We start from the raw sequence: 72,089 nt of genomic DNA, 5'->3' as shown, positions 1-72,089 counted from the left end.
TTATTTGGCTGTATCAGGTCCTACTTGTGGCACGTGGGCTCAGTATTTATGGCGCACGGGCTTAGTTGCATGTGGGATCTTATTTCCCCAACCAGGGATTGAACCCATGTCCCCTGCATTGGAAGGCAGATTCTTAACCACTGGACCACGAGAGAAGTCCCTGCATGGATGGTTGACTCATTGTTAATTGAGTTGTTTGTTTTCTTGATGCTTTAAGAATTCTTTGTGTATTTTGGATACAAGTCCTTTATCAGAATGTGTTTTGGAAATATTTTCTCCCAGTTTGTGGCTTGTCTTTCATTTTCTTAGCAGTGTATTTTGTAAAACATAAGTTTTTTTTTAATTTAAATAAAGTCAAACATCAATTTTTAAAATGAACTATGCTCTTGATGTCACATCTAAAAAATCACTGTTAAATCCAAATTTATGTACATTTCTCATTTCTCTTATAAATTTTATAGTTTTGCACTTTACATTTAGGTCTATGATCCATTTTTAATTAAATTCTGGAAAAGGTATGATGTCTGAGAGAAGGTTTTTTGTTTTGTTTTATTGTTCTTTTCATATGGACATCTAATCATTCCAGCACCATTTGTTCAAAAGCCAATCCTTTCTTCATGGAATTTCTTTTGATTCTTTTTCAAAGGTCAGTCACTGTATTTATTTAGGTATATTTCTAAGTTATCTATAGTGTTCCATTGATCTGTGTATCTATTCTTTCCCCAATATCACACTCTCTTGATTATTATTTCTTTACAGTAAGCATTGAAATCTGGTAGTGTGAGTCTTGCAACGTTTTTGTGTCTTTTTAGTATCGTATTGGCTCTTCTGGGTCTTTTACCTTTCCATATATACTTTAAGTTTAGTTAACTGATACTTACAGAATAGCTTGCTGGAATTTCTATTGTGATTGCATTAAATCTATAGATCAGGTTGGGAAGAATTGACATTCTAACAATATTAAGTCTTTGAATCCATGAACATGGACTGTCTCTCCATTTATTTAAATTTTATTTAATGTCTTTCATCATAGCATTGCAGCATATAATCCTGTATATATTTTGTTAGATTTATACATAAGCATTTTTTTTCTTCTTTTTTACTAGTTGCCAGAAGATTTTATCATAAATAAATGGATGTCAGATTTTGTCATCCCCTCCCACCTCCCCACCCCCTGCATCTATTGATATGATCATGTGATTTTTTTTCTTTAGCTTGTTGATGTTATAGATTACATTGATTGACTTTCAACAAAATCAAAAGTTGTTTTGATATATATGATATAAACTCTATATAATGATAAAACTCTAGCCAGGCCAAGCAAGAAAAAAATGGAAAAGACTTAAATTACCAATATCAGAAATGAAAGAAGAGACATCAATACTCATACCATGGACTTTAAAAGGACAATAACAGAATACTTTGAACAACTCTATGCCTACAAATTCAATAACCTAGATGAAAGGAGCCAATTCCTTGAATGACGCAAACTATCAAAACTCACACAAGCAAAGATAGATAGTCTAAATAGGCATATACCTATTAAATGAATTGGATCAAATATAAATAAACTTCTTCTCCATTAAAACACCAGGCCCATATAGTTTCACTGGTGAATTCTACAATCACTTAAAGAAGATGTGATACCAGTTCTCCACAATCTTTTCAAGAATATAGTTAACAGAGAGAACATTAAAATTCATTCTATAAGGCCAGCATTACCCTAAAACTAAAAGTAGATAAAGAGATTACAAGAAAGGAAAACTGTAGACCAATATCTCTCATGAATACACATGCAAATACTCTCAACAAAACATTAGCAAGTCATATCCAAAAATGTATAGAGAGAATTACACACCATGACCAGGTAGAATTTATTCTAGGTATTCAGGACTGGTTCAACACTTGAAAATAGGATGCCATCTAACTTTTCTTTTTTTTTTTTAATTATATAAGACATGTCGCTCTTTTGCTTTGAGGCACTGAAGATTTTTCCTCTATCATTGAAGGCTAATGATTTCACAAGGATATATAGCATAGCAAAATAGAGCAGTATTTTCAAGAAACTTATAGTAAGAAGGATAAACCTTGGCTACTAGAGCTAAGGATAGGTCACTAAGAGTAATGGGTCCTTAATGTGTGCCATGTTGTTAAGTAAATAGGCCCAGAAGAACACCTAGCTTTTCATTTACTTACAAAAGATAAGGTTTTTAATCAGAGAGAGTCAGTATAGGTGGATGTTGTAGAGTTATTATCTTGAGATCAGTGGTGGTATTTTTACTTTCTGGGTTCCATTGGGTTGGTTCTCAGATGTTTATTTAGTAAAAAGAAAAAAAAAAGATGCTTTGCTGGTTCAGACATGTTTGGTACCCACTTTTACAATAGATAGTTGATTCATCTTGAGTAATTTTGAATAATATGGGATATACCTTTAGATAATGTCCTCCCTCCAATGACAGTTGACAACTGAGATAATAAACAGTTGTTTGAAAACATCGGAGCTTTTCTTACTTTGTGAGAAGCTCTATGGTCATTATCAGTCAGTAGATAGATAGAGTTAGTGCTAAATTGTCCAGATCAATGGAACGTAAGAAGTAGTCATCCGTATTTTGGAGCAGAGAATTTGAGTTTGATAAAGATTCTGAAGAAATAGGATAGAATTTCATAAATCATAACTTGAAACATAATTTTCCAGTTAAACTGTTGACTTTTTCTCAAGTGAAAGCAACTAAGTTGTTTGGATATGCTTATCCATAGGGGTCTTAAAGAAAGCCGAACATAAATCTACTATAGTAAAGAATCTGGCTACAGCTTGATCCAAAGTGTATTGTTTAGTTTAGGTATTACTGAGAAGCAAGGTATAACTATTTGTTAATTGCTTTGCATATCTATGACAAATCTATAGCCTTAAAAATTAGGTGTTTTTTTTTTTTATTAGCTTAGCATATTACAAGCACTAGTACAAAGGTACAGAGATATTTTTTCTAGTATCTTTCTCAATTTTTTTTTTCTGGTTACTGTTGACCGGAGACTGTCCTTGGCTTTAGTTTTAAAATATTGGAAAGCTTAGGTAACAAGTTACAAGTAGTAAATTGGACTCTTATGGGCTCTACTCCAAATATTCTGCCTAAGACTTGGAGTTTTTGCTTATAGGGATTCTGAGACCATAGCTAATTCTTTGGTTATTTCTTGAATTATACATAGTATAAGTCTACTGACTTCCAGATCAGCTATAATTTGATTGTATGCTGGAGAATTTTCTGGGACTTCTAAAAATAGTTCTTCTTCAGTACATTTTATCTGGTAGTTCCATTTACAAATACTACTCTACCTATTAAACGTGCAGGTTTTTATCAAACAGAAGAGGAACTGTTCTCCTGTAATAGTTCTAAAGTAAAATTTTCAGGTTGAGACATGGAGAAGCACTTAGGATAGCTAGAATTCTCCCTATTTGAGTGAATTTAGTAATCAAAGGGATACGATGTTCTGTTAGTGGGGTTAATGATAGATACAGTGACATGTAAAATAAGAAAACTATTGATATATAGCTGTAACCTAATCAAAACTATCCATACGTCTTTTTTTTTTTTAATGGAACACTTTCATAATTTTGAATAGATACAAGAAGGAAAAACATTCAGGGTTAAAACAAAAGTTACATGGAAGTAAAGAAAGCAGAATAAATAAACACATTATTGCAAGGGTATTGATGTGTAGTGCACCTCCAAATCAATAGGTCTAATTATATTTGATGAAGACCTATATACATATAGGCCTTAGAATAACAAAATAAATTCATAAAGTGAAAAAATTATATATTTATCTTTGTATCAATTGTATTAAATTCATTGTTTTCATTCATTCAGTTTTACTTATGTTTCAAAATAATTGATATGCTAGTTACAATCTGAAAATTAAACCAAGAAAACAATTCCATTAACAACATCATAAAAATAAAGTATTTAGGAATAAATTTAATAAAGGAAGTATAAGCTTTGGCTACCAAAACCATAAAACATTGCTCAGAGAAATTGTCACAGATCTAAATAAATGGAGAGACTTTCCATGTTCATGAATTGAAGAACTTAATATGAAAATAGCAATTCTCTCCAAATTGATGTATAGATTTTATGAAATCCCTATATAAATCTTAGTAAGATTTTCTGCTGTAATTGATAAGCTTATCTTAAACTTTATATGGAAATGCAAAGGACCCAGAGTAGCCAAAAACTCTTTAAAAAGAAAAATTGGGGGAGACTTATGCTGCCTGATTACCAAGTATATTGTAAAGCCACAGTAATTAAGTAGTGTAGTATTGGCATACGGATGGCCATATCGATTAATGGAGTTGAATTGATAGTATACAAATAAACTGTTAAATTTATGGTTAATCAATTTTTAACAGAGGCCAAGACAATTCAATGAGAAAGAATAATCTTTTCAGCAAGCAGTGTTGGGATAATTGGATATCCACATGCAAAACCAATCAAACACACACACAAAAACTTAAATTCCTTATCTCATGCCACATACAATTATCCACTCAAAACAAATAATACATCTAAATGTAAGAACTAAAACTATAAATTTTTAAGAAGAAAACATACGAGAAAACCTTCTTTTATTTATTTTTTTGGCCATGCCACACAGCATGCAGGATCTTAGTTCCCCAACCAGGGATCGAACCTGTCCCCCCCGACCCCCTGCATTGGAAACACAGAGTCTTAACCACTGGACCACTAGGGAAGTCCTGAGAAAATCTTCTTGACCTTAAATTAGGTAAAGAGATTTTTAGATACAACACCAAAAGCATGAGCCATAAAATAAAAATGATACATTGAACTTCATAAAAGATAAAACTGTACTTATAATTATGCCATTAAAATAAAATATTATAGAGTACTAGGTGAAAATATTTACGAATCTTATATCTGATAAAAGACTGGTATCTAGAATATGTAAAGAATACTTAGAACTCAATGAGAAGACAAAGTATCCAATTAAGATTGGCTAAAGCTTTTGAATATATATTTCACAAAATAAGACATACAGATGGCTAATAAGCTTCTGAAGTGTACTTACGATCATTAGTCATTGGAGAAATGTAATTTAAAACCACAATGAGATACACCCACTGACTGTAATAAAAAGAGTTGGTGAGGATGTGGATAAACTACAACCACCATTGTTTTGAACACACATTTCCAGTTTCTTCTACATATTAGTACTCATAAAACCCAGCAATTTCATTCCTAAGACTCTAACAGAGAAAGGAATACATATATCTACACAAAGACCTGGATGTGAATGTTTATAGCAGCATCATTATTATTATAGCCCAAATTGAAAACAATCCAAATATCCATCAACTGGGAAGTGGATAAGGCAAATGTGGCACATGCATACCATTAAATAATATTCACTAATAAAAAGGAATATTTGAAATACTGATCAAGCTACAATATGGACGAACCTCAAAAACATTATGGTCAGTAAAACAGATCTCTCTCTCACAACACACACACACACACACACACACACACACACACACACACTATGTAACTGATGATTCCATTTATATGAAAAATCCAGAAAAGGGGAATTTGCACTTGCAGAAAGCAAATCTTTGGTAGTTTGGGCTTGAGTGGGGAGTGAGGTTTGTCTGAGAATGGGGTCATGGGGATTTGGGGGAGTGATGGAATTGTTCTAAAACTGAGTTGTGTTGATGGTGTTAAAATTATAAACTTAATAAAAATCACTGAATTATATTCTTAAAGTGGGTGGCTCAATTTTATGGTATATAAATTATAGTTCAATAAATTGTTAAAATAACGTACTAGGTATAATATTTTCTCTCTTTTAAGATATAAACTATTTGAAGATAGGTTAATTTTATGATACTTAAGAACGGAGAATTTATCACTTACATATTCTAGAGAAGTCTTGCCAGAATTTCATCATTTACTCTTTTCAAATAATGGATTTGGTTTTCTAAACTAACTTTATTATGTTTCTTTGTATATTACTTCATTAACTTAAAATATTTTTATTGATAAATTAATATATAAAATTCAGCCTGTTATAGTCTAAAACTCAGTGTGGTCTTTAGTATACTGACAGAGTTGTGCAACCATCACTATGGTCTAAGTTTAGAAAATTTTCTTCATATCAAAACAAACCCCGCATATTCATCATTAGTCACTCCCCGTGCTTTCCCTCTCTCTCCTAGGCTAAGCAACCACTAATCTATTTTAGGTCTTTATAGATTTGCCCATTCTGGACATTTTGTATAAATAGAATCATACAATACGTGATCTTTTGTGACTTGCTTCTTTCATTTAGCATGATACTTCAAGGTTCATCAAAGTCATAGCATGTATCAGTGCTTCACTGCTTTTTATGGGAAATAACATTCCATTTTATGGATATGCCATATTTTATCTTTCAATTGTCAGTTGATACATATTTGAGCTGTTTCCACTCTTTAGCTATTATGAATTATGCTGCTATAAACATTCATGTACAAGTTTCTGTGTGCACTTATCTTTTCAATTCTCTTGGCTATACACCCAAGAGTGAAATTTCTGGTTTATATGGCAACTCTATGTTTAATTTTTTGAGGAACTGACAAACTGTTTACCAAAGTGAATACACCAGTTTGCTTTCCCATTAACATTGTTTGAAGATTCTAATATCTCAATATCTTTGCCAACACTTGTTATTGGCCTGTCTCTGATTGTAGCTGTCTTTGTGAGTGTGAAATGTTATCTTACTGTGGTTTTGATTTGCATTTCCCTATGACTAATGATGTTGAGAAGCTTTTCATGTGCTTATTAACCACTTGTATATATTATTTGGAGAAATGTCTATTCAAATGCTTTATCTGATTTTTTGAGTCATTTTAAAAAAATTGTTGAGCTGAAAGAATTTTTTGTTTATTCTAGATACAAGTCTCTTAACAGATTATAGCTTATAAATCTATTTTTCATATTTTGCTGGTTGTCTTTTCCTTTTCCTTTTTTTTTTTTTTTTTTGCGGTACGCGGGCCTGTTACTGTCGTGGCCTCTCCCGTTGCGGAGCACAGGCTCCGGACGCACAGGCTCAGCGGCCACGGCTCACAGGCCCAGCCGCTCCGCGGCATGTGGAGTCTTCCCAGACCGGGGCACGAACCCGTGTCCTCTGCATCGGCAGGCGGACTCTCAACCACTGCGCCACTAGGGAAGCCTGGTTGTCTTTTTCTTGATTGTATCCTTTGAAGCACAAAATTTTTTAGTTTTGAAGCAGCTCAATTTATTTTTTCTTATTATAATTATGATTTTAGTGTTATAGCTAAAGAAACTTTGCCTAACCTAAGGTTATGAAAATTGCACCCATTTTTTTCTAAATGTATTGTTTTATATTTACATTTAGGTCCTTGATTCTTTTTAAGGTAATCGTTGTATATGGTGTAGGATAGGGGTCCAAACCCATTTTTTTGCATGTGAATATCCAGTTGTCTCAGCACTATTTGTTGAAAAGACTGTTCTTTCCCCCATTTAATTATCATGATTCCCTTGTTGAAAAATCAGTTTTTGATGAAATGTGTATAGATTTATTTCTGGACCCTTCAATTCTATTTCATTTATTTATATATCTATTCCTACTTATTTCAGTATTTTTTAACTTGTTTCATTGCATTTATTTTACTTTCTTAAAATTTGTTCTGTTGAATTCTTTTAGTTTTTAAGTATAATGATTAGCTAATTCATTTTCAAATATTCATACAATACTAAAATGCATTTAAGGCTATGAGTTTGCTTCTAATTTCCACTTTGCTGGAATCTGAATAAATTAAACATTTTTAAAAAACAAAAACAATACAAACATCTAACAATTTTTACTTTGGTCTTTGTTTTAACCCATGGACTATTTAGAATACTGCTTCACTGTATTCACACATATTTTGTTTATTTGGCTTTCATTTTATTGTTGATTATTGTTTTTCTCTTTTTAATTCCAGTAATAGATATGTTCTATATAATCTTATTCCATGGGAATCTGTTGCAAATATATCCTACTTATAAAAGACTACCCTATGAATAGTTTTCTGACTGCTGCTTTGAAGCTTTCTGAGGAATACTTACCCGGAAACAGATTGTAAACCGTCTTTAGTTACTAGAGATTCTGTAGTGTCTTAGGAAAATTATTCACAGTTCCAGCACCAAGGAATATTTTCCTGGGCATGTAACTGATATTCCCTATGGCTTGGGGCCCTGAGGTTCACCTCCAGCTTCACTACAAGAAGTAAACATGGATCCAGAGTTCAAGCTTTCTACGGTACATGGATCTGATGTGGATATTCCTTTGGCATTTAATCTCCAGGCCCTAATGGTGATATCAGAATGCCTAGGGCAAAGCAGCCTCATCTCTCACTCACCAGTATGTGCTTTCTTTCCATTTTTCTCTTTCTTTTATTAAATGCAAATATGGTTTTTAATGTGTATTGTGTGTTTATACATTTTATATAGCATTACTATGCGTTTAAAACAAGAAGTGGAGATTTAAGCCTATGCTCAAATTGCCCTTTTAACTCAGAAGCTTAGTGGATTGTTTTTTAAATGCATTTTGCAGATTGATCTACTAGGCTTTTATGCCATCTGCATGAAAATTGGTCTATAGTTTTGTCTTCATCATAGAGTTTAACGAATTTATTTATTTTTTCCTTAGAGAAAGAATATAATCTGAAATCACTTTATAAATCTCCAGTGTGATAATTAAAGTTGGTATAAATATTCAGGGTAGATGTAGATTGAACACGCACAGTAGTGCTTGAGGTATTTCCCCAATCACAGCCCAGAATGTACTCAATTTTATCTACCATCACATTAAATAATTATTTCTAATTATGTGAGACTTTAATTTATAACATTATTTCCTTTCTCTTATCACTGCAACTGTACACTTCACTACATCTACTGGGGTTAACAAAAATTCTCTTTGCAATCTAATCCTCTTTGTCAGCTAAAAGGAAGAGAAAATAAATGCAGGTATGGTACGTGCTGAAAGTTGGAATCAGAGGAACATACTATTTAAATAATGATTAAATATGTAGTCTAAATATATAGTCTATCTCCACAGATAGATAGATTTTGTATATAATATGTAAACTAGACAATAATTATTGCTTTTAACTGAACAGGAACTAGGTACAAATTGGTTCATAACTGGATCTTAAGGTCACATAGCCTATTTGATCCAAATTTGGCATTACTCCATTCATTCCATTATACCTACTGCACTGCCAATACTAATGACTAATTCCTAACCTTCACAGAGCAATTAATCTCTCTCACTAACTGTGACATCACTGAATGTGGGATTTGTTCACCTTTTAATTCAATGAATCTCTCTAGTGACTAGATGTCTGCTCTTCCTTTCACCCCTGGGATCCTGAAGATATCCTGCTTACCAATCTTATGGTATGTGTGGTATATTAAATTACTGTTCAGCATATATTCTTTACCTTCCTTTGACCTATTTGGGAAGAATATATTCTGTGCTCCTCTGATATTGTGTGTAGACATGTGGCAAATAGTATGTAAATGGACATAATGTAAACAGAGGCCTGAAATGGTCTTGCACAAATGTGCCTCTTTTCTTCAGCCTCTGCAATTGCCAAGACAAGAATATAGCATACATAGTCCATTAAATCTCGGACCAGGGATCGAACCCATATCCCCTGCACTGGCAGGCGGATTCCTAACCACTGTATCACCTGGAAGTCCCAGTAGCAATAACTCTTATCAAACTAGGAATAAAAGGGAACTTTAAAATAATTTGGTGAAGAATATGTAAAAAATCCTAAGGCAAACAATACATGTACTGTTGAAATATGGAACAAATTATTTCTGAGTTTGGGAATAATGCAAAAAGTTCCATTTTCATCACTTGTATTCAGCATTGAACTGGATGTCCTAGCTGGTAGGATAAGGAAAGGAAAATAAACAAAATTAATAATGATTAAAGAAATATAACTGACATTACTTCAGACCTCATTACTATGTATCTGAAAGTGCAAGAGTCTACAAATAATCAAAATTAAGAATTAAATTTAGAAAGATTACTGTGTAGAAGATCAATATAAAAATCAATCATATTTTCATATTCCAACAAAAAATTAAAATTAATAAAAAACATAAAGCATCAAAATCATGCTAGATCTTGGAATACCCCAAAAGCAGATACAAATAAAAGGAATAAGTGCAAAGTTTATAAACTAGAAGATTTAACACTTTAAATATGTCAGTTCTCCTGATATCAATCTATAGATGCAATCTAATTTCAATTAAAATTACAGTGCTTTATTTTCTTGAAAATTGTTAAACTGTTTGGAAAAAATCAGGTTAAGAACAGCCAAAGCATATTATAGGGATAAGAACAAATCTAGAGGATTTAAACCACTGGACATCAATAACAATTATAAAGCTATGGTAACTAAGGAATTTTGAAATTGGCACAAGGACAGACAAACTGTACAAAACAACAGGGTAGAGTCAAGATAAGTATCCACATCTAGAAAGGCAGGTGATTTACAAGAAAATTGACACTGTAATGAGTGGGAAAATGGTGGTCTTTGAATATATGTTGCTGGTTCAAATGTATATCTGTATGGGGAAACAGAACATTTCTATTTGTTTTATTTTCCTACCTTAAACCATATACAAAAATTAAATTTAGTTGTAAAGCTAAAACAAGCAATCTTCTAGAAGAACACCAAAAACAGTACCTTATAAAATTAGAGTATGTAAACATTTCTCAAACAGGACATACAAGGTACTAAACATTAAATAAAAAGCTAATAAATTATACTCCATTGAAAGTAAGAACTTTTGTTTATCAAATATATCACCAAAAGAGTGAAAGGGCAAGCCTCAGACTAGGAGAATATTTGTAATACATAAATCATTCATACCCAGAATACTTCTTAAAATTCCACGAATCAGTAAGAAAATAAAAATAAAACAGATTAAAAGTGGGGATAAGGGGCTTCCCTGGTGGCGCAGTGGTTGAGAGTCCGCCTGCCGATGCAGGGGACACGGGTTCGTGCCCCGGTCCGGGAAGATCCCACATGCCGCAGAGCGTCTAGGCCCGTGAGCCACGGCCGCTGAGCCTGCATGTCCGGAGCCTGTGCTCCGCGACGAGAGAGGCCACAACAGTGAGGCCCACGTACCGCAAAAAAAAAAAAAAAAAAAAGTGGGGATAAGACTTGAACATACATTTCATCAAAGACAGTACTCAACCAGTATAAAGTAATCAACATTATTAATAATCAAGGAACTAAACATTAAGTCCACAGTGAAGCATCCCTATCAGAGTAGTCAAAATTAAAAATATAGGCATTGCTATATGCTGGTGAGAATGTGGAGCAACTGGAACTTTGTTACATTACTATTGAATGTGTAAATTTTTCAACCATTTTGGACAACTGGTCATATCTGTTAAAGCTAAATAGAGCCGAGCCTATGACTCAGCAATTCTACTCCTAGGTATTTGCTAAATGGGTATATGCCCACCAAAACACAAACACAAGAATGTCCCTAGCAGCTCTATTCATAATAGCCCAAATCCAAGAATAAACAAATCTTGGACAAATAAAGTGTTGCATAACTATACTGTAGAATACATTATAATAATTTGAAAAGATAACAAGGATAAACTGAAGATATACACAAAAACTTCCAATTCCATCTGTAATGGAGTAACAGGCATCAGATTTAATGTCCTACCTTAATCAACCAGGAAAGTCGAAAAAATTAGATTAAAAAAAAAGAGAGAGACTTTTTAAATTCTGGAAAACAAAGTATGCAAGACTGAGTTTCTTGGGAGAAGGGAAACAAAAAAGATGACCTCTGTGATTGACCCAGCTTAGTGACTGGAAAAGGCTGTCAGGCCACAGGTGTAAATGGAGAAAATGCAAAAGAATCTAGAAGTCTGTTGATTTAAGAATACAGAAATAAGACTCAGGTAAGCCAAGCTGATTAGACTGCAGTGAAAAATCCTGGAGAGGCAGGAGCTAAAAAAAAAGAAAAGTTGTGTGAGCTGCAGAGTTATCCCCTTGAGTCTTTGACCGAATACCAATCTGTGGGTTATTAAGAGAAAACTGCATGAGAAGGGAAAGAACCACTAGAAAGCAGTCAACTGTACAATTTCTAGAGGTCACACAGGCTTAGGGATAGTTTTCAAACCAGTTAAAGTGGAAACACCCCATAATACACACAGCTTAAGGTTTTGAAAAGGTCATTGCCTCATTAGTAAGAATAAATTATCTTTAACCTAAAAATGTCTCTGGATTTGTCCCAATCAAGCCCAAAAGAAAACTCAAAAAATCAATATTATTCCAAGTAATTTAACTACTACGTGTCAGAGCCAAGTTCAACACTATTTAAAGAAATATTTAAAAAGCTACTGCCAACATGATAAAGTTAATGATGTCTGACATGCAATGGAAAATTACCAAGCACATAAAGCAGGAAAATATGAACCATAAGGAGGAAGACGATCATTAGAAACGGGGAACGAGAGGATAGATAAATTAGAATCGACAGACAAGCATGTTTAGGTCAATATCTTGTAATAACCTATAATGGAAAAGAATCTGAAAAAGAATATATATATATATATATATATACACACACACATACACACACACACACACACACATACATATATAAAATAAAAAAAGAAGTGGAGATTCCCTGCCCAGTCTCCTTCCTTTCTCCTTTTTTTAAATTTTATTTTTTTTATTGAAGTATACTTGATTGACAGTTTTGTTAGTTAGTTTCAGCTGTATAGCAAAGTGATTCAGCTATACATGCATATCTATCTATCTGTCTATCTATCCATTCTTTTTCAGATTCTTTTCCCTTATAGATTATTACAAAATATTGAGTTGAGTTCCCTGAGCTATACAGTAGGTCCTTGTATTACCTTGTTGGTAATCTATTTTATATACAGTATGCAAAGGACTTCAGGGCCATTGGAAACAGAGGAGTTGTGGGGAATGAAAGAACCTGTTTCCTTTAATCACCACTAGGAGAAATCTGCTTGGTGACAAGCAAGCCTGCTTTGGATTACTAAATGAGCAAAAATAAAAACAAAACAAAACAAAAAACCTATGTTAAGTCCTTAAATGTAAAGTTTTATTTCTTACCTAAATCACTGTTAACCTAATACAGAATTACCTATAAAATTAGTGAAAAAAAACTAACTTTAGAGTGGGTTCATTTTTCAACCATTGGAACACCCAAATTTACGAAAATCAGAGCATGATTGCATAGATAATTAGTTCTGTTACTATATTAATCAGTGCTAAATTTCTAACTATTTCGGTACAGAAATACCTATTCTATATGAATATTCCTTTAAAGGCAAGAACAAGAAAAAACACATTGATATAATCTAGCATGATCCTTAATTTTTATTTTTAAGGGTCTTGGTTATACTAAGCTATATGTAAATATAATCTTGTCATCTCAACTCCAAGTTTAGAAAAATTTTTGTATTAAAGAGAAACATATGTATATATATATATATTTATAAACAACAGTATTATTTTTATATAAAAGAAGTATAAATAGAACCAAATTTTATAGGTGATAACACTCTGAAGTGTTGTGTATATCATAATAAGAATTAACCTATTTAGTTTTATAAATTATTGCTAAAATAGCCCTAACATTTCAGGGGCTTAATTTTGTTTTATGGTATCAAGGTAGTTTAATAATGTTACTTACGCTTTAATTTAAACCCAAGAATTAGCTTGCTCAATCACATAACGTAGACTAAATGTAATAGTGAATTACCAAATAGTTACAATTACAATGCAATATTTCTTACAAATTAAAATATTATGTATGTATTTTTGGACTTTGCAAATGGTTTTCAAAAGTTATTATGATTACAAAATTCTATTTTAAACTTCTAAACCTTACAGTAACCCAATCCATGTATTTATCAGTGCCGGTCTCAATACTAGTGTGCCTATCTGTTTATTCATATTGACATAATAGAAATAAGGAACAAGCGTCTGTCTCCAGATGATACACATTTCTTTAGAAAACTTGGGGAACTGAAAGAAGAGGAAGGCTGGATTACAGTTTCATACTTTCTCTATTGAATTCTTTTATTTTCATAACCTTATTTTCTTTGGAGCATCCAGATTACTTTTCTACCCAAGGTCTTAAGACCAGTTCCTATTTTTTAACCAATAAAGAGTTTTGCTTATTTTTGCTTTTGTTCTCTGAAAGGATTCTGTGACCTATATGAATCTCTAAGTCTTATTAAAAAGAGTGAAAGTGAATGAAATTGTCCTTCAGTGTCACACAAAGTAGATTTGAGAAACACCTAAGACTACATTTAAAGTACTGTTTGTTAATAATGCTTTCTTGTTGATTATTGTTCTTGCTAATTTATTTCATGGTAAATTAAATATCTTAATCATTTAAAAAAGAATGTTTAAGAACTAGCTATTATAAAGTCCTCCATATATTCAAGAAGTTAGAGGAAAATAGGAGCATGATGAGGAAAGAAACGGAAGATAATAAAAAAGAATAGAAGTTCTAGAAATAAAATATACCATGTCTGAAATAAAAATAATTGAAAAGAATTAACAGAAGATTAAAGCACTGCCAAAAATAAGGATATATGTACTTGAAGACACAGAAATAAATGTTCCAAAATGAAGCAGAGAGAGAAAAAAGACTGAATAATAATTTAAAAAATGACTTATGGGACAACATCAAACAGTGTAGCACACATGCTATTGGATTGCAGAAAAAGGGAAGTCAGGTGAAGGGAAAACAGTTTTGAAGAAATAGTGCCAGAAATTTTTCAAAATTTTCTGTAAACTAAATCTATAGACCAGGAATCTCAATGAACACCAAGGAGAATAATTACAACAATAAAAACAAACAAAAGACACTACACCAGGACACACCATAACTAAATTTGTGGAAACCAGTGGTAAAGAGAAAATCTAAAGAGCAGCCAGAGATAAGAGATGTATTACTTACAGAAGATTAAACATACAAATGACACCAGACTTCTCGTCATAACCCCTGTAAGCCATAAGACAGTGGGGTAAAGTCTTCAAAGGATTTAGCCACCACCACCACAGCAAAAAACAAACTAAAAAAAAAAAAAACTTTCAGCAATCATTGATAAACATCTAGAACCATAATATGTAAAGAACTCTCACATCTCACCAATAAAAAGACAAACAACCCAGTATTTAAAACGTGCAAAGGATTTGAACAGACACTTCTTCAAAGAAGATATAAAGATTCCTTTGTCACAAAGGTGGAGCATGGCTCCCCACATGTAATTGTAGGCTACTCTTTGTGACTTATTTATAAAGAGGATAATATGGAAAGGAGGGAAGGAGTAATTTTACAGTGGGAAAATTTGGCAAACACTACCTTACCTGGATCAAGGTAATCATTATCAGTGATAAATCATATTATAGAATATACCTTTTGATATAGTATGTTGAGAATGGCAATTTATCTCTGTTATCCTTCTCCTAAAAATCCATAACCACAGTCCTACCATGAGAAAAACACAAACTGAGGAATATTCTATGAAACACCTGATCCTTACCCCTCAAAACTGTCAAAGTTATCAAAAACAAAGCAAGTCTGATAACTGTCAGAGCCCAAGGAAGCCTAAGGAGACATGATAAGTAAATGTAATGTGGTATTCAACACTGGACCCTGAAATAGAAAGAGAACATTAGGGAAAAAGTAGTGAAATTGGAAAAAAGTATGGATTTAGTGAATAATAATGCATCATAACTGGTTCATTAGTTCACAGTTGTGACAATATACAATAGTAATGTAAAATATTAATAGAAGAAATGGTATATAATATACAGGAAATTTGCAACTTTTCTGTAAGTATAAAACTATTGAAAAGTTTAATTAAATTTTAAAAAGATAAGAGAATACGATAAACAATTTTCTAACAAAGGTATCTATTAGTTAAAATGGACTAATTCCTTGAAAGACATGAACTACATAATTTCACTCAAGAAGAGATACATAAACTAAATAGAGTGATATCTGCTAAGTAAATTGAATTCAAAGTTTAAAACTTTCAAGCAAAACAGCATTTTAGATTCATTTGGCTTCACTGGTGCATTCTACCAAACACTTAAGGAAAAATATAACCTATTTTTTAAAAAAAACCAAAAATAGAAAAGGAGAAAATACTTCTCAATTCATTTTATGAGGTCAGTGTTACTGTGATATCAAATTAGACAAAGGCATTAAAAGAACAGAAAACTACAGACCAATATCTATCCTGAACATAGATACAGATATTCTTTACAGCACTGTAGTAAACAATGCAGCAAAATATATATAAAATGGACATCACAACCAAGATGGATTCACATCATGAATGCAAGGTTGGTTTAAAAAATCAGTACACACAATCCACCATATTAAGGTAAGTAAAAAGATCATATAACGATATGAATGTATGTAGAAAAGTGTTTGCTAGATCTCAACACCCATTCATAATAAAAGCTCTCAGTAACTAGGAGTAGGAAAGAACTTCCTCAACCTGATAAAGAACCTACTTGTGGATACTTATGGATGAAAATTTGTTTTTCCTCTTAAGATTGGACACAAGGCAAAGATGTCTGCTCTCATCACCTGTTGTCTGATATTGACTGGAGGTCCTAAACACCTAAAGCAAGGCAAGAAAAAGAATACCTGCTCTAATATTTTATCTCTTCTGTTTTCCTCTCCCCTTTCATCTCCAGGTAAGAAATAAGGAGAAACAGGCAGACAGAGACAGAGTAAGAGAGGGGGTGGGTACAGGGGGAGGGAGGTTGGTTTTATCTTTTCTCTGAAGCTTCAGTGCCAGCTAATTACACCCAGGCTCAACTGTAGCACCATTTTTCTTCAAACAAAGACATTTCCCTTTACTTGATTAATTAAAATGCCAGTGAGAACAATACTTTTACTTTTCACAGAGAATGGAAATATATTTAGGAATCTAGTTTAATCTCTCCTTCCCAAAGGCTGTATAGATACAAGGAGAAGAACAGCTGATCATTATAAAGTTTGGGTTAACTATTGTTTAGCATCTTCACGGAAAAAAAAAGTACAGCTACCTATTAAAGACACCTCCTGGTAAACTTCATGCCATGAATCCTTTTTAGATATTCACATTTTCAGTATTTTCTAACTGCTAATCATGACCCATTAATGCAGCGGTCCCCAACTGTTTTGGCACCAGGGACTGGTTTCGTGGAAGACAATTTTTCCACGGACCAGAGTGGGATGATTTCAGGATGATTCAAGCACATTACATTTATTGTGCAGCTTTATTTCTATTATTACATTGTTATAATGAAATAATTATACAACTCACCATAATGCAGAATCAGTGGGAGCCCTGAGCTTGTTTTCCTGCAACTAGATGGTCCCATCTGAGAGTGATGGGAGACAGCGACACCTGAAGTGTGTTGCTTATGTCCAGTCTACTCCATAAGATGCAGCTTAATTGTCACTTGCCACTCACTGATAGGGTTTTGCTATGAGTCTGCAAGCAACTGATTTATTGTGGTCTCTGTGCAGTCGAACCTCTCTGCTAATGATAATCTGTATCTGCAGCCGCTCCCCAGCGCTCGCATCACCGCCTCAGCTCCACCTCAGATCATCAGGCATTAGATTCTCATACGGAGCGTGCAACCTAGATCCCTCACGTGTGCAGTTCACAGTAGGGTTTGCACTCCTATGAGAATCTAATGCCTCTGCTGATCTGACAGGAGGTGGAACTCAGACGGTAATGGGAGCAATAGGGAGCGGCTGTAAATACAGATGAAGCTTCACTCAATAGCCCCCCGTTCACCTCCTGCTGTGCAGCCTGGCCCCTAACAGGCCATGGTCCGGTATCAGTCCATGGCCTGGGGGTTGGGGACCCCTGTATTAATGGCTCAAGGCTGTGACATAATTTTTTAAAAATAAAGCAGAGAAGAATATATTAGAAATGATAATTTCAGTGAGTCTCTCACATATAGTGATATTAATAACTGTTTTCTGCAAACTTTGGCTTGGTCACATATATATACATTTACATATGGGAGTTTTTGATTACAATATTTAATTTATTTTTATTTCAATTGACAATAAAATGTTCAAAATAAACTACATTAGTTGGTTGCTGATTATTTATTTGAAAAGAATACAGAATTCTCCCTAACAATGGCTAAATGTGTGCTTTAGGGTAAGTTTGTGGATGTCTGTGTGGTAGAATATATATAACATAAAATTTTCCATTTTAACCATTTAAATGTACAATTAAGTGGCATTAATTACATTCACAGTTTTGGGCAACCACATATCAACATTTCCAAAACCACTCAAAATAGACACTGTAATCATTAATCAATAACTCCCCATTCTTCCCTCCACTTGGCCCTTGATAACCTGTAATCTTCTTTCTGTCTTCATAAATTTATTTATTTTAGATAGTATTTTATATAAGTGGAATAATAAGATTTTTTTCCTTTTATATCTGGTTTATTTCACTTAGCACAAATTTTTTAAGGCTCATCCATGTTGCAGCATGTATCAGAACTTCATTTTTATGGCTGAATAATATTCTATTATGTGCCATATTTGTTAATTTATCTTTTATCTTTGGATGGACACCTGGATTATTTCTAAGTTTTGGCTATTGTGAAAAATGTTTTTACAATCATAGGCATACAAGTTTTTGCATCCTTGTGTTCAGTTATTTTGGGAATACGCCTAGAAGTGGAATAGCTGGGTCAAATGGTAACCCTATGTTTAGCTTTTTGAGGAACTGACCTTTTTCCACAGTGGATATATCAGTTTACTTTCTTACCAATAATGTACGAGAATTCTGGTTTCTCCATATCTTCTTCAACACTTGTTCATTTTATTATTATATTATTGCTATTATTACTGCCACCTAGTGGGTGTAAAGTGGTACTTCTAAGTGGTTTTGATTTGCATTTCCCTAATGCTAATCAAATGTTTTTTTTAATGTGTTTACTGGCCATTTGTATACCTTCTTTTTTTTTAATTAAAAAAATTTTTTTTAAATTGAAGTATGGTTGATTTACATAGCCACTGTTTATTTATTTATTTATTTATTTATTGGCCTCACCCTGCAGCATGCAGGATCTTAGTTCCCCAACCAGGGACTGAACCCATGCTCCCTGTATTGGGAGTGCGGAGTCTTATCCCCTGGACCACCAGGGAAGTCCCATTTGTATACCTTCTTTAAAGAAATATCTACTCAAGTCTTTTGTCCATTGTTAAATTTTTTTTTTAATTTTTGTTTTTCAGTTTTAGGAGTTCTTTATATAATAATCTGGATATTAAACCCTTATCAAATATATGATTGATTTCTTCCCATCCTTTTTCATTTTGTTGTCTTCATTTTATCCATTGTGTTTATATTTTATTAATAAAGTTCTCTGATGAAGAAACATGTTAAAAAATTTGATGAAAATCTTGTTTCTTTTGTTGCCTATGCTTTAGGTGTCATATTTAAGAAACCAAGACCAAATCTAAGATCATGAAGATTTCCTCCTCTATGTTTTCTTCTATAAGTTTTATAATGAAGCTCTTAATATTGTCTTTGACTCATTTTGAGTTACTTTTTCTATGTGTTGTAAGGTAAGGATCCAATTATATTTTTTTGCATGTGAATATCCAGTTTTTCCAGCATCATTTGTTGGCGAGACTATTCTTGTCCTATTGAATGGTCTCAGCACCCTTATAGAAAATTGTGACCATATATATGAGGGCTAATATTTATAGTAAAAAAAAAATAACACAATCAGTTATAACATCTGTTATATTTTATCTGAGAATCTGTATGCAAAGCTGGAGGGAAACATGCCATCCTAAGTATTTAGCACTGATAAAAGTCTAGGAGTAGGGGGCATTTAGAGTAAGGACAATCAATTGCATAATAATTCAGTAAACCCACAAGATGAGCACTGGCAAGCCGCCTACCCTTTCCCGAAAATGTAAAGAGTAGTGCATTATTAAACAACCACCTGAAAGAAAACCAAGCCTAGATTATAAATGTGGCTGTGGATTGTAGAGATCGAAAAAGTACAATTAGGAAGGCAACGACAACTTCTTTAATAAGTAAAAGCATTCACAGAGAAAGTAAGTTTTAGTTCCACCTCTTTGTAAAACTTTCTCCTGGAAAACTTACGGAAATGTCATTGCATAAAATATTGGTTTCACAAATACATTAGAATATGGGTCAGGTTGATAAATTATACTGGAAATGGCATAACTACAAAATGTTATGTCTTACAGAGCTACATCAAATGACTATTTGTAGAAAATTAAGCCCCATGCACTTAAAACTGCATTCATTTCTTTCTAATTTTATTGAACAGGATTTACCATTAAAGTGGACACTGAGAGACCTTGATATTTTTACATATCCTGCCACGATTTTCTTTGACACCTTGGAAAGTAATTTAAACTCAATAAAATGAAGATAATTGCACTTACCTCACAGAGATGTAGAGGGCATTAATGAGATCACGTCTACAAAGTGATTCAAAGTCTTTAGTTGGTAATATAAATAGCAAGCATAGCTATATTTTTCCAGATGTCTAATAATGATAACTGTAAATATGATGAACTGAAAAGTTAAAAGGCTGCCAGTAAAAGTAAAATGTTTTCATTTTAATTGCTAGTCATTTAAATGTTCCCTCTTGCATGTTTGGATTATAGAAAATGCACAGAAGTGTTAATTATGAGTTCCATTTTAATAAGGACATGTCCCCCAAGTTTAGATTCAAGAGTACTTAACTTCTAGCCAAATAAGGAAAAACTGAACTACCTCTTCTTTGCAATTATGCCTAATAAATCACTGTAGATAAAATAAATCACAGCATAAATTTTAATGAAACCTATACATTACTTCTTCAAAATGTTTCTTAATATGAAATACAAGATCATGACTTCAGTTCCAAATCCCATTACTCAATTGTCATACCTTTGGTGTGTCTTTATTCCTGAGCTGATAAAGCCAAATACTAATATCCTCCATTCAGTTCCTATCCTGTTAAATATTTCTCAGGGCAGAAATACTTGTAATAAGTCCCAAACTATTTTTAAGTTCAGAGCCTACAGTATAATCCTACTGCTGTCAACCATTTGTGAATTAAAGTACTTATCTTTAAAACTGAATTGCATTTTACATTAAATGAGCCAGAAAAAGCAATGTTGATTCTAACGGGAACAGGCATGATAATCTCCTGGAAAAGATGCTTTTCAAAGTACTGATTCTTGGCAGCTATGGTGGTTCACTGTCTACTCTACTTGGCCATGGGATAAGCATTGCAGACAGGGACTTTGAAACGAGACCAGACATTAGGTCTGGATTCAATAAATACCAGAGGAAAAGAGGTCACTCTGTACAGCAACCAGCAGGGTAATTGCATCCTAAAGGACAGCAGAATTTCTTGTCACGTCCCATGAGAGTGGTTTGGGTTGCATTGATCTGACTGGTTATCGTTGGATCTCATCCAACAAGTTGTCAGAATCCAATAGTCGATCATGCTCCACACACACAAATAAGAAAAGCAAAAGCTGAGACAGAAAAATTCCAGTGACTTCTTGGAATAAGAAAACAAACTTTATTTCCTTTTAACCTTCCTCTGTAATCCATCAAAATTAATGAGTTCATTGCTGTATATTGAAGTCAAAACAAATGCATTCAGCTTCTGTACATGGCCCCTCGAGCTGAGGTGTCACTGTTGCCATTTCCCATGAGAAACTCTGGTCTGAGGTGCAGGGGGCGAGACCTCTGAATGTGGCCCCCTATGAGCAAGTGGAACTAGACTGAGCACAGAGGAAAAGTTAAAAAGTTTGGAGAATCCTGAAGTCGTAAACCTCAGGTCCAGATGTAAACCTGGGTGGAAAGTGTAACCTGGGTCTCAGACACTGGTCGAAACCCCAACGCTGAACTCTGGAGCAGAGAAAGCAAGGGCCCGGCGCCCCGCATGACTCAGACCTGACGCCCAGCCCTCAGGAGACTGCACCTGAATGGGAAGCCCCTGAGAGGGGGCTGACCCTCAGGCGTCTGTAGGACCCAAGGAGAGGAGCCCTCACAGAATGCCCAGGCCTTAGGTGACCCAGTGATAGGACGGCTGCCCGAGCCATGTGGCTGACAGGGTCTTGGTGCTCTGGCCTGGTGTCAGGCCTGAGCCTCTGAGATGGGAGAGCCAAGATCAGGACACTGGACGACCAGTGACCTCCCGGCCCCATGTAATATGAATTGGCGAGAGCTCTCCCAGAGATCTCCATCTCAACGCTGAGACCCAGCTCCACCCAATGGTCAGCAAGCTGCAGTGCTGGATGCCCCATGGCAAACAACTAGCAAGACAGGAACACAAACCCACCCATTAGCAGAGAGCCTACCTAAAATCATACTAAGTTCACAGACACCCAAAAACACACCACCGGATGCAGCCCTGTCCACCAGAAAGACAAGATCCAGCCCCACCCACCAGAACACAGGCACGGTCCCCTCCACCAGGAAGCCTACACAAGCCACTGAACCAACCTTATGCACTGGAGGCAGACACCAAAAACAATGGGAACTAAGAACCTACAGCCTGTGAAAAGGAGAACGCAAACACAGTAAGTGAAGCAAAATGAGAAGACAGGGAAATACACAGCAGATGAAGGAACAAGGTAAAAACCCACCAGACCAAACAAATGAAGAGGAAATAGACAGTCTACCTGAAAAGAATTCACAGCAATGATAGTAAAGATGATCAAAATCTTGGAAACAGAATGGAGAAAATACAAGAAACGTTTAATAAGGACTTAGAAATAAAGAGCAAACAAACAATGATGAACAACACAATAAATGAAATTAAAAAATCTCTAGAAGGCATCAATTGCAGAATAACTGAGGCAGAAGAACGGAGAGTGACCTGGAAGACAAAAGAGTGGAAATAACTACCACAGAGCAGAAGACAAAAGAATAAAAGAATTGAGGACAGTCTCAGAGACTTCTGGGACAATATTAAATGCACTAACATTCGAATTATAGGAGTCCAGGAAGTAGAGAAAAAGAAAGGGACTGAGAAAATATTTGAAGAGATTATAGTTGAAAACTTCCCTAACAAGGCAAAGGAAATAGTCAATCAAGTCCAGGAAGCACAGAGTCCCATACAGGATAAATCCAAGGAGAAACACAACACACAAATTAATCAAACTATCAAAAATTAAATACAAGGAAAAAATATTAAAAGCAGCAAGGGAAAAGCAACAAATAACATACAAGAGAATCCTACAAGGTTAACAGCTGATTTCTCAGCAGAAACTCTGCAAGCCAGAAGGGAGTGGCAGGACATATTTAAAGTGATGAAAGGGAAAAACCTACAACCAAGATTACGCTACCCAGCAAGGATCTCATTCAGATTCAACAGAGAAACTAAAACCTTTATAGACAAGCAAAAGCTAAGAAAATTCAGCACCACCGAACGAGCTTTACATCAAATGCCAAAGGAACTTCTCTAGGCAGGAAACACAAGAGAAGGAAAAGACCTACAAAAAGAAACCCCAACAATTGATAAAATGGTAATAGGAACGTACATATCGATAATTACCACAAATGTAAATGGATTAAAGGCTCCAACAGAAAGACATAGACTGGCTGAATGGATGCAAAAACAAGACCCGTACATATGCTGTCTACAAGAGACCCACTTAAGACCTAGGGACACATACAGACTGAAAGTGAGGGGATGGAAAAAGATATTCCATGCAAATGGAAATCAAAAGAAACCTGTTGTAGCAACTCTCATATCAGACAAAATAGACTTTAAAATAGACTACTACGAGAGACAAAGAGGGACACTACAGAATGATCAAGGGATCAATCCAAGAAGAAGATATAGCAATTGTAAATGTTTATGCAACCAACATAGGAGCACCTCAAAACATAAGGCAAATGCTAACAGCCATAAAAAGGGAAATCGACCGTAACAAAATAATGGTAGGGGACTTTAACACCCCAGTTTCACCAATGGACAGATCATCCAAAATGAAAATAAATAAGAAAACACAAGCTTTAAATGACACATTAAACAAGATGGACTTAATGATCTTTATAGGACATTCAATCCAAAAACAACAGAATACACATTCTTCTCAAGTGCTCATGGAACATTCTCCAGGATAGATCATATCTTGGGTCACAAATCAAGCCTTGGTAAATTTAAGAAAATTGAAATCATATCAAGTATCTTTTCTGACCACAATGTTATGAGACTAGGTATCAATTACAGGAAAAATACTGTAAGAAATACAAACACATGGAGGTTAAATAATATGCTACTAAATAACCAAGAGATCACTGAAGAAATCAAAGAGGGAATAAAAAATAATACTTAACAAATGGCAATGAAAACAAGACGACCCAAAACCTATGGTATGCAGCAAAAGCAGTTCTAAGAGGGAACTTTATAACAATAGAGTCCTACCTCAGAAACAAGAAACATCTCAAATAAACAACCTAACTTTACACCTAAAGCAATTAGAGAAAGAAGAACAAAAATCCCACAAAATTAGCAGAAGGAAAGATATCATAAAAATAAGATCAGAAATAAATGAAAAAGAAATGAAGGAAACAATAACAAAAATCAATAAAACTAAAAGCTGGTTCTTTGAGAAAATAAAAAAAAAAAGAAAAACCATTAGCCAGACTCATCAAGAAATAAAGGGAGAAGACTGAAATCAACAGAATTAGAAATGAAAAGGGAGAAGAAACTAACAACTGACCCTGCAGAAATACAAAGAATCATAAGGGATTACTACAAGCAACTATATGCCAGTAAAATGGACAACCTGGAAGAAATGGACAAATTCTTAGAAAAGCACAAACTTCCAAGACTAAACCAGGAAGAAATAGAAAATATAAACAGACCAATCACAAGCACTGAAATTGAAACTGTGATTAAAAATCTTCCAACAAACAAAAGCCCAGGACCAGATGGCTTCACAGGCGAATTCTATCAAACATTAGAGAAGAGCTAACACCCATCCTTCTCAAAATCTTCCAAAACATAGCAGAGGGAGGAACACTCCCAAACTCATTCTACAAGGCCGCCATCACCTTGATACCAAAACCAGACAAAGATGTCACAAAGAAAGAAAACTACAGACCAATATCACTGATGAACATAGATGCAAAAGTCCTCAACAAAATACTAGCAAACAGAATCCAACAACACATTAAAAGGATCATACACCATGATCAAGTGGGGTTTATCCCAGAATGTAAGGATTCTTCAATATACGTAAATCAAACAATATGATACAGCAGATTAACATACTGAAGGATAAAAACCATATGATAATCTCAATAGATGCACAAAAAGCTTTTGACAAAATTCAATACCCATTTATGATAAAAATTCTCCAGAAAGTAGGCATAGAGGGCACTTAGCTCAACATAATAAAGGCCATATATGACAATCCCACAGCCAACTTCGTTTGCAATGGTGAAAAACTGAACCCATTTCCACTAAGATCAGGAACAAGACAAGGTTGCCCACTCTCACCAGAATTATTCAACATAGTTTTGGAAGTTTTAGCCACAGCAATCAGTGAAGAAAAATAAGTAAAAGGAATACAAATCAGAAAAGAAGAAGTAAAACTGTCACTGTTGGCAGATGACATGATACTATATATAGAGGATCTTAAAGATGCTACCAGAAAACTACTAGAGCTAATCAAAGAATCTGGTAAAGTTGCAGGATACAAAATTAATCTACATAAATCTCTTGCATTCCTATACACTAATGATGAAAAATCTGAAAGAGAAATTAAGGAAACAATTCCATTTACCATTACAACAAAAAGAATAAAATACCTAGGAATAAACGTACCTAAGGAGACAAAAGACCTGTATGCAGAAAACTATAAAACACTGATGAAAGAAATTAAAGATGATACAAACAGAGGGAGAGATATACCATGTTCTTGGATTGGAAGAATCAACATTGTGAAAATGACTCTACTACCCAAAGCAATCTACAGATTCAATGCAATCTCTATCAAACTACCAATGGCATTCTTCACAGATGTAGAACAAAAAATTTCACAATTTGTATGGAAACACAAAAGACCCCGAATAGCCAAAGCAATCTAGGGAAAGAAAAATGGAGGTAGAGGAACCAGGCTCCTGGACTTTAGACTATACTAGAAAGCTACAGTAATCAAGACAGTATGGTACTGGCACAAAACCAGAAATATAGATCAATGGAACTGGATAGAAAGCCCAGGGTTAAACCCACGCACATACGGTCACCTTATCTTTGATAAAGCAGGCAAGAATATACACTGGAGAAAAGACAGTCTCTTCAATAAGTGGTGCTGGGAAAACTGGACAGCTACGTGTAAAAGAATGAAAGTAGTACACTCCCTAACACAATACAAAAAATAAACCCAAAATGGATGAAAGACCTAAATGTAAGGCCTGACACTATAAAACTCTTAGAGGAAAACATAAGAACACTGTTTGACACAAATCACAGCAAGATCCTTTTTGACCCACTTCCTAGAGAAATGGAAATAAAAACAAAAATAAACAAATAAATGGAACCTAATGAAACTTAAAAGGTTTTACACAGCAAAAGAAACCATAAACAAGACGAAAAGACAACCCTGAGAATGGGAGAAAATATTTTCAAATGAAGCAATGGACAAAGGCTTAATCTCCAAAATATACAAGCAGCTCATGCAGCTCAATATCAAAAAAACAAGCAATCCAATCCAAAAATGGGCAAAAGATCTAAACAGACATTTCTCCAAAGAAGATATACAGATTGCCAACAAACACACGAAAGGATGTTCATCATCACTAATTATTAGAGAATTGCAAATCAAAACTACAATGAGGTATCACCTCACACCAGTCAGAATGGCCATCATCAAAAAATCTACAAACAGTAAATGCTGGAGAGGGTGTGGAGCACAGGGAACCCTCTTGCATTGTTGGTGGGAATGTAAATTGATACAGCCACTATGGAGAACAGTATGGAGGTTCCTTAAAAAACTAAAAATAGAAGTACCATATGACCCAGCAATCCCACTACTGGGCATATACCCTGAGAAAACCATAATTCAAAAAGAGCCATGTACCACAATGTTCATTGCTGCTCTATTTACAATAGCCAGGACATGGAAGCAACCTAAGTGTCCATCGACAGGTGAATGGATAAATAAGATATGGCCCATATATACAATGGAATATTACTCAGCCATAAAAAGAAACAAAATTGAGTTATTTGTAGTGAGGCAGATGGACTTAGAGTCTGTCATGCAGAGTGAAGTAAGTCAAAAAGAGAAAAACAAATACCATATGCTAACACATATATATGGAATCTAAAAAAAAAAAAAAAAAAAAAAGGTTATGAAGAACCTAGGGGCAGGACAGGAATAAAGACCCAGAAGTAGATGATAGACTTAAGGACACCTGGGGGGGAAGGGTAAGCTGGGACGAAGTGAAAGTGTGCCATGGACTTATATATACTACCAAATGTAAAATAGCTAGCTAGTGGGAAGCAGCTTCATAGCACAGGGAGATCGTCTTCTTGCTTTGTGACCACCTAGAGGGGTGGGATAAGGAGGTTGGGAGGGAGATTCAACACGGAGGAGCTATGGGGATATATGTATATGTATAGCTGATTCACTTTGTTATAAAGCAGAAACTAACACACCATTGTAAAGCAATTATACTCCAATAAAGATGTTAAAAAATTATTACAAAAAAATAAAATAAAATAAAATTAAGAAAACAAGTCCATTTGTAATAACATACAAAAACTTGGCATACCTAGAAATAAATGTAATAACTAAAAGAAGAGTAAGAGAGATGCAGTAAAAACTACAAAGCATGTTGAAAAAAATAAAAAACCTAAGTAAATGAAAATGTATCTGTGTTTATTGATTAGAAGAAAAGATTTTTAGAATGCCAATACTTCTTGTGTCAAACCACAGATCCCATGCAATTCTTATCAAAATCTCAGGTGAACTTTATTTTTCCAGAAATTGACAGGCTGATTCTAAAATTTTATGGAAATTCAAGGGACCCAGAAAATTTCATCTTGTAAAAGGGGAATAAAGTTGGAAGATTCACAGTACATGATTTTAAAACTTAGTACAGATCTATAGTAATCAAGACCGTGTGATAGTGGCTTAAAAATAGATTTATAGATAAAGTTAATAGAGTTAAGAGTTCATAAATAAACCCATACATTTGTGGTCAATTGAATTTTGGCAAAAATAACAATGCTATTCAATTGGGAAAAAAATTAATCTTTTTAGCAACTGGTGCTAGCATAGCAGGATATTTACTTGCAAAAGAATAAAGCTGGAATCCTGTTTCACAAAGTATACAAAAGCTAACAAAATGGCTTGAAGAAAAAAATGTAAGTACTAAAACAATAAAATTTTTAGAAGAAAACAGGTGAAAAATTTTGTGACCTTCGATTTGGCAGTGGTTTCTCAGTTATGACATCTAAAGTACAGAAATCAAAGAAGACAGATAGATTAGATTTCACTAAAATTAAAAAACTTTGTATTTCAAAGAACACTATCAAGAAAATAGAAGCTTAACCAAAAGAATGAAAGAAGGTATTTGCTAATCATGTGTCTGATAAACTCTAGTATACAGAAAAAAGGAAATTATATTACCTCATGGTAGGCTCAAACCAAAAAAATCTATAATATATATACACCCAAAAAAAAGAGCAAGGAATCTAAACACAGCACTAAAGATAATCATCAAATCACAAGGGAAGAGAGCAAAAGAAGAAAGAAACAAAAAAACAAAACAATCTTGAGAAAAAAGAACAAAGCTGCAGTTATCACACTCCCTGATTTCAACCTATAATACAAAGCTACAGTAATTAAAGCAGTATGATACTGCGACAAAAACAGACAAATATATCAATGGAAAATAATAGAGAGTCCAGAAGTGAACCCACACTTATATGGTCAATGACAAAGAAGGCAAAAATACACAATGGGGAAAAGACAGCCTTTTCAATAAATGGTGTTGGAAAAAACTGGGCAAATACATGTGAAATAATCAACCAGGACTACTTTGTTACACCATATAGAAATATAAACTCAAAGTGGGTTAAAGACTTAGATATAAGGCCTGAAATGATAACTCCTTGAAGAAAACATAGGTAGTACTATCTTTGACATTGGTCTTTGAAATAATTTTTGGATATGTCTCCTCAGGCAAAGGAAACAAAATAAAAATAAACAAATGGAACTACATCAAACTAAAAATCTTTTGCACAGTGACGGAAACTAGCAATGAAACAAAAAGGCCACCTACTGAATGGGGAAGATATTTACAAACAATATATCTGATAAGGGGTTAATATCTAAAATATACAAAGCACTCATACAACTTAACTTAAAACATTATAATCTGATTTAAAAAAATGGGCACAGGACCTGAGTAGATATTTTTCCAAAGAAGACATACAGATGGCCAATAGACACATGAAAAGATGCTCAACATCACTAATCATCAGAGAAATGAAAATCAAGTCCACAATGAGATGTCATATCACATATGTCAGAATGGCTATTATCCAAAAGACAACAAATAACAAATATTGGTGAGGATGTGTAGAAAAGGGATTACTTGTACCCTGTTGGTAGAAATGTTAATTGGTGCAGCCACTATGAAAACAGTATGGAGATTCCTCAAAAAAATAAAAATAAAATTATGGCACAATCCAGCAATTCCACTTCTGGGTATTCTTCCAAAGATAACAAAAACAGTAATTCAAAAAAGGTATATGTAGCCTTTTTTTCATTGCAGCATTATTCACCAAGGGAGCAACTGAAGTTACCATCAATAGATAGATGGATAAAGAAGATGTGTTGTATATATATATATATACAAAAGCATACTACTCAGCCACAAAAAAAGAATGAAATCTTGCCATTGTGATAACATGGATGGACCTAGAAAGTATTATGCTAAGTAAAATAAGTCAGGAATCTAAAAACAAAACAAAATGACAAACAAACAGAAAGAGAGTCATAAGTACAGAAAACAAACAGGTAGTTGATAAGAGGGGAGGGGAGTGGTGGGATGAGTGAAATAGATAAGGGAAATTAAGAGGTACAAACTTCCAGTTACAAAATAAATGAACTAGAATATAGGAATACAGTTAATGTAATATCTGTGTGTAGGCTGATGGGAACTAGACTTATCATGATGTTCATTTTGTATAGAAATATAAAATCACTACATTGTACACCAGGAACTAACATAGTGTTGCAGATCAATAATACTTCAAAATACTCAACCAAGCAAGCAACCAAACAAACAACAAATCTGATCTCTGAAAAAAAGATCATATTTGTAGTTATGAGAGGAGGGGGCAGCAGTAAGGGGAATTGGATGAAGGTGGTCAAAAGTTAACAAAGTTTTATTTATACGATAAATAAATACTAGGGATGCATGTATAATATGATAAATATAATTAATAGTGCTATGTCATATATGAAAGTTTTTAAGAGAGTAAGTCCTAAGAGTTATCATCCCAAGGAGAAAATATTTAAATTTTTTTTATTTTGTATCAATATGAGATGATGGATATTCGTAAACTTATTGTGGCAATCATTTTGTGATGTATGTAAATCAAATAATTATGCTGTACACCTTAAACTTATATGGCGCTGTATGTCAATCATATCTCAATAAAACTGGAAGGAAAAAAATATCCACATATTAGTGGATTGGTGCATTTCAAACCTGGGTTGTTCAAGGATCAAGTGTAGTTTACATCACTTTGCTCAGAGCCTTCTAATGACTTCTCATTCTACTCAAGATACTTACGTTAGTATAAATTCTATTCTTTTTTCCACCTTGAATTATTTCTGACAAGAAATGTCTTATTTCTCTGGTCACTATTAAGAGTATTTCTTTTTCATTGGTTTTCAACAGTTGGATTTGGATCTCTCTTGGTATATGTGCTCTTTTGTTTTTTATGTTTATCCTCTTAAGGTTCTTTGAGTCACTTAGGTCTTTGTATTTATCGCTCATCTAATCTGGAAAATGTTCAATCATTATTTCATCAAATATGTTTTCTGTCCAAATCTTTTTCCATTTTTTTTTTCTACTCTTTTGCATGTGTGTTAAACATCTTTGTATTGTCCCATAGGTCACTGAGGCACAATTTATTTTTATTAGCTTTATTTTTTTTTGTGATTTAGCTTTGATAGTTTCTATTTCCTTCTCCAAATAAACTGATTTTTTTCCTAGTGTTCAACCTGCTGTTAAACCTATCCAATCAATTTTTTTTCACTGAAGGGTTTATATTTTTTAGTTGTAAATTTTCAATTTGGTCCTATTTGGGAGCTTCAGTTTCTTTATTGAGATTCCATATTTGTTACCTCATTATGTCAAAGAATATTCCAAAATATAGTGATCAACAATAACGATTTAGAAAATACATTAGAAAAATATGCTGAACTCACACTGGCAAATATTAAACAAACCATAAAATAGCTATTACAAAGTATTTTTTATTTGACCTTATTCATTAAAAGGACAATTTATTGATTTGGACATGATTGTGTGATTCATTTCATATTTAATCAATTTATTATTAGCAGGTCTGATTTAGAAATGATCACCAGGAAATAACTACTGGGGTGACTCTTGACACTGAACTAAAGTACACGGCTAAAGGTTGTGTGAAAATAGTGAATGTATTCTGTGGTTTCTGGGATTAGATATATATCAGGGTAATACAGGAAAGATAATATTGCTTGAATTGTGCTAGAAACTATTCTGTTTAAATTCTTCAAATCATCAGACGTAAAATGATAAGAGCAGAATACAGTTCTCAGAGATTTGTGTTCAAAAGTAACCATCTATACTTAAGAAAAAAATATATATGTACATACACATATACATTTATAAAAATATATGTATTTTTATTTATTGTTAACATTTTATTAAACAAATAAAACTAATTATGTTTCATTATTTTATTTTCCATATTTTTGTTATTTTTTATATATATTCAATACTATTCTGAATCTTACATCTCAGCTATAAAGAAAATTTACAGTTTCCCCAAATTTGACTGCCTCAGAATGTAAATAACATATCCAATAAAACATTATGAAACTAAGTAATCTTTCCTAAACTATCAATTATTAAAGGAAATTAATTTATATCACTAGAGGAAGGATTGAATTGACTTTGTATTCTCATGTCAGAAGTTATAATTACAAAATCATTTTCAAATAAAGGAACATTAAAGAAAATGCAGCCAAAATAAAATAGTAGGAAAAATAAAGAATTATGTTAAAAATTTTATAAATAAAACATTATATTGTTTTCCTGGATCTTATTATGATTATGGTATTTATTGTAATTTCTTTTCTCATTATGAATAAATGTTTACTAATTTTGTATTTTTTCCCTATAGAAGTGTTTGTCAAAATTGTATATGCTTGAGGCCAGAACAGAGTGAGAGAGAACTCACACAATTATGCACACTTCTATGTGGGAATGAACATAAAAATATAATTCATAACCCCCAAATATAAGAATATTTAGCAAACAAATGCCAAATATTTTTTCTCTTTACCTTTTCCTCTTCCCCCTTTCTTCTTCCTCTCCATTATCCTTCTGTGTCCAATATCCTCCAGCTTTTCTGCAGTCAGCTACTGATACATTAATGACTTTAGTTTTAGAATTTTTAAACTTAAGCTACACTTTTAATGAGGGTGAAGACATCAATCAAAGAGGACCTAGTAGTGATCTTAGTATATATGAGAAAACATGGCCAACTAGAGCTCTCAACCCACATACATCTCCAATTAGTTGTGCTACTTTGGACACGTTATTTGAACTCGCGGGTTTCACTTTCCTCCTTTATAAAATGGAGTCGAAAAGCTGTGTGGGTGTTTGTTAATTTCAAATAAAGTAGTGCAAAGGTAAGCACAAGGAAAATATACAAGTTTCAAATTTTTATTGTTTACTTTGTGTCTTAATAAAAGCTTTCTATGAAAAAAATGTATATACCAGGAGAAACTGTAAAAAAAGACAACAGATACAAAAACAATATTTTTAAGGCACATACTGAAAAAAAGAGGATGCCTCCCAAGTAAAAACTGTCAGATAAGAAGAGAAACTTTCACAGAGTAAAGCGAATTAAATAAACACAGTTGTCTTCGTAATTCGGCGAGCATCTCGTGAAGGAGGCAGAGAGGAAGCTCAGTCCTCTGGCGTCCCAGTGAGCACGTGGTCGAGTCTCCCCCTGCAGGGGCTGCTGCTAACACGGAGGCCTGGGGTACATGACCAAATACCAGGTCATAGGGAACACGAAATTTAGTGAGAGGGTAAGGATCTTCTGTCAGCTTTGGCATCCATTTTCCAGTCACTTGACACTTCCCCAAAGACGTCGGCGGAGCATCTGCTCTGTTGACAGCATGAGCTGCTTGACATTTCTTCTGAGGAACGAACGATTAGGGTTCTTGGAAAGCAGGATGGAGCCCGGCAGGCAGCCGCACAGCTTCCGTCCACCTCCGCAAACCGCCTCCCAAACGTCATGGATGCGATTACATTCAAATTTTTCTCTTAATAGGTAAGTGAAGGGCTAAACCACAGCCTGCTTCTGATAACAGATCTGCTCTGGGCACAGTTCCGAGGTTTCCACACTGACGGCAGGAAAGGATGAATGAAAGGTTTTCTTTCGAAAGCATGTGTGTCTGGTGCAGGCCTTAGGGTGGACCTGGACCACACAGAGTTGATCGCTTGTTTGTATGACATTTTCTCATTACTAAGACAGGTTTTGAGTTACTATGCTGCTTATTTCTTGAAGAAAGTGTATATAATGGTATCAAATGCCTATAGTAAAAACTTAAAAACTTGCAAGACGTATAAGGAAAAATAAATCAGCCTTCACATTTCCAGGATACACTGCAATGTTAGCCACTGTCACCAGGTTCTTATGTATCCTTTAAGCAGCATTTATAGATTTACAGCATCTTTTTTCTTAATGACTGCTTGGTATTCCATTGCATGAAGGTATTTTCTAAAATTCCTATATTGTGTGGTATTTACATCATACCAATACTGTTTTGATAAAACTACTGCAATGAACAGCCTCACACATTCAGGGAAGGGCAACCAAATGTGGTTAAGAGCCTGGAGTGTAGAGTCAAACTATCTGGAATCAAATTTGAGCTCTTCTTCTTTTTTTTTTTTTTTTTTTACTAGCTTTGATCTTGGGCAACTCACTTAACCTTTATTTGGTTTAGTAGTACTGGCTTCACAGAGTTTCGTGAGGATAAAATTAGCTGATGAGTACATACATAAGTGGAATACCCAGGCCAGTACTGATACACCTTTTAAAAGGTATCACATACTTCTATTTCCACCCATAGAATATGAAAGAGCCAGTTTTCATTCTTCCTCAGTAGCAGAATATTCTAACAAATAACCTTTGCAATTGATAGGATGAAAACTACATTTCACTGTTGTTTTAAATTTTATTTCTTAATTACAAAAAAATAAGGGTATTTATATGTTCTGCACCATTTTAACTGATTTTTTGGTGAACTCTCTATTACTATTTCCTTTCCCTATTTTACCATTTTGTTGTTCATCATTTTTCTATTAACTCACGGAGATGCTCTATATCTTAAATATGACAACTATACTTCTATCCGTGTGGTTTTTATCTGTTGACATTTATTTTGATATTTATATTAGGCCAAGACTTGAAAAAATTATCTGTTTTAATAATACCAAATATCAGTAAATATTCGTAAATTAAAATATCAGTATTTTAATTTATGACTTCTGGTTTCTTTTATGTGCCTTAGAAGACCTTTCATCCTCCTTCAGTAGAATGGAACAGAGAACCCAAGGGGAAAATCACCATACTTGGGTATTCAATTTGTTTTAGAAGTGATTCTGTAGATCAGTGGGAAAAAGACTGTTTTTCCAAAGGGAGATTGGATATCCATATGAAAAACAAAAGTTATTTGGCCTCTTTGTCACAGTACAGCAAGTCCCCTACATATGAATGAGTTCCATTCCAAGAGTGCATTCGTTAAGTCCAATTTTTTCATAAGTCCAACAAAGTTAGCCTAGGTACCCAACTAACACAATTGGCTATAAAATACTGTACCATAATAGGTTTATAATACTTTTCACACAAACAATACATAAAAAACATACCAAAAAATAGAGAAAACATTTTTAATCTTATAGTCCAGTACCTTGAAAAGTACAGTAGAACAATACAACAGCTGGCATACAGGGGCTGGCATCAAGTGAACAGGCAAGAAGAGTTACTGACTGGAGGAGGGAGAGGAGGTGGCAGATGGTAGAGCTGAAGGATCGTCAGTAATAGGAGACGGAGGGCAAGCTGCAATTTCACTCATGCCTGACACTGATGGCGCAGGTTCTGGTTCCTTGCTGGATTCAATTCTATCTACCCTCTTGAAAAAATGATCCAGTGATTTCTGGGTAGTAGCTTTTTTTTTCTTGTCATGGATGACACAGTAGCACTGGATTGCATTCTGAATGGCTGCTGCAACCTTCGTGTACAATTCTACATTTGGGTCCTGTGCCTCAAAAACTAACAGTGCCTCCTCAAATAAAGAAAATCCCCTTGCCATTTCCTGCATTGTGAATCTCTTTGGTTCTTCAGTTACTTCTTCCTCTTGTCTCTCTTTGTCCTTTCTTGGTGCTTGGAGCTTCTTAGCAGTACCAGCTATATCACTGTTGCTTTTACACTTGCTTCTGGACATCCAGAAATAAAGATACGGTACTACTGTACTCTATACAGTACTGTACAGTAAAGTACACAAAAGCATAACCACTTGTAGAGGTGTATGCATGTGACAGTGTACACCAGACACGTGAACTAACTTACGTGATTGATGTGTGAATGCATGTTTGCATCTTTGAAAGTTCGCAGCTTGAAAGTTCGTGTGTAGGAGACTTACTGTACACACAAAATCAAATTCTGGGAGATTGTATACCTATATGTGAAAGACACAACTTTCAGAAAATCATGGAGAAGAATATATTCATGACCTTGGGGTAGGAAAATAGAATAAAAGAAACTGATACGATGAACCATAAAGGAAAGTTTGATAAAATTTGACTACCAAAAGTAAAAATTTACCTCCATCAAAAGCTACAATTAAAAGGAAAACCCACAGAGTAGAAGGCGCTTACAACTCATGTAATCAACAAAGGCTTTATTTCCAGAATATATAAAAAGTGTCTTCAAATCAATAAGAAAAAATACATTATTGAAATGTAGGTAACGCAGTTTAAACAGAAACTCCATGAAAGAACATATCCAAATGGTTAATGTGAAAATGTGTGATGACTCATTAGTAAGCAGGGAAATGCAAATTCAATAAAAATAAAATGTCACTGCCTATCTACTACAAAAGACTGATAATGCCAAATGCAGAGAGAACTTAGAACACATTGCAAGTGTAAGTGCAGAAGCATTACTACGTCAGCAAAGAGTTTAGCATCATCACGTGAAAGAGGATGGTAACTTGGGCAGGGTGTGCAGTTGAAGTGGTGGAAGGTAGTAACATTATGTACATATTTTGAGGAGAGATGATAGATTTGCTGTTGGAATGTACGTGGTGAGGAAGAAAAAGATAGAGTGAAGCATCATTTCAAGGATTGGTCTGAACAAATGGATGAATGAGGTTGTCATCAATCAGTGTAGGAAAGACTGTAGAAGGGCTATTATTTTTCATGGAGGAGGGGATGGTTCAGTAATTCAGTTTCCTGCCATGTTAATTTGAAATACCAGTTATGAATCCAAATGGCAGTGTCAAATAGGTAGTTGCAGATACAAATCTGGAGTTCAGGGATAAGAACCAAGCTAGGAAGCTATACTTGGATTCATCAGTAAAGGGAAAGTATTCAAAATTATGTAACTGGAAGTAATTACCAAGGCAGTGAATATAGGGAATGAAGAAAGTCAGTAAGAAGACTGACCACTGAAGTTTAAATGTTTGTGGAGGTGAGGAAGAACCAGCCAAGGGTATGGAGGACTGGTAGTGAGAAAGAAGGGCAAGCAGGAGATGGTGATAACCTGGAAATCAATCAGAAAAAAATAGTTTTAGGAGGAGACAGTAATTAGCTGTTAAATTCTGTTGATAGGCAAGGCAAGGCGAGAGCCAAGAACTGAGGCCATTGGTGACCTTGAAAAGACAATTTTTGGAAGCCTGGTGGAGATGAAATCCTGAATGAAATGGGTTCAAAGTAGGGGAGAAACCAGTGGTAGAATATAGACAACACTTTTGAAGAGTTTTGCTGTAAGGGAAAGGAAAGAAAAGGCAATAACAAGAGAGGGAAGTAGAGTAGAGAGAATAGGATATGTGTATGCTGATGAGGGAGATACAGTAGAAAGATAAATTATAATGGCATAAAAAAGAGCAGATACGGAAGCAATATCCTGGAATGGGCAAAATTCATGAAATCTCATGTGCAAGTTGACAAACTTCTGTTAGGAGTAGAAGTAATTCATTTATTATAAAACACCAGAGAAGAAAGATCATTGGAGCACGGCTGCAGATAGGTGGCCAGATGTATTAACAGAAGCTCCTGAAATATTTTCTAATCACTTTTACTTTCTCAGTAAAATAGGAAAGAAAGACATTGGCTCTACATAGAGAAAGGGGAGGTCTACAGGGATTTTTTAGGAGAGAGAAAATGATATGCTGTTATCTTCCAGAAGAGTGGGAGAGTGAATGGGCAAGGGAATTGTAATAAGAATGCCAGGAAGCAGTAAAATACTAATTTGCACAGATTTTTATGTAAATATGCAACAATATGACTTTTTAAATCACAAAACAGTATTTTTTTCTTTTATATACTAAAATCATTTATTGTGTTCTGAGAATACTAGATGGACCAGATGTATGTGGTCATTGTTTTTTAGGGAGCTTACAAAACTCTTCCTCCTCTGAGGTCCTCTTGGTAAGCTAAAACATTATTTCCATTCACAGTAAAGTACTGAGAAAACAGGCTTTCGTTCATTCTTTAGATATGCATTCAGAACATACAAACACAAAAACTATACGAAGAAATTTAATTTCTGATGTATTTCACTTTAAAGGACATAATTATTCTCATATTATTTCAAAGTAAATTATCTGTGAATTGCTTATTTCTTATCTGTCTTCTGGATTTTAGGGGCAAAGAGGGCAAAAACGTTTTCAACACCATTCAATCTTCAGGTCCTGGAATGGTGCTAGCACACGGTAAGAGCAAAGTGACTATCTGTTGAACATATAAATTAATGGAAGGAACACAGTATATCAGAATATGCTACTTGAAGAAATACCTGAAGAGGAAAAAGAATCCCACATATTTTCCATTTCTATATTCTACACTATTTTGCTGGAGACTTAATAAATATTGGATAAATGTGATTAACCTATTCAAAATATTTTGACTATAAGACGTATGTAGCCCTAGAATATCACAGGAGTAGAGTATAATGGAACTTACAGAGAATTTTGCTAGATATTGTTTAAAAACATTAAGAAAAGTTCTCAGCTCACTGAATTTCCATCTTCAGCAAATAAAGAAAATGTCATTAATTATTAATGAAAGCCTTTTCACTTATTAATCTGTGAATTGTACGTGTAAGATGAATTCGCTGTTAATAACAAAATGTGAATATGAAAGATAACATGCCTAACTATCAAGTTTGCCGAACAAAGTAAAGTTCTTACCTCTCCTGGGAATGAATTTCATTAGGAAAAATACATTGAGTATTGTTAAAAGTGGAGAACAATTGGGCATGGATGAGGAAGTTATGACATTGATGCATATTCCTCTATAAATACTGAGATTTATCCTGTGCATCATTCAATACATATTTTTTAAAAATAGAGTTAAAGGACCTCATATCAGTGATCTAGGAACATAATGTGAGAAACATGATAAATTAAATGATTGATTGTTCATGTTTTAATGCTTCACACATTCACCGATACTGAAAAAAAAATTGTTCATTTATTTAGGCTCATTAATTATGAACTTAGGATCATTTAGGGATAAAAAAAATAAAACTTCCAAGTTAATATTTTGTTGTCAGTTTCTGAGTAAGTTTCTTAAGAAAACTGGTGAACTGGTTAGCTATGGAATCCATTATTTCAAGTTTCTCATTTTGACTTCAATGTGAAAGTTTACTTATTTATTTATTAAATACAAGCTGTGGTGTAATTTATTTATCTATTAAATACAAACTAGTGTATTATGTTTTAATTATGAAAACATCGGTAAAATATGTATGCTTTTTATTGAATTAAACAATTAAAGAGATATATTTTATACTACCAAAAGTCAAATTTCAATAGGACTACATTGGGTTGCTTAATGGCTTTTTAAATTTTGTAAACATGGCTAATTCTCTTTTATTGATGACTTAACAACTTAAAATCATGCAAATATAATTTATTTTGCCTTGGCACTAATCCAGACAGTACCTGCAGTAAGCATACAGTTCTCTATAAATGGCACTTCTCCTCAATAGGTGAAAAGACAACTAGTAAGTATAGTAAAATTCTTTTCCTCTAAAAATAGTGATGATCTCAATAAGTTATTGCTACCCATTGACTATGGTCAGAGTCCTATAAGTTTCAGGAATGAAATTTCTGTTGGCAGCCTTACACCTCCCTACTTGCAAGGAATGTGCAAGTTAGGGGACCCTGGTCTTCTCTCTTGGTCTGTTTCCTATAAGTGGGACTCCTTGAGGATGGACTATGTTTCTAAGATCTCTGGCTTTCTTTTCAGACAGAATGCTTGAAATTACTCAGCTATATATTTAGCATGTCCACCATTACACTCAGCACTCCGAAATGGATATTGCCTCTGTCATCATTTTTTGTTTTTAATGTATCAGTTTTCGGGCGTTTTTTTTAAAAAATCAAAACCACTTTACTGAATCATCACACCTTGCATGTGCATTGTAAACAATAAATCCAAACATCAGTTAATGGTAACACTACATTACTAATTGTATTGTAACCAAGATAAACCATTCTTCATCTGAAAAAACTTTCCCATCTTCATCATATATTTTTTTTCAATGACTAGAACATTAAGTCTTTCATTGTGGACATGTATACTTAGTACATTTGGTAGATTTTGTGTGTGTGCGTGTGGCATCATTTATTGAATCATTTTAATGATTTTTGAATATCTGACCTGGCATTGGTACGTCACCTTTGTTTGTTTGAATGAGTTCCTGACTTTAATCTTGGCTTGAAGGCTATGGGGTTATTAGCAAAGTGTTGCTCCTATATCATACAATCCCTACTGCTTTCCCACTACATCATCGCTTCATTGATTAGGCAGAGTTCATTGTACTGCTCCAACATGAGCAAAGATTCTTTTCAAGAGAGCTTGACCTTTCTATAACTTTTTTTTTTTTTTGCGGTACGCGGGCCTCTCACTGCTGTGGCCCCTCCCGTTGCGGAGCACAGGTTCTGGACGCGCAGGCTCAGCGGCCATGGCTCACGGGCCCAGCTGCTGAGCGGCATGTGGGATCCTCCCGGACCGGGGCACGAACCTGTGTCCCCTGCATCGGCAGGCGGACTCTCAACCACTGCGCCACCAGGGAAGCCCTCTATAACTTCTTGCTATTGATAATTACCTGAATTGAACTTATTTCTAAGAACTGCACCACCATTCTCGCATTCATGAAAAAGAGCCAGCTTTCTCTTTGTTCTATACACAGTCAAAAGCTATGAAATAGATGTGTCTTCTCTGGTCAGCACTTAACCAGTAAGGCGACTGGCTACCTGAATCCAGTTCCTCTCTCAAACTCACCAGTATAACTTACTTCAACTCTATATGGGGATAGTAAAAGGGAGGGGAAAGAATTGCTATAATAATGGGGCTTTAACACCATGTAAAAAAACATCAGTTTGAGAGGAAGTGTTTTCCCCAAATATTCCATGTCTTTCCATATCCTAACTCACTGGGTTTAGCCACTAAGCTTATGGTCAACGAAGAATGTGATTATTCTTCTACCATGAAGGAGATCAACATTGCTGCCTTACTGTCACGAGGCCACTTCCCCAAAGATAACAACTGCTCTTCTCGATCATCTTCTGGGAATACCACGACATAATACAGATTTGGCTACCCAGAAGTCTAAGATATATTACAACAGTGCATTTACCAATTCCATTCTAGTTCCATACTGTACCTAAGGCTAGGGTTTTCCAATGTTCCATCCCAAATTATTTCAAGCCACTTGGTCCATAACACTTTTTTAGAGATTCTGTAATGGGGTCAAATGACCACATCAAGACTGATGTAAATTTCAATAAATACATGGACCAATTTGAATACAATTCACTTGCCATGATCAGATTTTTAAGAATAAAATTATCTATAAAGCCAAAGAAAATAAACATATGCAATTTTCGAGTCAATCTAAACAAAAAAATGTTAAAATAAATCAAAATCCCCTATTAGCATATCTTATATTAGCATACTTCTTCCTGGAAACAAGAAGTCACATATTCCTATGTTCCTTAAAAAAAAAAAAAGAAAAAAAAAAAACAAAAGAGGGAGGAGGAATAGGGAGAAGAAAAAGAGAGAAAAAAAAGGAAGAAAAGCATGTTCCATGTCAAAATTCTCCAGAAGTGTAAATGCAATCATACCAATTAAGGACAAGCATCAAATTAATTTCTAAGGGTTTTTTAGTGGCTCATATTCTGGCATGAACAAGGTACCAGAATGTGGAGTACAGAGGCTCCTTGTCATTTGTCTTGCTGTGTTTCAGAGCATCTAAGTGCCTACTCTTCTATAATCAAGTTTCCTTTCCTTCTGCACTCTAAAACTTTTCTACCAATGCTGCTTCCTCCTGACAGTAGGGTGTTTATATTGATGACAGGCAATCCTACTGGCAAAATACATTGATTTATAATTTGGACAACTCCAGTTATTTGATCTCCAGATAGTGCTTGATCTCATTCAGTCATATTTGGGTGTCTTCAATTTCCTGATATCCCTAAACATGTATCAACCTAATTCTGTCTGTTCTTCCAACTTGGGAGGTGCCCTCACAATAGTCCTTGGAGTCCCTCTTGATGTATAAATGTCTTCATTGTTTAGATTGTTGGGAAAAAAGCTGTGCTTAATTTTCTCTGTTGAATGGCCTTTTACTTTTTTTTTATAATATATGTCTCAGACGCTGCCGGAATCCTCTGTTGAAAGAAATGTGCTGCCTTTCATTTCTGGTTCTGTCAGAACATTTCTCTTTTTGTTCTCCTGAGTAGGGAAATCGTTTCTAAGAGCATGACTTCTCTGAACCCCAAATCTAGCCCAGATCTGGATTCTACTTATTGAGATCTGCCTGTTTTCCCCCTGGTTCATATCATCCATCCTTTATTTTGCCTTATTTTATAAAATTTCCACAACATATTCTTTGAGAAAACTACTGGGGTCCAGGGCAGGCCACTCCAAAATGCACCTCAATTTTATATTGATAATTTGGAGTTAAAGTTACCTAAGAAATGGCCGATGCAAGAGGAACCCTTTGACTCCCGGTCTCTGTCTTCTTGAAAGCAGGAAGTAAATCTCCCATATGAAAGGTGTCCTCCCTGTACAGGGAGGTATAAAAATATCCTTATCATCAGAGACAGGGAATTCAGAGTCCAGAAATCTGTATACATAAACGTTGTTACTTTGTTAATTTACTACCCAAGCCCAAACTTTGCTGAAGTCCCTTATTAATTAAGTACCCAAACCTATTGCTTTATCTTGTCAACTCCTCACAAATTTAGTTTCTTTGTGTAAAAAGATATAAAATCTGCCTGCTTTGGGTCACTCTCTGAGCATCATTTTATGATCTCCTGTACACATGAAATGAAATTGGGTTTTCTCTTGTTAATCTGTCTCGTGTCACTTTTATTATTAGTCCAGCCACAAGAACTCAAGAGGGATAGAGGGGGGAAATTTCCTCCTCCCGACAAAATGGGTAATACTGGTGACTCTGTTTATAATAATCAATTTACCTTGAAACTCACTCAACAATAATTTGAGCATCTTACACGGATACTCCTAGTCTTCTATTATACCTGTTCCAATAGTATATAAGCTGTTATTATAATTTATCACAATCTTCAAGGATACAGTTTTCCATTCGTTTTTAGCGTGTACTGTATCTGTAGCTTTGAGATGGCATTTCTCAATAGTTTCCTGGGTCCTAGCTCCATCCAAAGGAATTATTTCAGTCTGATCTCTGTGATCTTAACTATATTCTTCTGTGAGCTTTCTCAAGCCCTGATCACTTTTTCTGGCTTGCTTATCAATAAAAATATTTACCTCTTGTCTGTCCAAAACCTTAAAAGTAGGTAAATCTTGGTATATTGTGTCCTAAGTACGTTTTTTTACCCTTTCATTTGAACCGTGGCCTCTGAAACCTTGAATTTCTTTGAGGAATATGCCTTTTCTCTTTTTGCTTGGCTCTCCTAGATCATCCTCAGTCGTTTTCAAAGATAGACTTTTCTTCAGATACCATCTCCTATTCATCTAAACCATGCTTCAGTTTCTCTACCATTTTCCTATGCTCCAACACTGTTTTCATACCAGGCTAATTTTCAAGATTAATTCACCCAGGCATAAGCTTTCTTGAATACTAATAATTGAAGAGGTGGTTCAAGTATTTGTGATCAGCTCTCCTCTAGCTGTATCTGTGTGAAGGTTATATATTCCAGCCTGGCAGGAGCCTTCATTTCTACTTGTATGTTCGTCAATACAATCTATCATATTTCAGTACATAGGGCTACTATTTGGATTTCCAATATTCACAAGCTAATTATCAAATGATGGGTATAACTTTAAGGTATGTTAATAATAATAACAAAGGACATATAATTTTCTAGCTGGCCTTGCATCAGCCCTGGTGAAAAATAGTAGTTACAACCTCACAGCTTTATAAAAAAAAAAAATCTTAGTAACCTACAAACCTGTCTGAGAAACAACATAGAGGTCATTAACTGCACAGAAGTTACTCTAAACTGGGTATTAACAAGCTTTAAAGAAAACTATGAAGATAAGATACCGTGTACTGGTTTCCTCAAAATGTCTCCACATGTAACTTTAGACTTCACAATTCTTAAGTTTCACTGCTTGATGAATGAGTTGTGAGGATATGAGGATACTACACAACCAAACCCACAGGTCTCGCCACTGAAGGGACAGGACCCATGACTGTGAACCTTAGGACTGAGTACAGCAATTGTGAACCTCCAACAGACAGGAGAAAGAAAGGAGGAGGACCATACACACTCAGTCTCCTCTTCCCAACCTCACTATCAAGGTAAGCTCTCCTTCCTCCTGGGGTGAGTTATGGAGGGGCCAGAGACCGGCCTGAAGTAGTATCCCAGTGGGCATCCTGCTCTACAGATGGACATTTCGGATGGGGGCAGGTCATGGGGGAACTTTCCATTTCTGAAACTAGTAAGCACACTTATACATGTTCTTCAAGGAAAGGCTTTTGACTGATGGAGAACAAACAGTTTCACATTAAGCCCCATTGTGTACTCAAGCTCTCTGTATCAGAGAACTCTTTTGGACCTTCACTCATAGAAATATAAGACAAGGAAATCCAAATGTAACAGGAGGATCTGTGGCCATCTAATCCTGCTGTCCTGTTAGCTTAACCCAGAGCGATGTCTTCTTTTCTGTGTGAATTTTCTTCTGAATTTTCTTGATCCATTAAAAGACAGACTCATGCTTTCTACCTGCTGGAGTCAATCGCAGACCTCCGCTGCTCCTAAAGCTGCCTGTGGTGTGAATGTAGACAAAGCAACTTTAATCTGATTTGTGCTGTCCATTGTTGGGTGATATCTCTATTTGCAGGCAAGCAAGAGAGCAACTACTCAGAGGAGATGGACTTTTTTTCCCTAGATAAAGGTATAGTATGGGATTTATATAATAGTAGCAACTTTATTTTGACTAGTAGGTATTTTTGCTTGGTTCCTGAGATCCCAGCAGCCTTTACTGAATTTCCAGAAATAAAAGGTAGGGACTGAAAGAAAAATATAATAGAAATTTATCTCTAATGGTGGTAGAATAATAGCTTATCACATTGAAAGAACAGCATAGTCTTAATTAACATACACAAGAATTGGGTTGATATTGCTACTAACCCCTTTATGTTATAAAAAAGAAAGCTGGCGCAGTTGTTTTCATCTAAAAAATTATTAAGGGACCAATACATTCACACGGCCAGTGTGGTCGTCTTCACTGGGTATACTGCTTAGTTTCAGTGCCTTGAGAGTTACTACCAGTCGGTTTTAGTTTCTGAGATTTTCTAGAATGTGTGCCTTAACATAGTGCCTGATGTAGGGTTTATCATTTCAGTAGCCACATCAGGAATTTATTCTATACCACATTTGGAAAGGTAACATGTATGCTCTCTGAGGTAGCCTTGCGCTGTTGAGTTATCTTCCTAGATAATATATCCCACACACATATTTTATGGAGTTGGACTAAACTTGAAGGTAGTATAGTAGCTTCCCTAAATATTTCTAACCTGAGATGATAATCATTATAATAGTAGTAATAAGTCTATCACTTTAGGTATTACCATAGACACAGAATTTATCTATTAGTTACCAGTTAAAATTAAGCTGATTTACACTCTATATTTAAAAGATATTAATATACTCTTCCATATATTTCTCTTAAAAACCTGAGAAATGGGGCTTCCCTGGTGGCGCAGTGGTTGAGAGTCCGCCTGCCGATGCAGGGGACACGGGTTCGTGCCCCGGTCCGGGAAGATCCCACAGGCCGCGGAGCGGCTGGGCCTGTGAGCCATGGCTGCTGAGCCTGCGCGTCCGGAGCTTGTGCTCCGCAACGGGAGAGGCCACAACGGTGAGAGGCCCGCGTACCGCAAAACAAAAACAAAAACAAAAACAAAAACCTGAGAAATGGATAAGGTAATATGTCTGTTTAAGAGATAATAAATCTGCCTTATGAAGAAATAAGCAACAAGTTTATGAACATTCAATAAATAGGTGGCTAACTTGAAGGCAGGTTTATATCTCTCTTGAATCTGCATCCTTAACCATTTCATGAAACTTTCTCTAAGGAGTAGAATACTTTAGCGTACAAGCTGACAAGGTGTTTCTTTATAGGACCCAGGTAGCCTAGTTCATACAGCCCTTAAGCAGAAATATTAGTAGTGCTGAGCAGAAAAATAAGTCTGAGCCAAGGAACCTGTGTGATGCCCACCTGAGCCTCCCCATGACAACAAATATGTCCCAACAGGTTTGAAGCCTCAACAGACAGGAGATCAAGACCACCTCCCTCCTGTACAACACTCTTTTTTGTCTGTACACCCTATAGCTGCATCACGATATATCCCAAAGCCTTGATAAATCAGTTTAGTCCTGGCAGTGAAGGCAAAACAAATCTTACAAGCTGCTGGAGAGCTAAAGAACATTCACTAAATATCTACAGCAAAAGCAAAACCTGGATAAAGGTTTGAGAAAAATAATGAGGATGTTACAAGGAGTGAAAACACCACTACAAAGGAACTAGCATAACTGGGAAATTTTCATCCTTGGGAAATTCCAAGCAGCCTTTGACTACCAGAGCGCTCATTCACCAGTGTATTATTTCCTAGGGCAGACTTACAATCTGTGAGGTGAACAGCGAGAAGGGGTAACCACCAAGGTGAGACTACTCATTGGACAGAATGTCAAGGTCAGGAGCAATGAAAATACTGAATGTCCTTTGTCTGACCATTATTTGACACCAGTGCAGTTCTTTCATGGGGCTGACATCTAGTCACTTAGAGAAAAACTCTTTGAACTTTTAGTTTTGGAAAATAGACCTCATACAAGACAACACATAATAGGATGACAGAGTATTTTTTTTCTGGTCCAGTCAAATACTTGGCATCAAGTAGTGGGGGAAAAAGTAGAAAAAACAATTCCTAGCCTAAGCTTTTTCTGTAATCATCTAAAATTATCTAGATTAAACTTGAATCTATCTACTGTACCTCATTAAGCACCCTGTTCCACTGCCTGCCCTTTCTATCTGAAAATGTTCTCTCATTTTCAAATCGAATTTCTCTCCCATTAACTTACTGCTTAGGTATATTTTAATGGCTTTCCTTTCAATGTAAGCCCATTTGTTTTGGCTGTGAAATTATCTCATTTCATTGTATAAAGCTCAGCTTCATTTCTAATTTTCAGTAATTGTGTCCATTTCCAGGTGAAAAATGTAAGCCCAAACAAAAGCCCTCTTAAAACTGGCCTGTCATTTTCAATTCTTTCGCTTGCAGACAGTGGTTGTTAATTTTCCTTACAATAATGCATGTCTGTTCTCACCCCCTCCAGTGTACTGTTATAACCAATATAGTGAAGCATCTGCACCTTGCTGTATGAGGTCATCCTCGGATAGGAAGCTGACAGCTTCACACAGTAATAGGTAGTACAGGTGTTGTAGCCCTCAGGTAACTCATCACCCATTTGCTTTCTGAATAAAAGCTATTCAGAACCACAGTTCTAACCTTAATTTTCCATTAACCAGAAGTTCACTGGCTGAAAGCTTTTGTCATGTAGAAACTCTGAAAAAAGTATATTTTATTTTAATCCTGAATATATATTCCCCTACACACTCACACTTAAAACATGCACACATTGGATATACATTAGCATGCATGCACACTCACACATATACACTCCGAAAAAATCACATATATTATATAATACACTACACACACACACACACACACACACACACACACACACACACAGTCTTTTAAAACCTTGTTTCAAAATGAGTTGCCAATACCCTTCAGTCTGATTTGTGTCAATTTGCCAATGGGGGAGAATGAATGGAAGATGACATTCCAAGTAGAGAAATGAGCTTATAGAAAGACACCATGTGCAGAAAGGACCTTGAAATTTTGCAAAACATGGCAAGGTAAGTACATCTGGTAAAGAAAAAAACCCACAAAAATGAGTTTGTAGCTGAAACTTGGAGTAAAACTGCCAAGAGCCTTATGTGCCAATCCTCAGACCCTGGGCATGATCCAAACACACGGTGTGTGAATCAAGCATCTGAACTTAATCCAAGTGATACGAAGGGCATGAAAATCATTTGAAAGAAAATAAAACTTATCAACCACTTTTATACATCCGCACAAAATTATTAGTTAAAATGCATTTATACGTCTTCCCTTAATGGTCCATAAAACACAGAAGCAAATAATAATAATAATAAACACCTATGTAGAAGTAGAACAGGTAGTAGGGTGATTATCAGTATAAGAATGAGGAAACCCAGATTCGAGGCATCTAAATGAATTTTCAAGTTCACACAATTCCACTGCATTGATGCTTTCTAACTGAGTAGTTTGAACGCTACTACACCAATCTGGAGAAGGATGCTAAGAAGAATTTGCAAAGAGGTAGATTGGCTTATAAAAATGGGTCTTAGTGTAGGTGCACTAAGTGATTTCCAAGTTCCCATAGGAAGACCAGGCACCAGAGCAAAGAAGCATAGAAATGTGAAAGATTAATATTATATCTAGATTCAGGGAAAGATTTTGACAGAAATGTTTGCTAGGGGATTATTTATAATGAGAAAAAATGGAAAGAATGTATGTGTTACTGAATGTGAAGGCTAAATAAATAATGTGTGTTACATATTTCAATAACATGTGGGCATCAGGAACAATTTTTAATTAAACGGAAAATGATTCACTGGATAATGTTAAGAAAAACAAAATACACACACATACAAACATCAAAAAAAAATCAAAAAAACCCCAAAACTATACACACAGCCATATTCGTTTTCAAATATAATTATAATTTATCCATTTATCCAGCTCTGTGTCATCTATTGATTCTCCAACTAACCATGTTTTCAATCTGTCTATCTACCAGGCTTATAAAGGAGACTGGAAGGAAACACATTAATTAGATATTAGGGCTTTTTTTTTTCCTTTTAAAATTATTTTTCTCCATATTCTTCCCTGTGTGGTAGAGAAACTTGGTGAGGGAACTCACGTGCCACTATTTCCTAAGGTAGATAATTTTGCCTCCTCTTTAAAATGCACACAATTAGTTACTTATTGGCTTGTATTCAAATGGCAAGTGAGGAATCAGGACACAAGAAACTACAACACAATTATAAGTCAATAAGCATTTGCCATAAGTGCCTACTATGTGCTGAGCAAGGGAGATTCCCTGTCTTCATGGAGTCAGGTGGTGTCTATAGATGATTTAAAAAAACCCATAGCAATGCAAATGTGATACATGTGATAAACAAGGAAATGCAAGGTATTTGGAAACTACATATTCAGAACATAGAATCTGGTTTAGGAAAAAGTCAAAAGGCTTACAGAAGAAGAGCTATTGAGACTAAGATCCTAAAGGAATTTTAGCAATATATGTCCAGAAAGAAAGATCAGGACGTATGAAGGCACTGGCATGTGAGAATCCTGCCACATTTGAGAAACTGAATGGTATTCAGATCAATTGCACTATAAGGTGTATGTTTTGGGGGGAAGGAGTTAAAAGACAAGGCTTTAGAAGTAGCAAGTCGTAAGTGCTGCTACAAGTATAAAAAGAAACTTAGGGTCTATCCAGAGGGCAGAAAGCTTCCGGTGGAGCTAGCCGAGGGGTAGAGGTAATCAGGTCAGCCTCGTAGTGGGTTTATTCTGGCTGCACTGTAGAGTGCTGACTGTTGTAAATAAGATTAGATGGAGGAATGTCTGTTAGGAGGCTGTTTCAGTAGTCTCCGAAAGAGATGATGGGGGACTTGATTCTTTCAGTAAAAACAGAAATGAAGGAATGATGATAATCCACAGACTTTAGATGCAATGATATGGATAGAATGGTGAGGCCCCAAGTATAACTGAATTGTTTTCTTGAGAGAGTTTGGATGATATATAAGTAGCAGAAGGTGTAAAAAAATAGCTTTTTCACATGAAAAACTTAAATTATCATTTTAAAAGATTATGTCATATATATTAGAGCATACCTAAAAACATTTATAGAAGCACTAGCCTTGGGACTCTCTGGAGAGTTTTTGTTTGTGTGTGCCTATATGTGTGTGTTGTGGGGAGTGTAATTTGAGACTTCGGGGACAAAATTAGAGAGAGTGAGGAAGAGCAGACATCCTTGGAGAGGTGTGGGAAACACAGGTTTGAGTGTTCCCAGAGATAATGGGTGCTGGGTGGGGGCTACTTGGAGGTCTGTGTCTCCACCTGTGCTGGGGAGAAGAATGTCATAGGAAATGAACTTGGAAGTGCATGGAAAAAATATAATTATGGCATAGATGCAATTCATACCCACTTCTCAATGACATTTGGGTACAACTGTATTTTTCAAGTTTTCTACAATAAGCAGATATCGTAAGACCCTTGACATTTACAAGGGATAAATCCCAAGATCTTTGCAAATTTCTAGCTCTGCAAATACACAGGGGTTTGTATAGTCTCTTGACTTTCTCAAAAATTGTATTTTCTTCAAGAGAAGTAAGTCTCTAGTGCATTTCCTTACGTGATCAGCAAGTCTTACTGCTTCTAACCCTAACTACAGCACATATGCGGATTCTATCCTCATTTTTCAAACTTCACTATGACCACTCTAGTTTAAACCACATCATCTTTTCCTTGGAGAACTGCAATAACCACTAAAACTGTTATCCACGTTTCCATTCTTGAACTATACATAGACCAGAATATTTATAAAATGTATATCATATCTCACTCCTCTGATTAATATCTTTCAACATCTTTCCATAATTTTTAGAAACTAAAATTCACACTCATACTGCTATGACTTAAAAAGTTCTTTATAATCTAAACTTCCTAAATGTAGAAATTTTTCTTGCACTACCCTTTTCCATCTTTAATATGCTGCAGCCACTCTGACCTCTGGGAGCACAAACTGACAATAGCCAGCATATAACCTTACTGTGGAAAAGATTAAAATTCATCCTTAGAGATACTGAAAACAATTTCAGATCACAGACGCTCAGCAGTGTTCATGGTTTTAGTCAACATGAGGTAAGGTATGCTGCTTTAACAGATAACCACAAATCTTTTGGGCTTCACACAAAAATGATAACTTTTATTTATAAAAATTTGCCCTAGGTCTAGGAAACTCTCAGTGGCAGCTGTCTTCCGCCCAGCCTGCTGCACTCTTGGGACTTGGCCATCACAATGGGAGGACTCCTTCATAAAAGCTGCAGTAGCAGAATAATGAAATTAAAAACTTCTCAGAGTAGTTTTACTGCCTCTGCTTGAAAGTGATGTGTTTTACCAGCCAGAACCAGTCACATGGCCTCATCTCACTATAAGGAGGTTGGGAAGTGCAGTTCCTGTAACTTGAGGCAGGAAAGGAGAATTGAATACTGATGATCACTGGTAAATCCTGCTACAGTTTTTCTCCCAGTTCTAATACATTAAGTTTAATCTTCATGCTAATACAAACCCCCTTGCCAAGGAAGACCACCTCAATCTTATCCAACAAGAGCTCTAAAGTTTAGGTGTTGTGCAATAACGGTCTCTCCATCACATCTGGACGTGGCTCCTCTTGGACTGGAAACCTATGAACTCAAATGACATTCATCTCCTCCTTCCCATACACGCTTTGTATATAATGGTAAAACAAGGCTAGGATAATTGTAATAAACATTCGTGTTCTGAGAAAAGAAAACTGAGAGTTACTGGTCATTAGAAACTCTGAATAGCAGTTACTGGTCATTAGAAACTCTGAAATCCCACTGAGCAGACATAGTGTGAACCACCTATCTTGAAGGTAGAGAATATTCCTTATCTTCTCTCCCAGGAGAAATTCCCTTTTCCATTGTTCTCAGAGGCCTCCTAGCTCCATCTTCTGAAAGCTTTTTTTCCCTCTGTCTCTCATTATCTTCCATGTCCTTATCTGAAGTGGACTTTGGGAAAAGGCCCTTCCTAACGATTGTAAGAGTTTATCAATCCACTATCTGCCTGCAGAAGTGTGAGGGCCCAAGGATCATTTTGACAATGAACATTAACATTTAGTGGATGCTTTCTATGTGACAGAAATCACACTAGGCAACTGCATGCATTTAATCCTCACAATGACCTCTAGAAATGGCATTATAATTACTCTTGTTTAAATTGCCCAGTGTTCCATAGCTAGTTCATAATGGAACTTGGATGCTAACCCTGCTCTGTTCTGATACCAATCTGCAATGTTTCCCTTACTTCTGTTGTCTTTATACCTCAGAGTTAAAGGAATTGTTTCAGGAATTATTAAGAGTAATTCTTGGCGGTAGCTGGACATAATCAATACTTCTGACCAGTTCAAAGTCTCAAGGAATAACAGGCTTTTTCAGTCTAGGCTCCAAGTGTCTTTAGCGATATGATACTCCACACACACACGTACGTACATACACACATGGTAGGGCTCTTACATATTTGAATCCATCCAGATCCATGTATCAGGAACCATACATTTGTTTACATGTTCTCAGGTCCAGTATTTTCTCTGATTTTATTTATTTATCTGTTCTCTTACTTTTTTTCTATCCAAATTGATCTACTGAGTCAATTTTGAATAGTGTAAGAAAAGGCTCCACTACAAATAAATCTGATCTTTACCACAAGGTATTTTAAATATTGATATTAATTTATTGGGCATTGACCTTTAATCTGATCTTTGTTTTAAGCACTTAAGGCTTTTGAGAAGTTTTAACAAAAGACAGGAAGGCCTTTAACTTATTCATTGTTACATGGCTAAATTCTTACAGATTTTTTACTTTCAAAGTTTTTATAATATTCATCACTTATATTTTGGGATCAAAAGCTGTCTGCTTCACCAATATTGCAAAACCTGGAATGCTTATAATTCCATCATTCCTTTCCATAGCCAATTATTTCCTGAGCTCATCACTTTCTTAAAATATCATATAAAGTGTGGCCAATTTTATTCAAAACACACTAACGAAATTCTATTTTCCAACATTTTCCCTACGCTCTGAGTTCAAGAGGAAAAGTCCATCATTTATATGCTCTAATTCTTAAATTACTCCAGGCAAGAGCTTTACCACTCTATCATGTATGACAAATGCTCTGCCACGTTTTGATATAAATCACCATATTTTAAGGCACCTATAACAGCCATGTCACATAGTTTAGGTTTCTGTGATGACAGCACCCCACCTCCAGTGCTAATTCTCTGTATTAGGTAGGGAAGTGTCTTGGTGGTTCCCAAGATCATCCCTACACTAAATAATTCACTAAAAGGACTCATAGAACTCAGAAGTCATTGTACTCACAGTTATGGTTTATCACAGTGAAAAGATACAAGACAAAATCAGCAAAGATGCATCAGCCAAGTCTGGAGGAAACCAGGAGCAAAAGCTTCCAAGAGTTTTCTCCCAGTGGAGTCACCCAAGACACACAATTCTTCCTGCTATAAACTGTACCAAACATATTTGAAGTGTTGTCTACCAGGAAGTTTTCTTGAGCCTAAATCTCAGGTTTTTATTGGGGGTTGACCATGTAAAAACACACTGCCTTCACGACTGATTGCAATTACCAAAACTAGAGACTGCCAAGAAGAAAGCAGGTGCCTACCATAAATCCCATTGTTTGCACAAACTGTCTGGATAAACTGGTAGAATTTCCTTCAAAGCTCCAGACATATAAAACACACTTATCAGAACATTTTAAACGTTCAATTGCCTGTAGCCCACCAAGGGCCAGTTGAGAAAATCAGCTTGTCTGGGAATGTACAAGTTTTAAGCAACTAAAACCTGATGAATTTACTGTTTCCTGCTCAGGCATATTAGAATATACTGTGATAACCAAAACAACCCTCTAATTTCATTGACTTAATACAACAAAAGCATTTCACCACCACTGCCTATCCCATTTATGTCAACTTTGTGAAAAACCTGGAGGACTCTCCAGGGCACTTGATTGCCGCTCAATAACCCATGTTGCTTCAGTTCTTTGGTTCTGCCAAGTGAGCATAAAGCTTTGTCTGCCATTGCAGTGGCAGAGGAAGAAGATGCTAGAGAACCCCATAGGGATCTTCATTGCATCAACCTGTAGCAGATGCTATTTTTGCTCTCACTTCATTGGTTTTCACAGGGCTCTACCTAACTTCAAGGGGCAGGGATTTTAGACTTGTATATGTCCAAGATGGAACAGAGAGCCAGTTGTCAATGAGAACTAGTGGTATCCATCATATTTTCAAATTATCAGTATTGTGGATGTTAAATCTGTGAATGACAAAGAACTCATACATTTAGTTTATAATCATGAAAATCATTTAAAAAATTACTGAGAAGTTAAAAAAAAAAAAAAAAAAAAGAAAGCCAACCAAGTGAACTAATGGGAACCGAAAGTTTCCCTTGAAATGAAAAAGTTTGTCCTCTTGTTTACTCAGATGTCAGTATCAAATCTTTTGAAAAAGAATAGTACTTTCCCCCAAACTAGAGAGGTACCATCTCCTAATAAAAACAAGTAAATATTTTAATTACTTTGAGAGCCTGTAGAAAAATCTGAGACAGTCTTCTAAGAGGAAAGAAAATTCCTCTGCAGCCTGATGGTATAAACCCTCCTGAGGGGTAAAGGTGGAATTTCCACAAATTTTGAACAGGTTAGCTATTGAATGCTTTCTATGGGCCTGCCCTTTTGGTAAGAAATTTACATTTACATATATCAGATGAATTATTCCTCACAAGAATCTTTTGAAAGAAGCATTTTAACAACTCCATTTTACAGATAAAGAGTCTAGGATTAGACAGGTAAATCAGGTATATTAGGAAGAGTCAGAGTCAGAACGTAAACCCAGGTCTGTCTTGCTCTAAAACACATGCTTATAAACTACTAGGCAAATTTTTTGCTCGAAGGAAGAAGATGAGCTCAGAGACTTGAACGAGGCTGTGGTCACCAGGCATGGACAGATGAAGCAGTTGAGAATATCATTCACTCTAAATAATTTTGCTGTCCTATTCATCTTCCAGCCATTACCATAAAAATGATGAACATGTGTCTGGAAATAAGGAAGTTTATTAACTATAATTTTTCTTATTTTTATGCTGACTTATTATCCAGCTTATCTTGATGTGTAGAGAATTGTGGTTCAAGGTAGGGCAGAACACATAAGGATGCAGAAGACATAGAAAGGCAGGGGATAAAAGAGGACAGGGGGTACAGAAGGTCAGAGCCTTGGGGATATAGCAGGGCCAACGGTAAAACAGGGCAGGCAAAGAAGAAATAGATAAGATCATTGCCCTAAAAGATTTTATTCCTTAGTCAGAGAAATAGAATAGATGCATAAAAATGATAGCTAGCATCTTGAATTCACGTATTTTCTGCTAAAAGTCCAACTGATGATCAGAACAAGATATCACTCAAGGAAGAAGGTTATTATATATAGTCTGATTCACAGAAGACGTTGCAAAATGAGCCGATTAGGGAACGAAATGACCAAAATTATGAAGGGTCAGTATGGTAAATTTGGTAGAACATGGAATCCAGAATCAGATTTGAAACGAACCTTTCCCTCTTTACGTGACTTTAAGTTATTGCAATGTTTTTAGCCTCAATTGTTATCTGTAAAGTGGGGATAATAATACCTATATCTCAGGTTTGGTGGAGCATTAAATGAAGTAATGTGTATAACATGCCCTGCACCCTTCCTGAAACAATGTGTCTGTTCTTCCTCATCTTTGCTTCAAGCCTGGGATGATCACTGTTCCTCTGCCAATCAACCCCTTAATTAAAGAAACATTTACTGAATTCTTGCTAGATAGTATTCAGTCCTCTAGTTGTTTCAGAGTGAGTGGTGAGCAAACCAGGTTTCTGCTTTCTTAGAGTTTATATTTTGTGGGAGTCATAAAAAGCAGAGTAACCAAATAATTACACATGCTTATTTCACATGTTGATACATTTTATGAGGTATTAAAAGTGTGATGTGATAGTGAAGGGTAGAGGGGTGTACAACCTCTCTGATAAGGTGATACCTGAATGAGGGGAAATGGAGATGACTTTTTCCAGGGGGAATAACATGTGTAAAGACACAAATTTGATGGCTGAGCTTCAGGTATTGGTGGAAGGAAAGAGTGGCCGGAGCTTAGTAAACATGGGGGAGAATGATAGGAGAGAGGCTGGCGTGAAGGCATGGTCCAAAAGACACAGTTTGTTTTGAACCTCAGTAAAGTGTCTGGGTTTATTCTCAGCAGCACCTGTGACAACGACAGAGAGCCCATGCCAAAGACCCAAGGAGGAGGTGCTGTGGGAGAAACCCTGTGGGCAGATGATGGCTCAGTGCCATGACTGGGAATTTAAACAGCCTCCTATGATCACTTCCGAGCTAGAGCCAGCTTTTCCCCAGCAGCCCAGAACCTTTTTCTTGCTTGACCAAATGTGATCATTAGACAGTTCACAGTTTTCTCAGCTTGTTTTTTTTTTTTTTCCAGGCCATTGAAACATGTAGCCTGGTCCAGCCATGCTGGATTTTCATTCCAATGAATAAACTCCCTTTCACTGCCTCTCTGACTGTCCCTTCTGCAATTTCCTGGATGTTTCTCCTATTTGGTTCCTAGTCATGCCTCTGTTACTGTTTTCATTATTTTAAAAATGGAGAGGATGTGTTTCTGCTGAAGTTGCCCAATCTTGTTTTCACTCTATTGGACTCCAAAGTGTGCTATCTGGATGCCAGCAGATGGATGAGGCAGAAAAGCCACTGATTTGATTTTCCCTTTCAATTTTCAGATCTTTCACTGCTTGCCTGGTTTTGTTTTCTCTCCTAACAGCGCATCTAAATATATGCCTTTCCTTTCTCTCGAGGTAATCCTTTTTATTTCTTTTACCTGTAACATTTGCCTTTGATGGTTTCTGGATATGCCTTTAGGATCAAAGATGTTCTGTTCTATGCTTAGTTATCATGTCTGTGCTTTAACTTAGTTGTTTCCTTTTGTACTGTGATTTCTATTGTTGGCTTATTTTTTTCAGCTTTCTCTTTTTAGAGATTCTTTTACTTAGGGTGTCACAATACGGTTTTCAAATAAACTTTTTGGCCTACAGAACTTTTAATGTGTCAGGTGGTATCTTATTGTTGGTATTTTGAAAGAAAAATACCACCTCAGAGAGGCTCAGTATTCCCACACAAGTTCTGTGTTTTTCCTCCTGTTTTAACACCCCGCAATTAGTTGGTATACACTCCCTAAATCAGGTCTCCACTGACGCCAAAAAGCAGCTACCCAACCATTGTGCAGTAAATCTAAGAAGCCTGCTCAAGTAAGTGTCTTTAGGAAATTTAAAATAATTTCCTGCTACTGCTCCCTTACTCCCCAGAAATCAAAACAATCACAGAAATTCAAAATGCCGTGTCACGTGGCCACAATGGTGTTAGAGTGCGCACAAATTGTATGTTTATGAAAGGACATCTTCCTAGCTAAATATTTGGAATCTCTCTATATTGTATAATTGCCATCTTTATTATTTCCTCCTTCTGTTTTAATTTTTTAAGGACACCTAGTTTTCCTTGTTAGCTGACAGAGTTTACCCTCAGCTATATATATTGTGTTTTGTAACAATACTTATTCGTTTATGTTTGTCTAAATTATTTGCAGTTTTCATGCTTTAATATACTTTTCAATGACATATAGGGTTGACTTCTATGGACATGCACCGTTCCTTTTTCATATAAGTTTTGTTCAATTTTGACCCCAGATTTCAAGTAAACATTTAAAGTTTGTCATGAAATATATCATACCTATATCTCTAGGTATTTCTACGATTTGCTGGTTGAAGAGTGGTATTGATAAAATTATAGATAGACATTAGTATGCATCGGCATCCTATTTCATTTTGTTTGAATGCATATATTTTCATCATTATAAAAACAATATAGCCACAGTGTAAAATTATGAGAAATTTAAAAATGAAAACTTACTATCTTAATGTAATCATACTATCTTACTATAAACATGCTTGAACTTCATATCATACAGGTTCAGTTCTTGGGATGCCTATGATGCTTCTATACATCCAGAACTTGCTAGATCCTGGGAAGATAAAGAAGAAATGGAACAGCCTCTGAGCTCACAAAGGGTCCCAGTGGAGATGGAAGCCTCCTACAAAGCCAACAAAGAGACCATCTTATAATAATGTGTCAGAGTCTAGGATAGAACTGTTAGCAGGAACCTTAGGTGTACATAGAAAGGAAGTAGAGATAGAGTTTCAGAAAAGATAATTCCTGGGTGTTATCTTAAGGAATAAGTTGGGCTGCCTCAAAATAGGAAGGACAGGAAGATCATTCCAGGAAAAAGAAATACACAAATCAAAGCTCATACCACAGCTTTACTTGGAGTACTATAAATAATTCACTGTTGCAGGAATATAACCTAAGTGGTGAGAAATATTAGACATTAAATTTTTGGCCACTTCAATCTAGTCTGTGCATCACACTTTTGAAAATAGTTTTAATCAAAGGAAATGTAAATATAGAGCTGTATTTATTTTTATACACACATATGTATATGTATGTATATATATATTTATGCATATGCGTGCATATATACATATGGCTGGGTGTGTGGCATATTGCATTTAATATAAAGTCATATGGATACATTGCATTTTATTTAACAATTATTGTTGCATATTACATATTGTTAAATATAAATTTAAAATAAATATTGTTCAATATTAAATATTATTAAATATTGATAAATAAAAAAATAATATTATGGCTACTGCTCAAATTAATATCATTAATCTCAGGTTTTTGTTATTTTGTGTAGCCTGGATTATTCCTTTAGAGTATGTTTCAAGGCTTAATCTAACGAAACATAAAACACCTTCATGTGTTTTATGTTATCATGGCTCTTTATATATATTAGAAATTACTTAATAAGATAGTTTTTGCACAATTTAACTTCTCATCCACAATGCAAGTTTGAATTCATACATTTCCCAACAGCCACTGCTAACATTGGTGATTTTTTTCCCCTTAAATTTTGCTAATTTATTTGGCAGAATATATCTTAGTCTTTAGTATCAGTCCTTGTGATACAATGAGAATTATTCTCATGTCTTAATGATGTTATAAGGATTAAGTAATGAATGAAAATTGCCTAACACACTGGCACATGTAAGTGTTCGATAAATTATGGCTATCATGTTATTGTTATCACTCTGACTAATAAAGACTATCTTGATCTATTTTTTTTTCTCTTCCTGGATCTAGTGGGGAATTAATAACTTAATCAATACTTAATGCTCATGTTAGAAAGCATTTTTATTTTATAGTAGTGATTGACTACCAGCGCACAAAGCCCACAACTAAGATGAGGTGCAAATGTAATGCAACGATTTCAAATCTCCCCCAAAATATCAGCCCATGTAGACTCTTTAGCTTCATTACAATTTAGTCAAATTCCTAAGGTTCAAACCAAGGAAAAATAAATAATGTAACCAAATGGATTTGCCACATTCAGGGAAGGAAGATGACTCTTGGCTCTGTATCTTATATCAAAAATCTTCACTTGTACTAGAAAATATAAAAAAGTGGAAGTGGATCAAGTGTCTTAAATACAAGATCAGTTAAAGAAAAATGATGGAAGGAAAAATGTGGAAATAAATGTGTACTTTGTAGATATTACAAGACTGAGATTTAAGCACCTGTGTATAATCTTCGCGTTGGCCAAAAATGTTAGGCTGAGCTATAAAAACAAACAATTAAATAAAAACAACATTATAAAAAAAAGAACATATCACTGATAGTTACAGCAGTGGTACATTTTGTTTCCAACCCAATCTCTCCTTTTTTTAATAGTCAGGTTTATTGAAATAAAATTTACGTATAGTAAAATTCACCCTTTTTAGGTAAAGCATTTGTCCATTCAACCTAAGCTGTCAAATTTATAGTCATAATGTTGTTCAAAATGGTCCTGTATATTTTAATGTCTTTGGATCTGAGGTGAGGTTCCCTCTTTTATTCTTGATATTGGTAAGTTGTGTCTTCTCTCTTTTTTTCTTAATTAGTCTGGCCAGAGTTTTATCAATTTTATTATTGATCTTTTCAGTTTTGGTTTTTTGATTTTCTGTATTTATTTTATATTTTGAGTTTTACTTAGTTTTGCTCTTTTTTATTTTGAATTTAATTTGCTCTTCTTTTTCTACTTTCTTAAGTTGAATCTCCAAAGATTGATTAGAAACATTTCTTTTTTTCCCATTGTTACCAATTTTTTCTAAGCACCACTTAAGCCGATCACATAAATATTGATATGTTGTATTTTCACTTTCATTTAATTCAAAATCTCTCCTAATCTCTTTTTTGTTTTCTTCTTTGACACAGGGTTTATTCAGGGGTATATTTTTTAAGTTCAAAATATTTGATAATTTTCCAACTATTATCTATTGATTTCTAGTTTCATTCCATTGTGGTCTGAGGATATATGGAGTGCAGTTTCGTGCTAGAATCTGTGTCACAGAATATGATCTATCTTGGTGAATAGTGTGTGTACGCTTGAAAAAAAATGTATTCTTCTGTTTTTAGGTTTCTGCCCTCTGTCCTGTAAATGTTAAGTAGGTCAAGTTAGTTGACAGTGTTGTTCTTACTGATTTTTACTTTACTTATCCTATCAATTACTGAGATGTCTCCAACTATAATTGTAGATTTTATACTAGTCATTTTTAAAATGCCATGTGTAGTGGCATTGATTCTTAATGTCTAATAAATTAGCAAACTTTTAATATTTGCTTAAAGCCACATAATTAGCCAAAATGTGTCTGCTAAATTCAATGTAATTTGGGTTTTAGTCACAATAAGAAGCATCAGATACTTTTCACTGAGCAACAAATAATAGCAACTATTTATGTGTTCACGGATAATATAATCAAAGACATATTTTGGTATTTGGGGATCTATCCCTATTTTTAAAACTTTCTAAATATCACTAACCAAAAGGCAAGACACTAGAATTCTTCTGACATTAAGATCCTGGGCTATGACTTTTAGAAAATTCCCATTTTAAGGCTTAACTGCATCAGCTGTAAAAGAACAAAGGTCAGCTGAATGAGATTTTAAGACTGCTTTCTGCGACCTCATCTTCTTCATCAAAATCAGCATGCTTATTTTATTTACAATTTGTTTTACTTTTAGGGCCTACCACTTTTTTTCTATGAGGTAACTTACCAAAATGAGCCTCACTTCGTCAATTACAAAATAAGATCATAACACAGCCCTACCTGTATACCAGGAAGTTGTAATAAATGAGAAGATAAACAGAAAATTTATTTTGCCCTGGTCACGAATTGTATACAACCAAGTTGATATTATCATAATGACCGTTATCTGCCAAAAACACTGACATGGTAGTGAAAGTTGCTACTTTCCTCTGAAATACACAAAATAACACTTCTGCCCCAGAAACTTAATTATACCTGTCCTATCATTTTGTGTAAGTCTTTGAATGGTCTTATATTGTTTCTAACTCAACATTTCATGATCTTTCCTTCCCTAGGCAGCTAATTAAATCAGTGATGGAACTGTTCAATTCATACTAAGGCAATCAGGAATTTCTATTTCTTCTCAACTAGTTCCCTCAATAATTGTACAGTTTCTTTTTCTAGAATCTCAAAGAAGCAAGATTGAATGAACTTGATGGCTTACTTTCAGAGCCACAAACATAACTGACTTCTCAAGATTTTGGCCAACTGGCATCCATCTGAATGGAAGATGGTTTGACTGGTCAAAACTGAGCTAGAGGGACTTCCCTGGTGGCGCAGTGGCTAAGAAACCACCTGCCAATGCAGGGGACACGGGTTTGAGCCCTGGTCTGGGAATATCCCAGTTGCCGAGGAGCAACTAAGCCCGCAAGCCACAACTACTGAGCCTGCGAGCCACAACTACTGAAGCCCACGTGCCTAGAGCCCGTGTTCCGCAACAAGAGAAGCCACCGCAATGAGAAGCCCAGGCACCACAACGAAGAGTAACCCCCGCTTGCTGCAACTAGAGAAAGCCGGCACATAGCAACGAGGACCCAAAGCAGCCATAAATAAATAAATACATTTTTTAAAAAATGAGCTAGACTGAGCCCTAATGTGGCTTTTGATTAATCTACTCGAATGCTTCTGAATTTGTGCCATCTACTTTAAAAAGAAATCGAAAGCATGATTTCTTATTTTTCATCCAGAGAGGATTAGTGGAGAGAAAATTAAGTTCCCTCATCTAAGTAAGTACCTCAGGGAACTATTCACCTATCAATGTATAGGAGAGTTTCAGCCTGTGGCTTACCCAATTTCATTAGCATTAATGGGAGTTTTTTTGTGAAATCCTGTGTGAATCATCGCTTTAGGAGTTCTGTAAGAGTATGTTGATTACTGTTATTTTGGTAATGGCTCTGTTCTGCAGCTCCAACTTTTAACTCATTAGGCTTGCAATAGATGCTAAATTTTGGAAGGAATCAGACTTGGACTTCTGAAGGTAATTAAATCAGAGCAGTATCACATAGAATCATTCACCACTGTGAATGTTAGATGCTGTTATGTGTTAGGTCCCAGGTGTTCTACTGGCTTGCTGTCTACAGTGTATGAAGACTGAAATTTAAGTTTTTAGATTTCACCTAATTATGTTTTATTACTGTGTACTCATCTACGAATATTCTTACTAAAGCCCTCTATCTTTTCTTTGTTGATGGGCCATGAATTCTGCACCCATTCGGATGACCCTTCAAGCACCCTGCCTTCCCTTTTACTCAGCTTCATAATATTTAGTGACCTTTATATAGCATGAAAAGAGAACTTGTGTCCAAACCTGGGCAATTTTGAAAATGAAAAGGGGAATTGGTGGAGGATGGGGAGACTTGAGTGCACATGTGCAAACGCGCAGTGACGCGCAGGGAGACCCAAGCAAGCCGGAGCCCCTCGAGCCTGTGAGGTCTGCGTGCCTGAAAGGAAGATGCGTAGAGAAGCCCAGCCAGGGGGGTATCCCTAATACCTCTAGGGGTCCCACTTCTTTCACCTCCCAGAAACCTCCTCCAGACCTAGTGTGTTCCGGAGCCCTAGACGCCTGGGATATGAGTGGTTTGGGAATTCAGAGGAAGAAGTGATGACTTCTGAGAAGAAAATTCAGATGAACTACCTGGCGAATGACAAAGAAAGCACAGAAATCTGATAGCGTTTCTCTTTCTTTGATGAAAGCCTGGTTTTCTGCGTAATGAGGGATATATGTTGTGCAAGAAGTAGCAGAGAATTCACAGAGATGCCATCAAATCCGGACCGTGATGCCGGTGTGAGTGAACATTCAGGTGGTTGGAGCAGGATTCAGTTTCAGATGAATTCTCTGGAATTTGAAGTTGAGTCTCGATTCAGAAGATGATAGCTTTAGTGGGGAAGAATAACTCTCGAGAAAGATGGCGGGGTATATCAAGTTCCTGTACATCAGACATGGAAGAGTGATACAGACTCACTTGAAGAAGATCCTGAAATGTCTTTAATTGACTACTGGAAGTGTACTTTATGAAATGAAATCAACCCTCCCCTTCCACTGCCTTGCAACAGACGTTGGACCTTTTGTGAGACTTAGCTTCCTGAAGATAAAGGGAAAATGTCAGAGAAAGCCAGTCTAGAAAACTCAACACAAGGGGAAGATGGATTTGATGTTCCTGATTGGGAAAAACAAAAAACAAAACCCTACAGTGAATGATTTCAGAGTCATATGCTGAAGAAAATGATAAAATTCACCTGAGCCTCTCAGTCCCAAGAAGGTGACCACTATTCTCAGTCATCAACCCTTACAGCACCACTTCTAACAGCCAGGAAGATGTCAGTGAGTTTGAGAGGGAAGAAACACAAGACAAAGAGGCGAGTATGGAATCTAGCTTTCCTCTTAATGTCATTGATCCTTGTGTGATTTGCCACAGTCCACCTAAAAATAGTTGCATCCTCCGTGGCAACACAGGACATCTTATGGAATGTTTCACATGTACAAAGAACCTTTAAAAAGTATGCAAGATGAGTAACTTCTAGAGATTTGCTGTACAAAATAGTTTATATATATGTATATACATATACATATGTAGTTAACAACATAGATCTCATGTTAAGTCTTCTTACACACAAACAAGAACATAAGGAAATGGATTTGGTTAGTACCTTGATCGTGGTGATAACATTACAGGTGTATGCTTATGTCCAAACTCATCAAAATGTATACATTAAATATGTGCAGTTCTTCTGTATATCAATTATACATCAAAAAGCTTTAAGAGAGAGAGAGAGAAGTAAGCCTTGCCCAGTATGAAGACAGCTAATTCAAATGATTCTGCTAATTTATTTCCCCGAGTTGACCTATCCATAAAAGTAGCATTATATATTTCTAACCATATAACCCTAAACGTTTAGACAACCATAACAAGTGCTTTTATTTTTTTACATATATCAAAGCAAGAAAGTATCTCAGTCCATGTATATTTTTTCTCTTAATAGTATAATTTACCTACTTTGGCGGGGATAGTGAATATTTGCTTTCATTTAAGAAAATGTAACTTCTGTTTATATTTGGATTTTAATACAATTTGAATTGGATATACAGCTCATCCTTTACCCCTATTCCTTATGTTTTAAATCTTATCCACTTTCTATTAAATGAGAAGTATCTGATATATATGTGTGTGTGTGTGTGTGTGTGTGTGTGTGTGTGTATGTGTGTGTGTGTATATACACATATATAGAACATTTAAATGTAACGTATTTAGTACTTTTCGTGTAAGGAGAAAAATTTTGTGTGAAATATTCAATATTAATATTTTAGATACCCCTTAATCTTGTGAGTCTTAGTTTCTCTGCTCTTTCAGAGCCTCTTAAAATACTCTTTCCGGATAAAAAAATAAATTGGTAGTTATATTTGGTGTTATGTAGTTAAATTGTACTTCTTTTTCTTTGGCTACTTTAGTATATAAAGAATTGGTGGTAAAGACGTTGTCGATTGAGAAGTCTTTGAGAATAATCATAATTTATCCACAAGACAAAACTTTTTAAGGCTCCATAGTAGAATATGGAGTTGTCCTGGTGGGAGGGGGGCTCAACTCTGTATATCAGGCATTTTTTCACACTCAATTTCAGGATTTAGTGGAATCTATTGTTTCCTCTAAGTTGAAAACAAATCTAACACACTCTGAAGTACCCTCTTGGATTCTGGATTCCATGGCTCCTGGCAGTTTCCTAGGTTTCAGACATTTGCTTAAGGCTAATTCTAGGAACCAGTGAATTCGGAAAGATGAATTCAGAAATGTGATAACAGAAGAAAATGTTCATTTTAAAACTAGCCAGAGCTCTATTTACAATAGCCCGGAGATGGAAACAACCTAAGTGTCCATCATCGGATGAATGGATAAAGACGATGTGACACATATATACAATGGAATATTACTCAGCCATAAAAAGAAACGAAATTGAACTATTTGTAATGAGGTGGATAGACCTAGAGTCTGTCATACAGAGTGAAGTAAGTCAGAAAGAGAAAGACAAATACCGTATGCTAACACATATATATGGAATTTAAGGGAAAAAAAATGTCATGAAGAACCTAGGGGTAAGACAGGAATAAAGACACAGACCTACTAGAGAATGGACTTGAGGATATGGGGAGGGGGAAGGGTAAGCTGTGACAAAGCGAGAGAGTGGCATGGACATATATACACTACCAAACGTAAAATAGATAGCTAGTGGGAAGCAGCCGCATAGCACAGGGAGATCAGCTTGGTGCTTTGTGACCATTTAGAGGGGTGGGATAGGGAGGGTGGGAGGGAGGGAGACGCAAGAGGGAAGAGATATGGGAACGTATGTATATGTATAACTGATTCACTTTGTTATAAAGTAGAAACTAACACACCATTGTAAAGCAATTATATTCCAATAAAGATGTAAAAAAAAAAAAAGAAACATCTAAATATAAGCCAATAAAATCTCATCATACACTCCCCAAAAAACAAAACAACTAGCCAGAAAGGTCGTAGCTTTTTTCTGAATTATCCAAAAATTATGTATCACTTTTCTTCAAGAAAGACAGGGTCAGAACATAGGATTCTAAAGTATCTCTCAAACTGTGTACATTAACTTTTTGATTTATGTTTAAATGTGAGTCATATTTGAAGCAAAGTAGTATAGATTACCATTTTTATTTAGGTTCCAATGTTTCTCTCCTGTATATGACAGTTGTATGTACTTAGGTGAGGGCAATAAAATCAACTGAACTGTAAGTTTAGAATAGAACTGAGGGGTCATTTTGCACAGCAACTTGTATGCTAGTCACTGACAGAACATGGCTATTATAAATTTCAAAAACAAAAATACACACACACACACGACTTACCATGTATGCATATGTAAGTAGGAAATAAACGGCTGAAGAGATCAGTCCTCAGCCAAAGGGTGATACTCAAATACAGTAGAGCTTTATTAGTTTGTAATTTATAATATATCAAATAGAACAAAGTAGAATTCATCCTTCCTGTGGAAAGTTGGTAGTAATAATGAGAATATAAACAATGTATATCCAGGGTATATGCATGTAATGATTACGCTATTTATAAAATACTCATTATCTATGTGAAAATGGAGTCTCATTCCACATGCCTATGGATTACTAATGTAGTCTTGATTACATTTTAGGTTTAGTATTCATATTTATTGATTTACAAATAAATACATGATTTATTAAGTGCTTGATTAAGAAAAAACTGAAAGGGGAACTATTAATGATTATGTAAGGATGACAAGCATAAAATGAGTCACCTTACCTCTAACCCCAACCTTCTGATATACTCCCTCACCCTGGTACACCCCTGGTCCTTAAATTCTGGAAAAGTTTCATTTATAACCCCGTTTTTTTTTTTTTTTTTTCGTTACGTGGGCCTCTCACTGTTGTGGCCTCTCCTGTTGTGGAGCACAGGCTCCGGACGCACAGGCTCCGCGGCCATGGCTCACGGGCCCAGCCGCTCCCCCGCATGTGGGATCTTCCCGGACCGGGGCACGAACCCGTGTCCCCTGCAGCGGCAGGCGGACTCTCAACCATTGCACCACCAGGGAAGCCCTCTAGTTTTTTAATACAACTTTCTACCCTCCAAGTTCTCCACTTAGTATTATTCCCAACTTATCTGTATCCTATTCTACTCCTGTGCACATCCTTCTCAATTTTGAATAGATTTCAAGTCGACCCACTCTCTGGTATCCTCCTTTCACTTGGTCTATTGTCATTCTCTCGCACCCACCTTACAGAACACTGATTTTGGACCACACCAATTGTCCTTCCTTAATCAAGAGCCAGGCTAGGTACACTGTTCAGAGAAGAATGAGCACCTCACAAAGTACCGTTCCTTTAAACATATTTTCACTAACATGAAATAGGCCCTCAAGACCTTCTGGCAATCCTGTTCTCTCATCATCATTACACTGGTTATTTCAAGGCCGTCTCCCTTAAGCCTTCTACATTCTACCTCTTATTTCAGAGAAAACAGATGCCATTTAAATTGGAAATGTGTCAACGCCAGACCCACAAAGGTAAATGAACCTGGACCCTTATTTTTGTCTTTTACACTCACCACAGTGCCAGAGAGACCTTCCTCCTTTGTAAGATTAATTCATTCACTTCCGTTCTGGAATCTATAGCTTTCTACTTTCCAAGAGACCTTGCTACATTGATTGTTCCCTCTTTTAAAGAAAACAATTAGCTAACATGGGTTGAAAGTATATTGACACACATTTACAGATGAAAAGACTGAGACCGGGACAAATGTCCAAAGTCATGCTGCTTGAAAATGGAAGAGGTAGAATGGAGATTGATATGTGTGACACCATTGATAGAGGAATTATTTGCTACCATATATTGACTGCATCACATAATCATTTAAACAGCCTCAGCTCTCTCTCATCCTAAATATAATCTTGGAATCAGTGTCTACTCTTCCTGTCTCTCATTTTCATATCTCCCATTTACTCATTCGTTCACAAGGATCAGGCTTTACCTTGCTAGGTTCCTCTGACAGCTCAATTTCGCTGTGATCATCTGTGAGCTCCTTGCTGTCAAAACCACTTCTCCGTTCTGAGTCTTACTTGATATCTGATGTTTTTAATCACTCAATGTTCTAAAAAATGTTCTTTCACTGGGCTCTGTGACATCACAGGTTTTAGCTTTCCTTCTACCTCTGGCTGCTCTTTCTTGGTTTCCTTCATATATTCCTATTTCCTTAAATGGTTCTCAATTATCGATTGTCAATAGGATTTAGTCCTTGGCCACATCATCTGTTATGACGACCTAGATGAGTACCTGTTTTGCAGAGCTTCCCAGAAATGCAAGGAAAGTCTGTTTGAGCTCTTATTCACCACCATCACCTCCACCCTCTCACACACACTTAAAGTTTTAGAGTTTTCTCTTTTAATATGGGCAGTGCAAATCTTTGAACTAATTGGCACTGTGGCTGAGGAAGTATTTTGGTGGCCACCCTTGAATAGGAAGGGTGCTGTCTTTTTGGTTCCTCAATCTGCAGCTGGGATTTCTCACACCCACTTCTGATGCAGCCTGATAAGCCAATTTTCAATCCTATTTTACCTTTCATCATCTCCCTTCTGTGTTACTAGTGCTAAGGTGGAAACCATTGGCATGTGCAGCCCTTTTCTTCATTAGACATTGTAGATGTCAGATAACAGTTTCAGTTCTCGAAAATATCTGCCAATTTGTGGGTTGTGGGGCTGCAGTGATCGTTCTCAATTTTATAGAAACTATAAAGTGTGACTTATAAATAATAATCTTAGAAGTCTTGTGGTTTAAGACTGAGGTCTGTCAATCCTCTAACTTGCAGATCTGTTTGCATTCCTGACTCTTCTCCAGTTTGGATCTGCGAACATCAGTAGCTGTGCAACAAAGGTACTCTCACTGGTAATTCAGCAATGAGTGGTGTTAACACACAGGGTTGACACCAGTTTACTTAGGGAACAGACTTGGCTTCATGGACGTGTTTACTGGCAAACAGAGAACAGTTGTGATTTCTAATAAGTAAGTGCTGGGATATAACATTAGCAAATTTTGCTGCCAAGTTCTTGAATTCGTCTTAACCCAAAGGCAATTATGGTATTCAGCGAAGAAACAGTATAGGATAGAGTGTACTTCTCTTTAACTAGATTTCTTGGCCCATTATTTGCCCACCCCTTATCTTTTATTTCCCAAGGTACTATTTTAGTCACTACAGAACAGAGATAGGTGACTAAGGAAGAAAGGAAAAGTTAGTTGAAATTCAAGAAGAAAGTACAAGCTAAGGCCGAAAAGTCCTAGGGTACCAGGTAGTCTGACATGGACATCTGTGCATATCTATATTACTGTACAGAGAGCACTACTAACTTTTCAGTATCCCCTTTTAGAGAGTAAGATTTTCAGAAAAAAGGGGACATTTCTTTACTAGTTTAAATAAACCACAGTGTCCAGCATTGTGGCTAATCCAGAGTAGTCAATAATTGTTTATATTCTAGATTTCACTAAATAAACCTTTGCAACCACCAAGAAAGCCTCAATGGAGTATTTGTCTTCTTAGGAAATAATAGCAACAATTTTGACCATATTCCACTGAAGGCTGTAGTTTTACTGTTACCTCTAGATGAATTTCAGATATGAAACTTTTCATATAATGGTAATATCCTACTAAAATGTTAGAAAGTTGGCTCCATTCATTACAAAACTGTTCGTGAAAGAACCAGGAAAAGTTTGTTGGCAATCTGTATATCTTCTTTGGAGAAATGCCTATTTAGGTCTTTTGCCCATTTTTGCATTGGGTTGTTTGTTTTTTTTGATATTGAGCTGTATGAACTGCTTGTAAATTTTGGACATTAATCCTTTGTCAGTTGCTTCATTTACAAATATTTTCTCCCATTCTGAGGGTTGTCTTTTTATCTTGTTTATGGTTTCCTTTAAATACAGGTCAGATCCATAATAGTACCTTTATATCACACACACCAAGGTATACATTTTTGGACTAGTCTGATGCTGCCATGTACCCCTACATACCAGCTTCAACCCCACAGTTAAGAGTCAGATATAAGATAAGTCATGATAATTCATAGTATAACCTTCCCAGGTTTGTTCTTTCTTTCTATGCTCTCAAGAGTCTATATATATACATATACATACACACACACACACACACGTATGGACACATATATAAGTATATATACACATACAAACATATATATGCACACACAAATGTATACATACATATAAATGTTTATTATATAAATATAAAGGACATTATGGGGGATGTAAAACAGTACTTTGAAAATGAATTTCAATTTGGAAATATGCATCAAGATTTCCCTTGAATAGCCATACGTTTTGATCCAAGAATTCTATGTCCAATAATTGATTCCATAGTTATTGAGAAACACAGTGAATACTATATGCAACATAAAAAATGGGCAAATATACTCAATGATTACCTACAATTTATTTATTTATTTTTGGCTGCGTTGGATCATTGTTGCTGCTCGGGGGCTTTCTCTAGTTGCGGTGAGCAGGGGCTACTCTTTGTTGCAGTGTGCAGGCTTCTCATTGCGGTGGCTTCTCTTGTTGCAGAGCACAGGCTCTAGGTTGTGGGTTTCAGTAGTTGTGGCTCGCGGGCTCTAGAGCGCAGGCTAGTAGTTGTGGCTCATAGGCTTAGTTGCTTGCTCTGCAGCATGTGAGATCTTCCCGGACCAGGGCTCGAACCCGTGTCCTCTGCACTGGCAGGCGGATTCTTAACCACTGCGCCACCAGGGAACCCTCTACTATTTAATTAAATATAATATACTCATACTGTCAAATATTATTCAGCCCTTCCTAGAGATCACATTTCAAAAGAACATTAAAAATGCAATAAATAGGGCTTTCCCTGGTGGTGCAGTGGTTGAGAGTCCGCCTGCCGATGCAGGGGACACGGGTTCGTGCCCCGGTCCGGGAAGATCCCACATGCCGCGGAGCGGCTGGGCCCGTAAGCCACAACTACTGAGCCTGCGCGTCCGGAGCCTGTGCTCCGCAACGGGAGAGGCCGCAACAGTGAGAGGCCCGCGTACCGCAAAAAAAAAAAAAAAAAAAGCAATAAACACCCATAAGGTAATTTTAAGTGAAAAAAGCAGCATATAAAACTGTTACACATATAATTGCAATGGGGATGCTTTGGGCATTATATATATTTTATTTTTCCTACCTTTTACACTTTTTCTGTACTAAAAGTTGTTTTATTTTTATGGTCATAAAAATTAAGGGGCTGTTAAAGGAAGATTTTCTAATAGTTAAAATCAGAAACAGCTAATAGAATGGGATCTAATAGGGTTAAATATAATGTCTATGTTTAGGAATAAATATCTGAGGAAACAAAAAATTAATAAATATTCATGATCGTAATGACTCAAGATCAGTTTTAGGCAACAGTTTGCAATGGCTCCTGACAAGACATATGTAGTCTGTGAATTATTGTAATATTTCTATTAGGAAAATTGAAAGTGAAAACTCTTCTATACTTTGACTTGGTCTGGCCATATTTGGAGTATTGTGTTGGGTCCAAGAACCACACTTAAAGAGGATCAGTGACCTGTAAGCTAGTGTGGCCAGAATTACAAATGGCTTCCATGTGGAATTACAAACTCCTCCAGAGTAGTTGTGTTAGAAGGGGCATCTGTTTTGGATAAATATAAAGGTATATTTCTCAAGGCTAGAACTGTAACAAGTGGAATCGGTTTTCTTGTGCCATCATTATCTTGCTTTCACAGAAACTAATGGGAGAGTATCTGATGGCCCCCTTGACAAGAAACCTGGTCCACAAATAACAGACTAGCTCCACCACCATGCTTCCAAATCTGTAGAATCCTGAGGTCTGTAAGGCAAAACAAAATCTGCGTGTTTTCAGGATAAAGAAACTTCCTTCATTATGAGGATTCCTTCCCCATTAATAAAACA

At 35.6% G+C, this 72,089-nt stretch overlaps 1 pseudogene; it reads left to right on the top strand.

Annotated features, from left to right (window-relative positions):
* The first annotated feature begins 33,605 nt into the window (after positions 1 to 33,605).
* Positions 33,606 to 64,472, top strand: LOC114900490 (annotated as a pseudogene).
* Positions 64,473 to 72,089: the final 7,617 nt, after the last annotated feature.

Source organism: Monodon monoceros, unplaced genomic scaffold (genome assembly GCF_005190385.1).
Source record: "Monodon monoceros isolate NGI ecotype Baffin Bay Population unplaced genomic scaffold, NGI_Narwhal_1 Super_Scaffold_19, whole genome shotgun sequence".
NCBI classification, from domain to species: domain Eukaryota; kingdom Metazoa; phylum Chordata; class Mammalia; order Artiodactyla; family Monodontidae; genus Monodon; species Monodon monoceros.
This window is presented reverse-complemented; position numbering and strand designations above follow the sequence as displayed.